This window comes from Ictalurus furcatus, chromosome 19, assembly GCF_023375685.1.
Source record: "Ictalurus furcatus strain D&B chromosome 19, Billie_1.0, whole genome shotgun sequence".
NCBI lineage: Eukaryota > Metazoa > Chordata > Actinopteri > Siluriformes > Ictaluridae > Ictalurus > Ictalurus furcatus.
Window position 1 is genome coordinate 6,460,970 of NC_071273.1, and position 72,089 is coordinate 6,533,058.

The 72,089-nt window shown below is 39.3% G+C and overlaps 1 protein-coding gene across 2 annotated transcripts; it reads right to left on the reverse strand.

Annotated features, from left to right (window-relative positions):
* Positions 1-6,338: 6,338 nt before the first annotated feature.
* Positions 6,339-35,218, reverse strand: vegfab (vascular endothelial growth factor Ab). Of its 2 annotated transcripts, XM_053650212.1 has the most exons (8): positions 33,627-35,218; positions 31,542-31,584; positions 30,640-30,836; positions 24,811-24,887; positions 24,519-24,551; positions 18,304-18,375; positions 7,581-7,727; positions 6,339-7,477 (listed from the first exon to the last, which is right to left on the reverse strand). In XM_053650212.1, exons 1-8 carry the CDS (start codon positions 33,792-33,794, stop codon positions 7,456-7,458), a joined length of 759 nt encoding a protein of 252 aa, XP_053506187.1. In that variant the 5' UTR covers positions 33,795-35,218; the 3' UTR covers positions 6,339-7,455. The 2 variants fall into 2 exon arrangements, with proteins under 2 accessions (XP_053506187.1, XP_053506188.1); XM_053650213.1 differs by lacking the exon at positions 18,304-18,375 and having other exon boundaries at positions 33,627-35,213.
* Positions 35,219-72,089: the final 36,871 nt, after the last annotated feature.

The following is a 72,089-nucleotide window of genomic DNA, read 5'->3' on the forward strand; positions in this document are numbered from 1 at the left end:
CTCTAGTCCTATGTGTTGTCCTGGTTGAGGACCTGAATGGCACTCTGTGAATGGAAGAAGCTCTTTCTCATTCTCTCTGTGTTGGCCTTCACGGAGCAGAAGTGCTTACCTGACCACAACAGAGAGAAGAGTCCGTTGTTCAGATGGCTGAGGTCCTTCACTATCTTCCTGGCCTTGGACCAGCACTGTTTGCTGTAGATAGACTGCATGCTAAGTGTAAGATCATCTGCTGGGGTCAACTTTCTGGCTCTGCAAAAATTTAGCGAGCAGCATTAGGCAATGCAGGGAGCACCTTCTGGCCTATTATTGCTGGACAAACCTCCACTCCAATTCTGGGTAAAGGTGTAGCCATGTGGGTAGGTCAGTGGATGTCCATTTGGCAAAAGACGGAATCACACGCTCTGATCCTGTTAATACCAATAACTCTGATAATGTTAGCTACCACAAACTAGCAACAACAACTTAGCTTGGACACAGTGCAGTGTATACTAACAAGCTAAGCTAGCAGTAGCAATTCTAGCTAGCAGTTACAGCCAACACTTGACAGAAAGAGGATTAGATATACACGCTGAGGTGAGAGAAAAATCAGAGAAAAACAGAAGAGAAAAAGCACAATTATCCACAACTATCACAGCTTTGAAGGAAAGTAAAAACTGTATCTCCAACCAAAGACACACGCTGCACAGGATCGCACTGAACTCTACAAGTGGTTCTGGCAATAGGTGTCAGTGAGTAGAGAAAAAGGAGGAGTGAACTTGAACAAATAGGAGGGGTAAAATATAACAGAATTTAGCTTTCCATATTTTATTTAGCAGAATATGCAAATCTCTGCACAGGCAGTACCCCAAGCTCAAGGTTGAACCGCGGTCCAGTGAGCTGTCACGCAGCAATTCTATGCACTACACCACCATGCTGCCCTATGAAGAAAATATGAAGAATTTATTTATTTATTTATTTATTTATTTTACCATTGCATGTATGCTGCTGTAATTCTCAGTAAAATTCTCAGTAAAAGCAAGAACAAAAAACTCCCAATTCATGTAGGTGGTTATCTTCAAAAATACATTTGGAGAATTAAAATAAACTCAAAGCAACAAATGAATGAAGAGACTTGCATTAGCTCAATGAGAATGCACATATCAGCCTCCCACAAATCCCTCCCCAAATCTCAGATTAAATCACTTACAGCATTCCTCATGTGTTTAACCAGAGAATGAGCATGTCTTTCAGCCAGGGCTGGGGATGGAGGGAGAGAGGTTGGATTACATTTTTAAGCACAGGTAGGGGAAAGCTACTGCTGTTAAATGGTTCACACGGTCAAATCCACAGTGAGTGGACTTATAAAAAGGCTAAAAATACTTGTTGCAAAATAAACACCGTCAAATCCTGACAAACTGATTTTAAGCCTTATTAACAACCATCTACTGAGTGTTGCTATTGTAGTGACTATTAGCAAAGATTTGGCCAAACAGCTGCAAAGACTACAGTCAGAAAGCAAAAGCTATGCATTATAGAAATCAGCATGTACTTCTGCTCTGTAGTTGGGAACATGCACTGCATAACTTGCATGGTTTCTAAGTATGCCCCAATTGTTTTATTTATGGTTCTCTTCTGTAATTATTTTCTCTAAATATTTTCTTTCCTTAACACAATCTTATTGTTGGTTGACACACAGGTAATTATTGATTATCCTGAAGGTGATCAATAATTACCTGTGTAATTACCTGTAAGGCTAAACTCTTATCCGACTCAGGCGAAATTTCAAAGATACTGTATATGCAGGTGCAAAGCTATTAAGAGCTTAAACAAAACAATTTTTAAGTCAATTAAAATCTAAATATAAGCAGAATCTAAATGACAAAAAAAAGTCAGTGTAGTGAAACCATGCAACATGTATGTACCATATTTCTCTGGTGTACTCTAATTGCAGCTCTTTTAAAATAACTTGTAGCCTTCTTTTCAGTACTTTAGTAAACAAAGCTTAGTCAGGGGGAGAATAAATAAGAACAGGTGTCTGCTAAGTAGCATCGTGTAATGTTAGGTAGTGTCTGATCTGTGCTATGCTACTTAAGTGAAAAATGATGATCAGTTTGGGAACTGGAGGACAAGTCAGAGTCAAGAGAAACACCACCATTTTTTTTTTAAAGCTGTCTTGGTCTGGACAGCCAGAATTCCTAGACTGCATTTTATTATTTTGTATATATTTTATTCAATTGTTAATATTAGATTAGCAAGAAAAACTAGTTTACCATCAGGCTGAAAGAACTACATATTTAAGATGACATAGATATGTATAGTCATCTACACTAATTTTGTAAATTGACCCTATGCTTATTGATAATTTGACCTAATAGCAACACATAAACAGGTAAAGGTTCTGAGCCTTGTTGTTAATCATAGAGTGAACTACCTGAAACTGCCCTGCAGAGTTTCCCTGCTTTAAGAACACCTGACACAGCTCATGAACGTATTGCCAAGCTCTCCATATATTGGATCAGATGTTTTAAGAGCATGGAAAACTTTGAACTGTGCAGGGCAGCAGGCCTCCAGCACTAGATTTGAGAATGCATGCAATAGATTATGTTTCTTTAATATATGATTAAGAAAATATTGACTTACAGTTAGATATGAAAGATCAGAACAGTTCTCAGTATAATCCATGTACAGTGCTCTCCAGAATTATTGTCACCCCATGAAAATGTGCAAAAAGTATAACACCCGCAATAAGTGAAATTTTGAGCTCAAGCATACAGGGACTATACAGTATCTCACAAAAGTGAGTACACCCCTCACATTTTTTGTAAATATTTGATTATATCTTTTCATGTGACAACACTGAAGAAATGACACTTTGCTACAATGTAAAGTAGTGAGTGTACAGCTTGTGTAAAAGTGTAAATTTGCTGTCCCCTCAAAATAATTCAACACACAGCCATTAATGTCTAAACTGCTGGCAACAAAAGTGAGTACACCCCTAAGTGAAAATGTCCAAATTGGGCCAAAAGTGTCAATATTTTGTGTGGCCACCATTATTTTCCAGCACTGCCTTAACCCTCTTGGGCATGGAGTTCACCAGAGCTTCACAGGTTGCCACTGGAGTCCTCTTCCACTCCTCCATGATGACATCACGGAGCTGGTGGATGTTAGAGACCTTGTGCTCCTCCACCTTCCGTTTGAGGATGCTCCACAGATGCTCAATAGGGTTTAGTCCATCACCTTCACCCTCAGCTTCTTTAGCAAGGCAGTGGTTGTCTTAGAGGTGTGTTTGGGTTCATTATCATGCTGGAATACTGCCCTGTGGCCCAGTCTCCGAAGGGAGGGGATCATGCTCTGCTTTAGTATGTCACAGTACATGTTGGCATTCATGGTTCCCTCAATGAACTGTAGCGCCCCAGTGCCGGCAGCACTCATGCAGCCCCAGACCATGACACTCCCACCACCATGCTTGTCTTTGTACTCCTCACCTGGTTGCCGCCACACACGCTTGACACCATCTGAACCAAATAACTTTATCTTGGTCTCATCAGACCACAGGAAATGGTTCCAGTAATCCATGTCCTTAGTCTGCTTGTCTTCAGCAAACTGTTTGCGGGCTTTCTTGTGCATCATCTTTAGAAGACGCTTCCTTCTGGGACGACAGCCATGCAGACCAATTTGATGCAGTGTGCGGCGTATGGTCTGAGCACTGACAAGCTGACCCCCCACACCTTCAACCTCTGCAGCAATACTGGCAGCACTCATACGTCTATTTCCCAAAGACAACCTCTGGATATGACGCGGAGCACGTGCACTCGACGTCTTTGGTCGACCATGGCAAGACCTGTTCTGAGTGGAACCTGTCCTGTTACACCGCTGTATGGTCTTGGCCACCGTGCTGCAGCTCAGTGTCAGGGTCTTGGCAATTTTCTTACAGCATGGCCATCTTTATGTAGAGCAACAATTCTTTTTTTTCAGATCCTCGGAGAGTTCTTTGCCATGAGGTGCCATGTTGAACTTCCAGTGACCAATATGAGGGAGTGTGAGAGCGATGACACCAAATTTAACGCACCTTCTCCCCATTCACCCCTGAGACCTTGTAACACTAACAGGTCGCATGACACGGGGGAGGGAAAATGGCTAATTGGGCCCAATTTGGACATTTTCACTTAGGGGTGTACTCACTTTTGTTGCCAGCGGTTTAGACATTAATGGCTATGTGTTGAGTTATTTTGAGGGGACAGCAAATTTACACTGTTATACAAACTGTACACTCTATTTTACATTGTGGCAAAATGCCATTTCTTCAGTGTTGTCACATGAAAAGATATAATCAAATATTTACAAAAATGTGAGTTGTGTACTCACTTTTGTGAGATACTGTATATGTTGTATTTAGACATTTTAAAAAAAAAGGTCTCAAAAGGTTGGAGGCACTTATCAAGGGATCCCAATCCACTCCTATACAGCACAGTGGTTCCTTCACACATATTAGTTTGTTTGTCCTATCTGAATCAGAGTAAACTTAAACTTTTGGTTCATTTGCCCCTTAGTTTGGTGTAGTTTCACACTGCATATAATTAAACAAACCAAAAAGCAAAGTGGAAAAAGCATACAAATATGCATGTAGAAATCACAAATATTACCCAAGCATGGAGAACAGCACTCAATAATAATTCTATAAATAACTAGCTTATTTTGTGCATGCATCATCTTATTGAAGGTTATTTTTGTTCATCGGCCCAAATATCCAGAACATATGACATTTCTGTAGCACTTCAGCTCTGTCCTTTGGCTCAGTTTACACTTCATGTACACTTTATTTAGCAGCTTGTACATACACAGAAAAAATGTTACCCGCAACCCAATATACACAACATGTTTGGTTCACTTCCTGCAGTTGGGTCAATTCAGGATCGAATTGCTTTTCACGCTGCAGTTGAGCCGCTCTAGAGTTCACTTGAAACCAGAGCGAGGCCAACTCCTTCAGATGGACTTGGTCCAGTTGTTTCAGTCTGTAACCAAGTGCAATTGCTGTGTTCTGACCTGCCTAAGCAAATGGCACCAAAAATGAAAACACACTAAGGATCGATTCAAATGCACTCAAAGTTGTATATGTAAAAGCACCCCTATATATTACACAAAAACTCCTTAATGTTTTTAGGTTTTTGGACTGTCCACTTCAATTCAGACCACAGGTTTTCGGTAGCATTCAAATCCAAAGTCTGAGATGGTCATTTCAAAACAATGATTTTGTATTTTGTTAATGATTTTTGTGTTGAATTGGAATTATCTTTGGATCATCATCTTGTTGAAAGCCCTAACTATGGCCACGTCTAAACCTCCTGGCAGATTTTTTTTTATTTTTGCCTCCTTCACCAGCCTTCCTGCTGTATGGGGGAACAATGTGTTCATGGCAAATTTCCCGGCAAATTTCCAACTGTTTCAGACATGTATGTGTTTGTGATTTTTTTTGTGTTGTTGCAGGAGATGGAACCTTGCACATTTTAATGATATTAAAATTTTACTAAAATGATAACGATGAAAGAGGATAATGTCTTCAGTTTTGGTTCAATTCTCTAGTTGAATATAGTGAATGTCAATGAACCATCTTGTTTACTTCATTATTGTTTTCTTCATTCCTCCAAGATTATGGATTTACTATATTCTTACTACAAAACCCTACAACACCTTGATCCCCTATCAGAAAGGGTTCAAAGCAGAACCCTTTTAGAATGCTAACAGCCTGTATTCACCCAGTGAACCTTTAAAGAACATTTGAAGAATGTTTTTTTTCCTAATAGTGCACAAACCAATTAATTACGGTCATGCTCTTGGTTAGTCTGTGTGGTAAAACTAGAATATTTGTTTTTCTTAGTTTCTTTGAAAGACTTATGGTTCTACCAGTCTACCAATAGTCAAAGTTTCTTTTACATATTAACTTGAAGCTAATATTTGAAAAGTGCCTCAAACTATAGTTTAATTTATTTACATACAGTACTTTTTAATGTAATTGTATGAGAAATCAAAATGACCAGAGGAAAGCACAGATTTTCAAACATTTTATAGAAAAGAAAAACGTAATATAATTTGAAAATAAATATACTTTACTACATTACACAAACACAAAAAGACTTAAATCTAGACATATTTACAGCGAGTAAATAAATAACTGAGAATGTAAATAAACTAAACTTAGGCAACGTCTGCTATTTGACAACAATAAAATAAAAAGGTAGCAGGTGTTTTATAGCCTAAGATTTCTTTTGGCTATATTGTTATAGGTTTGGAGCCTTCAAAACACACTCACAAGTCTAGTTTAGTTTCCCTGTCTCTCATACTACATGCTGCCTCTTTTTCTCTCTCTCTCTCTCTCTCTCTCTCTCACTCTCTCGCTCTCTCTCTCATTCACACACACACACACACACACACACATACACACAGCCTTTTTGAAACTGCACAACCCATATATATGCAGAGAGAAACAATTTTTGAGGCAAACTGAAAAACAGAAACGATCAGCTATGGGAATGTACTCACTTTCTTCAAACTGTGAGATTGACGATAAAAATTATTAGAAAGAGATCAGAATATAACACTGCACATAAATAGAACCAATTAAATATGGACAGTAAGAATACTGAAAATATAAATTATGGACTTGAGGGGTCAAATGCTCAAATGGATATTAATAAACATTCAAATGACCTTGTGTGTTTGCATTCTTCATTTTGTGATTCACTATAGGCTGAATGACAGAAAAAAGATACACACAATTTTACAGAAATAAGTGACCATAAATCTCAAGTAGTCATCTGTCGTTCAGTAGAGAATGAAGTCAAGTCACAGAATCTAGGCAAAGTGATTTCCATATAGAATAAGTGGCATGTATTAATAAAAGCAGATAAAACAGGATCTTCTGTTGTTTGTTTTTATATGTTTCTCATGCCATTCATCAACAAGATGAGATGCGCTGGATATTGAAATCTGGCAGAACAGGTTAATAATCTTTGATGAGGCCAGTCATGACAAAATCCAGTATTCTTTCATCTATTGTTCATTTTCAGTCCCATTAATTGTCTGTATATCCGTTGTTGTTTGTCGATGTTGATATGAAAAAAACCAAAACACGGCTAATCCAGTGATATGCTGCATCAGTGAGTGATTTTGACACATTTTCATATGTGTAGCCAAAAACACTGACAAGGCCAATCCTCTTAGGCAGCAATTTAGCAGCAATTCTACTTGTTCTGTCCTTTTCAGTCTTCGCTCAAATCTTTACTCAATATACACATTTATTGTGAAATTTACAAGGGGAAGACTTGCTCACTCACACTTGCTCACTCACTCTGTCAGTCAAGGGGAATGCTTCAGGAGTCCAGGGTTGACGGATCTATATTGAAGGTTCAAAGTGCGGTGCTATTAATAATTAGTGTTTATGCCTTTTTTCAGAAAAACCCTATAGAGGCTGATCACTGCTCATCTTCTTGGCTTGTCACATCTAGTACAGAGGGAGGATGGAATGTGATTAGAAAATAGATGAACCCAAATGCACACTTATACTGCAACAAAACACACTCCCTCACACACATCCACATACTCACTTGCAAGTCCTCTCATTAAGTTCGAGCTGCTTTTGCTTGCAGTCAGCCTCTGAGTGTTTGCAGGTGCACTGGCACGTTTCAGGGTCCTGAATGTATAGTCTTTTTCTCCTCTCAGAACATGTACTGCAGCATGGTTTACAGTGAGTACTGAAGACAGGCACAGGGGAGGGACAAGACAAGAAATAATAGATAAGTAAATTATTTAAGTAATAGTAAAATAATCAGAATCCAAAGTATTAAGCAAATCAATCAATGAGATACACCTTCTGACTTCCAAACACACAGAGAAGCTTGGGTGAGTTTTTGTGGACAACAAAAATCAGCAAGCGGGGGATTATGTTGAGCCAAGTCTCAGTCTCAGGAGTGTGCATAGGGGGATTGGGAGATGTTAGGCACAGCATGGCATGCACCTGCAAGCCCTGCTGAGGTGTGAGACATGTAACCACAGTAACCAGGTATCACCAGACGCACATGAACACTGGACATGCCCCCCTCTATCTCTACTAAAGTCAGGTGATGCTTGACATAAAAAAAAGAACAACTGATTTAAATCCACAGTGTGGTTCATTATTTTGTCTTATAGGCATTCATGATGCACTGCATTGCATATACTAAATAAAAACACCACGTGATCTGTAAAATTACACTGATAAACCTGAGGTGCTCATGCATTTTGTGTGGATGCTAGACAGTAAGAGGAGTGGTGATGGCCTTATACAATGTTGCCATGAAATACCTTTATGACAGTTCCACTACAAATGAATAAGACACTACTAATAAGGGGAAATGGTATTTTATCTTATAAAACCAGACCTGGAATTCTTCTCCTGCAATAAACCTACTTCACGGTCTGAAGATATCGCTACGATCTAAATATCGCTATGCTCTGTGTCTTGTTTTCAAACAGAAATGGGAAATATGCATGATTACCTACTGGTTAATCCTGTTTCTTACCATAGTAGCTGGTAGCCAATAAACTATGATAAAACAAACTAACGGATGCATTCGTTTAATGTCTGTGGCATTTATAAACATCTTTACAGCATGTAATAAGCTGCACTGCATGTATCTTATACTAAACCCATTAGTAAATAAGCAAATTATTAAGCAAATAAGCATTTGGAATATTTCAGAGGGGTATAAACCCAAACTTCACCCCCTAGCTGTGCAACTGGTTCACTGGGTATTTTTAGAGTTGCATGAAAAATGTGAAATGGATCGAGAGCTTTTGCATAAGTGCTCCATTTACAAATAAAAAAAAAATTACACATTTTGTTGTTAACTGCGTTGTAGGGTAAATAAATCCAGGTCCTCTATGGAGAAATAATAATAATCATAATAATAATAATAATCATAATAATAATAATAATCATAATAATCATAATCTTCTAGCTGCTTTGGTTAGGGATCTCCACAGCAGATCACCTGTCTCTGGTTTATGATCTGTATATTTGATTTGGTACAGGTTACACATTGCATGACCTTCCTGACACAACCATCCCATTTATCCAAGCTTGGGACCAGCACTGAGAGTGCAGTAGCTTGTGCTACCCCAGTGACTGGGTCTGGTTCCTAGGATAGGGCTCAAACCCACAATCCGCTTACACGACAATGTTTTAAACTAAAAATGGAAAACTTTTTATGTGGTTTGGCTGTTCGTTTACATGACAATGGCGTTGTGGGGCCTGAAAACACAAACTTTTGAAACAAGGTTTCAAAGTGCAAGTTTTTGAAAATGATGCCATTATCATCTCCGTGTAAAAATACAAAAACGAGAATCTGTGAAAACGATGTCATGCGCACGCATATTAGGTGTTCAGTCTATAGGTATGCGTGCAAGTACTTCAAAACAACGCGCGAGACATTCAAAACTACAGTGGAGGACTACCGTGTTTGTGCGGCTCAAGATTTTGAATTTATTGACACTTCAGCAAAGTGTAGATTTACTGCATCACTACTATGACCAGCTCAGACGCGGGCACAACAACAACACCAGCAACAACAATGATAATAATAATATCTAAATCCTCACCAATATACTTTATTGCAGGGATTATATTATTTACATTAATAACAGTCAAAAAGCTGTAGTTTATTTCATTAAAACACTCACATGTAGCAAATCTTTTTTTGATTTTGGACATGATGCAGTTCTACAGGTGTGACCAAACCACCCTTTTAAATGTAAGCTAGTAAAATATACATAAATTACACAAAACATACACATCTTATTAATATAAAGTTAATTTGGAGGAGGTAGGGTCCCCACAAAATAACCAACTCATGCCAAATCAAACCCAACAGGTACTGACAATCAATTCATAACTGAACGTCAGTTAATCTATATAGGGTGACTTGCCATTATTTACTCTCTACTGGCACAGTGATCTTTCTTTCTTTTGTTTTTTTTTTTAAAAATTTCCCATGTGCCAAATTTTATGTGGTTTAATCTGGATGTGCAATTTTTGCTGACACACAGCAGTGTTTATTTAATTCTTCGTTAATTTTAAGCCTGTATGTTTATGTTAAGCAACTAAGTCTGGCTAGCTTATTCATGTTTTGAATGTTGCCATTATTTTTCAAGACTTTTATGCATGACACATGACAATCTTGAAAATCTTGATTAAATTTCTTTGAACAATGAAACTGTCACTGTCAGATTTTTCACTTATTTTAAATAATAAAGCTAGTGGAAAAACAATGTGTTTTTGTACCAAGTTTTCCAGTAATTTGAGGGTTCTAAATTCCATACATCTATTATATACAATTTAAAATGAATCAACCTCAGACATTCACTTGGTTTAATATGATAAAACATTAGTTACAGATATAACTGTGGCTCTATAAAAACCAGAGAATCCCTGACCGACTGAGAGAACCTCCAATTCTACCTATATCTCCCTTACCCTAAAAGTCCAGAAAAAAAAACTCAGACCATGTCTCTCTTCTTTCAGCGCTGATTGATTCCAGAGTAGCAGGGAACTTCATGGACCACGTCACCTTCAGAAAGCTCAACATACCTATGCTACCATTTCAGTACCCTTTAAAAATTCACGCTATTGATGGAGGACACATAGGAGATGGAACTGTTACCATGTGTACAAAGCCTTTCCAACTCCAAGTCAGCACTCTCCACCAGGAGCTCATTTCCTTTCTCATCACGGTGAAATATCCCATCATCCTAGGATTTCCCTGGATGCACCTACATGACTCCCATATATCATGTCATGACAAGGAAATCACAAAATGGTCATCACATTGCAAGGGTCACTGTCTGCATCTTCCCCACCTCGTCATAGCCTCGGCACAGTGGAGGGTCCTGAGAGTCAAGTATTCACAGACATCCCCATAGAGTGTCAAGAGTTCCAAGAGGTATTCAGTAAGGCCAAAGCTAATGGCCTACCACCACACATGGACCCTATGACTGTGCCATAGAGCTCTTACCAGGCACAACACCACCATACAATCAAATATATCCAATTTCCTTAACAGAACAACAGACCATGGAAAACTATGTACAAGAGGCACTCAAAAAGGGGTTCATTTGTCCCTCCACCTCTCCTGCCTCTGCAGGAGTCTTTTTTGTGGAGAAGAAGGGAGGAGGACTTTGACCATTATTGTGGGCTCATCCAGATCACAGTAAAATATTGATATCCCCTTCCACAAGCTGGACCTCCACAGTGCCTACAACCTTGTCCACATCAGAGAGGGTGACGAGTGGAAAACGGCCTTTAGCACCACCATTGGTAAATAGTTAGCACTTTTATAGTGCCTTTTAACCATAGTGGTTCTACAAAGTGCGTGCCATGCAAGGCGCTAGGTTCAGTGTCTTGTCCAAAGACACATTGGCATGTGGAGGCATATGGGCCGGGAATCGAACCACCAACCTTAAGGGACTTTTTGGGAAAGTTTGTAATTGCATATGTCAATAGCATATTAATCTTTCCCTCTCTCTGGAAACCCACATTCAGCATGTTAAGTGAGTTCTGGCATGTCTCCTTGACCACCAGCTCTATGTAAAGGGAGAAAAGTGCCAATTTCACGTGTCCACCATCTCTCCTGGGATATAACATAGGCCCCAAATGAGTGGCCATGGACCAAGAAAAAGTGTCTACAGTCACCAAATGACCCACTCCCAATAGCGCCAAAGATTTCTAAGCTTCACCAATTTCTACCAAAGGTTCATTCAGGGCTTTAGTTCCATTGCTACTCCCCTTATGTTACTACTGAAGAAGGTACCCATGCATCTGGCGTGGAACACAACAACCGATGAAGCCTTTGAGAAACTCAAGACTAAATTCACCACTGCTCCTATTTTGATGCATCCAGACCCACTGAAACCATTCATTGTAGAAGACGCCTCAGAATCTTGGGTGGATAGTGGTCACACAGAATCCATCAGACATTCCACTTCCCAGAACACACCATGACCTACAAACATGGCCACAATGGACTACCATCCCCAGCACAACACTCCACTGTCACAGCTGACAATCTCCAGAGATCTAATCACATATACCTGTTCTTAATTACAACCACACCCTATATAAGTAGACTTTGGGCACTTACCCAGTTATGAAGTAACACTCAGTGGGCCTTTACCTGACTTACCAATCCTTGTATTTGTTTCTATTCTGGTTTTTATCTTGCTTCACTGCCTGTTTTTTTTTTTCCTTTTTGGATTTTGGTTTTGCCTACATCGTTCTGTTTGCTGATCGCCTGACCTTCTGCCTGTTCTCAAGTTTATGATCCTTGCTTCACATTTTGGAATTTTGTGCCAGTGTTTTTTTTTTTATTACAAGGCTAACCTGCATCTCCATCCACCTCTGACTCCATTGCATGATAAACACCTGAATGTGCTCTTGTGCAAATGATACACCATATGGTAGGCTTGTGCGATATTTTATTTTTCCCTGCTTGAGATTTACCACTTAAAATGTATTTAATCACCCAGAACCAATAGCCCAAAAATCAGGAAAACAAGCATTACCCACTGTACAATTGGAAACTACTTCCTGGCAGTGGTAATGACACAAACTCAGCTTGACAGTGGATTTTTAGGTGATTCCACAGTAATGAGCAATAAACAGTAAAATAACTTTTTTTTTATATCTGGATTTTTTAAATCCTTTTATAAATCTGCTATTTTTCATGTATTTTTGAGTGATAAGTCATATGTAAGTATGTATATAGTATATGCAACTAACTCTTAAACAGGCAGCTCTGATAATATAATATAATCAAAGTAAACATCACTGGATATCATGGCAGTGTAGAGATTGTGTAGAGATGATTAAATTGTTTTTTCACACAAGCCTACCTGGTAATTATTCAGTGTTCATAGAACCACAGTTATATCTGCACTCAGCTTCCCATTTCACCCTTTCTAAACACCAGGTGTGGTGTTTAACATCTAGATAATCCCTGCCACAGGGAACCAACTCACCTGGCCAACTGGAAAGGTGTTTGGAGATGACACATGATGTTGACCTTGAAGAATCTGGAGGGGTACAGAGTGATGTCCAGGTAGCTGCAATGCAGACCTCCTGGAGTGGCATGCCTCTAAGTTGTGCCCATGAGGATGAAACACTCCTCGTGGAATGGAATGGCACGTCACAGTAGGGGGCTGATTGTCCAGCCTGTTTGTCGGACATGGTGACGACTTCTGTCACCCAGTGGGCCAATCTCTGCTTAGACAGGGAAGCACCACATGTCTTTGCACTGTGACAGATGAGTAACTGGTCTGATGAACAAGCTGTCGTGCAGTTCAAATACTACTGCAACATGTGTACTGAGCACAATAGAGACCACACTGTAGATTGACTTTTGTAAAATGTTGTGAGGTCAATCACTTGGTTCGCAAATTTTAGTGAAATAACCTTAAACACCCTGCATTTGGTCACAAATCATCATGCCAACAGATCATGCAGGGTGAACTTATCACTAAAGCATGCCGTTCTCTCACTCTTTCACTGAGGTGATCGCCAGCAAGAAAGGGTGTCTTCAATGATACTCATTTCAGATCAGCATCCCATATGGGTTTGCACAGACAGCTCTTATGAGTCTCTGACACAAGAGGGTAGTCCCCACACCAGGCTCTTGGGGAATGTGGCAGATGCAAGTGCCTAGCCCCTCTAAGAAACATTAAGTGCCTATGAGAAAGGTGCCATCCACTCCCAAAATGGCCACCACATACACTTTTAGCATAGACAGGCACCAACTCCAACTGAACATACTTGGAATAATGAAAGCATATAAGACCCATGTGCTCGGGGCTCTAGCATTCATGAAAGTTTTGTTAGACTGCTTGTCATAGACATCAAGTCAAGGAGGCTCGCTGTTGGTAAGCCAATTGATCCCACTTCCATGTAAGAAGGAGAGCATTTTTAACCTCATGCCCCTCTTTTGATTTACGTGCCTGAACAGGTCAGGACAACATTGGGTCTCAAAGCATGTAGAAAGAACCTGAGGATCAGCCAGGCCACCCTCAATTCTAGTAAACTGATGTGTTCTGACTTCACCTTGAGGGTCTGTATGCCCCCTGAAAGGGATCTGGTCGGGGAGGTGTCTGTGGTGACTGTCTCTCTCTAAAGGAGAACCGCACATAGGTATACCCTTTTCATAAGAAATGCTTCACATCAGGGACCATGCCCCTTTCTCTGAGACAAGAACACATCTTTGGGGGTTATTCACAGACTGATGCCCCATCACTGACAGCCCCTTAGTTCCAATAGGCCCATGTTGGAACTGAAATCAAAGATTTTGATTTCACTGGTGAACCCATTTGCGGGTTTATAATATGAACAACAATCTGACAACTTTAGTATGCATAAGTGGAGGATTTCCAGGAACCGTTTAGGTCTGCTCATTTCTGTACAAGAAAATGTTGCGTACAACCCCTTATTAAAAAGGGTATGGCCTATTTTTGGAATTCCTCACATGGGTTTGCTTTTGAGGCAGAGTGGTGGCACTTATGTACTGCCCAACTCACAGTGTGACCAGAGGTGCCCAAGGGTCTTCAGTGCATGGCTTTATATGCTTGAGGATCTGATGCATGAGAACCCTGGCGTTTGGCTCTTGGACACCTATTGGAGCGATGTGACCAGGCTACCTAACTAGATTAGCCACTCCAATGGTAAATGATCTGCACTTATATAGCACATTTTAACCTTAGTGGCTCTCCAAAGCACTTTACACTGTTTCTCATTCATCCACACACACTCACACACGTGAGTCTGAGCCTACCATCATGAACTTGAGGTCCAGCTCACCATTGGGGTGGCATAATCTTTTGATTCGTGAAACTGCCAGAAAGGCAATGCAGGAGTCTTATACCACATGGCCTCTGCATTTAGCTATTGCCCTGTCACATAGCTGTTGATGTAATCCTTGCATAAACTAAAAATGAGAGAAATCTAACCTTTAATTGTAAATTTATTATATGACAAACAAAACACATTACACTTTTTAACAAAACTATGTGTCATAGTTATTGGTACTTCTGAATCAGCACTATGTGCAACCTCCCTTTGGCATCATAACAGCACTAAGTCTTCTATAATGATTGATGACACTGAAGAATACAGAGCAAAGAATCTGAGACCACTCCTCAAAGCAATATCTCCAGATTCTCCAGGGTCCTATCTCCTCTTCAGCTCACCTCACAAGATTTCAATGCAGTTTGCTTCAGGGGACTGGGATGGCCATTTCAAAATGTGATTCTGTGTTCATTTAAAAAAAATGTTGTGTGCCTTTGGACAGATGTTTTGGATTACGGTCATGCTGGAAGATCCAACCACAACCCGGTAACTTTTTGGTAAATGCAGACAGATTTTTATTTAAAATCCCCTGATACTTCATGGAGTTCATAGTGACCTTTAAACTAACGAGCTTCCCTGGGCCTTTGGAGAAAAAGTCCCACAACATCACAGATCCTCAGGTCAGATGAATGGAGCCCTTTACCAGAAAATTCTTGAGAAGAATCTGCTGCCATCTACCAGGATGATGAAGATGAGATGTGGGTGGACCTTCCAGCAGAACAACGATCCAAAGCATACAGCAAAGGAAACTCTCAATTGGTTTCAGAGAAAAAAATCAAGGTGTTAGAATGGCCCAGTCAATCACTTGACTTAAATCTAATTTAAGTCAAGATTTAAAGACAATATGTTTAGAAGAATGGGCCAAAATGACACCTGAATACTGCGGCTCATTAATTTCTTCATACAGGAAGCACCTTGAAGCTGTCATTAAAAACAAAGGCTTCTCCACTAAGTATTAAATACATTTCAGTTAGCATGATCAGTACTTTTTTCCTGCATCATTCCTCTTTATTACACATAAGTTTATTTATGGACTTTAATGTTGTTGTTTTTTTTTCATATTTCCAGATTTCTTGAGTTAATACTGATGTCTGGTGAAAATTTCATGTGAATAGCCTCTTTGGAAATATATTTACTGAAAAAAAATGTTGACGTGTCCAACATGTATTTCCCCCACTGTATATTACAAGTTATATGTATTTCACTTCATGTGACAGTCAAATTTGTGCTTATACTCAAAAGTTTCTAAATATCTAAAATGTGTCCACCCTGTAAAACTGCAACAGCTCCAGACTTTGACTGTTTCACTTGTTTCTGTTTCTGCAATTTGCAGACAAACTTAATGTTGTTAACTTATGTTACTTCCTTTAATAACATATTTTTTGGAAACCATTTTTTCTACTGATACAATACTGTAAAATACAAAATAAATTTCTAAGAAAAATGTTATATAAAAACAAATTTAGGGTCCCTAAGAGTTTTGCACAGTACTGTATGTACAAAACCAATTCCAAAAATAGTATGGATGCTGTGTAAAATGTAAATAAAAGCAGAATGTTCACCAGCTGTTTCTTTTTAGTAACACTTGTTTTCCAGCCTTTTGTTGCCGTGACCCAACTTTTTTGAGGTGTGCTTCAGCCATCAAATTCAAAATTACCTTATTTTTTCTTAAAATGGTACATTTACTCAGTTAAAACATCTGATATGTTATCTAAGGTCTATTGTGAATAACATATGGGTTTATGAGATTTTCAAATCATTGCATTCTATTTTTATTTACATTTTACACAGAGTCCCAACTTTTTTGGAATTGGGGTTGTATTATAGAGCTTTATACAACCTTTTACAGTCTTAACAACTCTGAAACGACTTGTTCATTCAAGAATCAGTTATAACTAGAACGTCAGTAAGAATATCTCATGGGCCTGAATACACTGTCACTTAAATGGACTTGATTAGCAAAACGAATAGATGCTAAATCTTATAGTGATCTATTCTTGGTACGGGAAGTTTAGTTGTTGTTATTATACATTTTGATGTTTTGACAAAACACTTGGATATGCGCAGAGCAGAAATCTGTGATATATGATTTAAAAAATAGTACACAAAATGCTACTTTTACCTCTTTACCTTATAATTGCTCTTTTTTTTTGTTGTTGTTGTTCCTGGCTTTCTAACCCTACCTTCAATATAAAATGCACTGCCATCACAATTTTACTAGGGACACTTCAATCTAACAGGACAAATGCATTCCCTCTCTCTTTTATCATAATAAAAACATAATGTTTCCAATATTCATAACCATGAAAATACAGTGATGTCTCAGACCAAACTGTTGATTTACATACATCACAGGGGTGAAATTAGAGCAAGAAATGATTTCACTTTTGATCAAATATAAACATAAGAGTAGAGTGCGTAAGGCATGAAAAATAATATTCAAGACATAACACACAGGACAGACTCAGCAGTCATATTTTTAAGGACAGAGAAAAGATTGCCATTAGAAAACAATGGCAAAGATATTAACAAAGATTTTCAAAGATTAGTACCATTATCTGGAAGCCATGCAGCTGGAGAAAGCAGAAGGGCGCTCTATTACTGTGTACATATTGTCCCTTTTTTTATGAATGATAGAGATGGATTTACAGAGGACTTTACTGACTTTCTGTACCAATTAAATTAGGTTTTGGTCAGTAAAGAATACTTTAGCCAATTTATGCAAGCAATCAATACTAGGGGTGTAATGGACAGATGACCTGAATTGGTGCATTGGTTTAAAAGGCAATGATTAAAATTAATCGAGGTAACAATTATAAATTAATTTTTTTATGAATTATAAATGATTATAGATCAATTATTATCAAAATGGACAAATCATTGGTGTGTAAAAATATCATATTTTTAAAACGATGATTAAATAGGCTAGTGAGGTAATTTGTCCACAACTTTGATACCTTAAAAATAGTACTTCTCTATGTCCTCATCATTCAAATATAAACTGATGTTAGCCCTACCCTTAATACTGAACAATGTTGCTCATATATTGATCAGACGGTATTAAATCATATCATATTGTATTGCAGCAGATTCAGTGGTATTGTCAAATGTTGATACGTTGTCTATTGTGGAAGCCTGCTAACTTTGAACTTGTCAATTAGCAGATCAGGCCCTTAGCGAGAAGAAGGTTAGACTAGGGGTTGCAGTTGAGTTGCGGTTTTGATTTGGTTCTTTAAACAAAATTGTAGTTAAGTTCGCAGTATGTTCTTGCCGAGGATTAAGGCTAATTAATTGTGATTTTAGTTAATTAAAGGAGACAACATATCTTCTCCCAAATTAATTTGATGACCAAGAGCATAACACTCAGGTGCAGGTGGGTGGAGGAGAAGGCTGAAGTAACATACAAATCCCGCATTTTGTCACGGTTTTTCTTTCGCTTTCCCTTTTGACCCTTCCCCTTGTCTTTCCGGGATTTTCTGGAAAAGGAACAAAAAACAAACAGCGAAATAGAACAACTGAATTTGAGCAAATGATGCAACAGGTAAGCCAAACAGCCAATGCAGAGGAAAAAGTAGGGAAAAAAGAATTTTTAAAAAAAAGCACCAACCAGCTCAGAGCATGTTATATAGACTTAGGTGTCATTTGTAACAAAGGACAAATAAATGCAGAGAGAATAGAAAACAGCACTAGTAATGAGTTTTTTAAAATGTGCGTTATGGATGACATGGCAGATGAAAGTCGAAACACAAATAAGCCAAAACAACAAATAAACTAAAATAGTTCATACACAGCGAGGCATAGATCAAAATGTTGACCATAAATGCCAACCTGTTATTTGCTGGTAAGGAGGGCTATTTTAACCAATGAAAGTTACATGTGTTTTGTTTAAGGAACAAACAACCAGATATTTCTTAAGATTTCTTTTTGGAGCGCCTTCCTGTGGCAAGTCAAGTAAATAAACAAAATTTCACATTCCATTCTACTAACACTGAAAAGTGTGCACACATCTAAAGCCAGATATTCCTTTGCCAGACCCATCCTTAAACTGTGTTCACAGTAGACATGTGCTGATCAATGTTTTGTATTAATTTATTATGTTTATTTAGTTCTAATATAATAAAAACAGTGATTTTAAATTGATCACACTTATTATGTGAAGAGACCACAGTTAAGAATAAGCACAAATTTGGAGACACTTTGTGACCTCAGTATTATAAGGTTCTCTCTGGTATTGTGGTCTAAAATGAATTAACCACATAATCTTCATCACTCTGTCATACTTTACATTTCTGTGGTATTAATTTGTTTATTTCGCAAAGTTCTGGTGTAAGAACTTGGTTATATATGTTTCATTGTGCCAGTCAATCATCATCCAGGATGAACATAGGATGAATGCAACATATGCAGCCTTAGACAATTATTATCCAGATGTATTTATACTCTGACAGAAAAAAAAAAAAATTTAAAGCCTTATATACAGAGCTGGAAAAAGCAGAAACTTTTAACTGTATGTGTTATGCTCAATAATAGTGACTGGACAAAACAGGATTAGTCTATTGTACTTGCTGGTCTTTTGATGTGTAAACAGAATAAAGCTAATATTTTTAATTAACATCGGAAAATATTATCTTATTAAATATTACAGACAATACTTAGTTACATGCTTAATAAACTGACATTTCAAGAGAGCAGATTTCGGGTTTGGAAAGGTTTGAAAGAAATGTCTGTGTGGTTGCACAGAAACACATACAGTGTATTCTAATGTATTTTGATATGACTATACTGTTAAATGCTTTAAAATTAAATTTTAAGGTAAATTATCTTGTTTAGGAACAACTTTTGAAATTTGATTTTGAAATTGAAATAGACTGCAGGTTAAATTTTAGAGATAACATTTCAAAACACAAAACTCAGTCAAAAACACATGATCAGAATGTACTCATAATAGGCTTACATGTCTTTCTGTGAGTTTAGCACCATTTATTAGTTATTTATTGAGACAGAGACTCGATTGCTTAATGAGAAGCAGTCAGATAGAAATCAGGGATGCTAATGATTAATAACTGATTGATTAATTGTCGTTAATATTTAAGCAATAATTTAAGCGATAAAACTTATCAATGGTCGATTAAGCCAGGTCATCATTAGAGTGTGTAGTTTTGAGGTGTGTTTTGTGGCTCACGCGCAAAACACGTGCAGCAGACACACAAGGAAAAATCAAGGCGAGCATGCCGTACATAACTTTAGGATTATTTCGTTTAAATGGCGATAATGTTAACTGCAAACATTGTGATTGTGTTTTAAAATACAATACAACAACAAGCACGATGATATACCATTTAAAAAGGTGCATCCAGCAGCCTATGTGACAGGATATGAAACCACACAACCAACAATAACCTCGGTTTTAGCCGGGAAAAAAACTGGGGCTCGAGAGTTGATCAATTTCATTCAGCTGGACTGCAACGTTCCGGCAAGAATGGACTCCGAAATGGATTAGCATATCATCTAACAGGTCGGTTTAGCTTCTGAACATGTAATAGATAAATAATTAAATGTTATCCATGTGAGGTATGTAAGTCTCAACTTCAAGCAGGACCGCCGAAGTAATAACTAAATGGTGTAGGTCTGAAACACGTTATGGACATTCATGAGTAAAAGTTGGGATGCTCCGATCAGGATTTTTGCAGCTGATGCTGATTACCGATTGTTCAAGCTTTATATAAGTGATATATAAGTAAGCTTTCTGTTGACCGTCACTGTTAACCTTTTTTTTTTTCCGATAAAATAATTCCACAAATGTTGCCTTGGTTATATTACAGTATTTACGGTAATGTTGTAGATTGTTGTTTTAACTGAGAATCAAATAAATAAGCACAACAAATATTCATTTTAACATAAACATTTTAATAAAATACAAATGGCGAATATTTCATTGTTTCTTGAGACCTCATAATAATTCCACACTAGTGATGACATGACTGCAGTTCTAAATTTTAATGTGTTTTACGTCCTCACGTTTTACGTCATCAAATTGCGATCGGTTCGTGAAATCGGCTACATTTAGAGACTACCGAGTGAGTCATAGAATATGATTTTCGGCCGATACCGATTGGCAGCTGATCGATCAGAGTTTTCCGCACAATATCCTATGCACATTTGGGAAGACAATAACACACTTATAATAACAAAACAACCTATTTGGTCACATGGATGCACGCAATATGAATAGGCTCACATGTGCTCTGTTGCAAGAGTGTGCATCTGAGACGGCGTTAGCGATGCAGTGTATATTATAGTCATTATATTTGATTATTAAATAAGTTGTTTTATCAAATTATCATAAGCACATCGATTCATTTTACAGTCCTAATGGCCTATTATTTAGAGTAAAAAAAAAAAAGCTTTTCATTTGGGTGAGGAAGCTGGTGTTTTGAGTGGGAATTTCACACCCTGCTATATGCCGCGGCAGTAGATGTATCTTGCGGTATTAAGGTTAATGATTAATCGATTCATCAATCATTAATTTAAATGACGTTTGATCATGGGAATTTGTGTAAATTGACATCCCTAATAGAAACATATAACACCAAACAGTATTTGAGATTACAAAATAATAAGGTTATATTTGGCCAGTGTTCAGAAATGTACTTTCTAAATGAAGTTTAACAATCTGAATCCAAAGTAGTGGTGCAGTATAGATCTTTTTGAGTTGTAAATGTGGATAACAGTACTTTACAGTTTGGAATGTCAAAATGTCACAGACTGGAACAACAAAATGTCCCAAACCTCGTATAGCTCTTTATCCAGATTGAACCTTATAATACTACAACTTGATCTTGGACTTCTTCATACAGAGTATGAATTCTTCATTACATGTGTGTAAGCTACTTCATATTCTTAGTGTTTGACATATGGACTGTTCAATTCCATATGTCCAATTCCCCAAAATCAGCATATTATATATGGGAATAGTAATGATATCCATCCATAATATTGTGCAGTTAAATGTCACAGTATATTTTGTGACCATATAGCAATGCAATTCAATTGTATTTGTATAGCACATTTAACAATGCACATTGTCACAAAAGCAGCTTCACAGAAATACATACATTCCAGATATAAATTTAAAATGTATAAATTTATCCCTATATTGACACATGCCTTGTGGAAAGTTGTTTACCAGAAAATGTGGCAAAGTATTCTCCAGTATAACCTTTGCCTTTAAAGATACAGCAGTCAGAAACACCCTCTACACCACTTAGATATTCCTGACACAGAACACATTTCTCTGTGAAATCCACAAAGGTAGCACAAACCAATAATTTATGGACACAAAAGCTGATTTTGAGCTTCCTATGCCCAAAACCGAGACAAGGCAGGTCAGTGCCTTAGAAGAAAATCATAAAGTGTTGAAGCCAGACTCAAAAGCTCACTCTTATCTGAAACCACTAAAGATATCAGAGACTATAAACTCCCCATCAACGGTTTACTTCAGATCATAAAAAGGTCACTGACTTTGCAGGTCACTCATACCTATAGCATGTTAACATTAACACACACTGAGAAATGAAGGAATAACTGCACTAAATATTGGAGTAAATCCACTGACCTCTGTATTAGAAGTCCAAAAACTCACCTACCTGTGAGATACAGTGCGTCCGGAAAGTATTTACAGCGCTTCACTTTTTCTACATTTTGTTATGTTACAGCCTTATTCCAAAATGGATTAAATTCATTATTTTCCTCAAAATTCTACAAACAATACCGCATAATGACAACGTGAAAGAAGTTTGTTTGTAATCTTTGCAAATTTATTAAAAATAAAAAACAAAAAAAGTACATTTACATAAGTATTCACAGCCTTTGCCATGACACTCAAAATTGAGCTCAGGTGCATCCTGTTTCCACTGATCATCCTTGAGATGTTTCTACAACTTGATTGGAGTCCACCTGTGGTAAATTCAGTTGATTGGACATGACTTGGAAAGGCACACACCTGTCTATATAAGGTCCCACAGTTAACAATGCATGTAAGAGCACAAACCAAGCCATGAAGTCCAAGGAATTGTCTGGAGACCTCCAAGACAGGATTGTATCGAGGCACAGATCTGGGGAAGGGTACAGAAACATTTCTGCAGCATTGAAGGTCCCAATGAGCACAGTGGCTTCCATCATCCGTAAATGGAAGAAGTTTGGAACCAGCAGGACTCTTCCTAGAGCTGGCCGCCCGGCCAAACTGAGCGATTGGGGTAGAAGGGCCTTAGTCGGGGAGGTGACCAAAAACCTGGTGGTCACTCTGACAGAACTCCAGCGTGTCTCTGCGGAGAGAGGAGAACCTTCCAGAAGAACAACCATCTCTGCAGCACAATTGACTCCATCAATCAGGCCTGAATGGTAGAGTGGCCAGATGGAAGCCACTCCTCAGTAAAAGGCACATGACAGCCCGCCTGGAGTTTGCCAAAAGGCACCTGGAGAACTCTCATACCAAAGATTGAACAAAGATTGAACTCTTTGGCCTGAATGGCAAGCGTAATGTCTGGAGGAAACCAGGCACCAGTCATGGCCAATACCATCCCTACAGTGAAGCATGGTGGTGGCAGCATCATGCTGTGGGGATGTTTTTCAGCGGCAGGAACTGGGAGACTAGTCAGGATCGAGGGAAAGATGAATGCAGCAATGTACAGAGACATCCTTGATGAAAACCTGCTCCAGAGCGCTCTGGACCTCAGACTGGGGCGAAGGATCATCTTCCAACAGGACAACGACCCTAAGCACACAGCCAAGATAGCAAAGGAGTGGCTCCAGAACAACTCTGCGAATGTCCTTGAGTGGCCCAGCCAGAGCCCAGACTTGAACCCGATTGAACATCTCTGGAGAGATATGAAAATGGCTGTGCGCCGACGCTCCCCATCCAACCTGATGGAGCTTGAGAGGTCCTGCAAAGAAGAATGGGAGAAACTGCCCAAAAATAGTTGTTCCAAGCTTGTAGCATCATACTCAAAAAGACTTGAGGCTGTAATTGGTGCCAAACGTGCTTCAACAAAGTATTGCGCAAAGGCTGTGAATACTTATGTACATGTGCTTTTTTTGTTTTTTATTTTTAATAAATTTGCAAAGATATCAAACAAACTTCTTTCATGTTGTCATTATGGGGTTTGTAGATTTTGTAGAATTTTGAGGAAAATAATGAATTTAATCCATTTTGGAATAAGCCTGTAACATAACAAAATGTGGGAAAAGTGAAGTGCTGTGAATACTTTCCGGATGCACTGTAGCTGAGGTCATAATGTTGAATGATGTTTGGTAAATCTACCTTTACTAATGAATCATAAACTACATTGTGGCACTAACATTAACATTTATACAAAATAAAGCTAACCTCTATAGATGATGACAACGATGACAATGATGATGATGATGCTGATAAACATTACCACATACTGCATGGCAATAAATGTTACATAAAAGGAGAGAAAGACACGGAAGCTCTAGATATAATTAATATTATAGTAAAAAAAAACAGAATGAGAAAGGAAAGGAAAAGGAGCTACTGATACCAGACACTGTCTTGCAGTGTCAGAGACAACCATGACTTAAAAATGTGTGTACTTACTTCTCTATCTTATCCTGAATGTCTTTCTTCACTCTAAAAAAAAAAGGAGAGAGTAAGAGACAATCAATATTATGTTTACTGCTTTGGACTTAACTGAAAGTTCAAAATCACTTCAGCTAAGAAGTCCTGTGGTGCCGCTTAACTCTATGCTAGTTTAGGTTAGGAAGCCCCTCACAGAGCAGACCCACAACAAACAGTAAAGGCAAAAGGAAAAGTTAGAGAAAGTGCAGTTTCTTCAACAAAAATTAAACTTGCTATGATTATGTACAATTGTTACAGTAAAATTTTGTACCTGCATTCACAATCAGTGTGTTCTGCAAAACTCATTGGATAGTTGCGTTTGATGCGCAGGGGTTTTAATTTTTGTACCTATAAAAAAAAAAAAAAAAAAAAAACACAGACACAACATGACACAGCCAAAATGGTTGTACAACAGGCTTGACATTTCATTTCCATGGGAATTTTGATATGTGATAACCCAAGTATTGTATGATTTATTGAAATATTATGTGTATGTTTAAAAATTGTAGGAAAAATCTATTTGAAGGGTACCTACACTGGGGCTTTATAACACATTCATAAGCATTTTATATATAATTTTATAAGCAATCCTGAAGGATTATTGTAAGCCTAATGTCAAAACTGGTCAGATGACAAAAGTTGCTGTCAAGGACCCTTGATTATCATTTAAGTCAAACGATTTTCTTAGGGTTTTTTTATTTTAATTATGTTGTTCAAGAAGACGTTTTCTCAAAAGTGCCCATCTGTCATCGTTCCTTTGGTGAGTGTAGTTAAGTACTACTTACAGGAGAATGAAATTACATGCTTTTTAAGTAAAAATTCCTAGAATCCTAGGGATTCTTGTTTTTTTACCACCAAAAAAAATTACTGTACGTCAGTGAATGAGAAGCCTCCATGGTAACAGCATAAATTATAAACAGCACTGTACTTTTACCATCCAGGGACCACAGCCATGTCCTCTTGATTTCTATTGGCTCATAAAACCGAGGTCAAAGTTTACCTAATTAAAATTGGTGCAAAGTGAAAGTGACATGAACTTTCCCTTCATGTTGAACTGGCAAACTTTATTTGCTTTGATTTGCTGACTGATGCTTTATCTGAAAAAGCAGACATGGTATCGCAGTAGCCAGATGTCAAAAACTGTAAATGCTATGGCTAAAACCCAGATTTTGGCAACTCTGCATTATGAAACATTATGAACCTCTGTACTATGAAACACCATTACAAGCGCTTATGTCAGGCAAAGCATTTTAATGCCCTTAAAATGATGTGGTAATCAAACTTGCATTTATGATGCATGATGTTTACATTTTGCTCTCTATGTGTTATACGCCAAAACATACTAACAAAATGCAAGATAAGAAAAACATTTTTCACAGTAATACGTCAATCAGTCAATCCACAATTATAATTCAGGGTTGTTCTCTCTTCACTCTTTCATACCTCTTACAACATTTGCCTTTCATAAATTCGCCAGCATTGTTTTACAAAAAAAAATGTATGCAATGATAATGATTGTGTTATGTAGGTAAGGCCCTATGTACAGTCATGTGAAATAATAATTATACCCCAATGGAACTTGTTGGCTTTTTTGACATATTTGGACAAATTGGACATATTTGGACATATTTCATCATCTTTGAAACAGTACATATTATTGATGTTGATATACTTGAACAAAACCACAAGGAATACAATTTTTTTCAATCATTTATTCAACAGAAATATCAATAATGTGATATTCTTCTGTGGAATAGGTAAATACACCCTTGGCCTCAGAAGATGGTATTTCCCCCTTTTTTGACCACTCTTCCATGCAACATTCTTTCAGTTCAAGATGTTTGAGGGTTTTCTTGCATGTTCTGCCTGTTTCAAATCCTCCCACAACATTTCAATGGGATTAAAATCCAGGCTTTGACTAGGTCATTCCATAACCCTCCATTTCTTCTTTTTGAGCCATTCCTTTCTGAATTTGCTAGTGTGCTTAGGATCATCATCCTATTGAAATGACCACTTTCAGTTCAACTTCAACTTTCGGACAGACAGCCTCAGATTATCTTCAAGCACTCTTGGATATGATGCAGAATTCATAGTTGAATCAATGAATGCAAGCTGTCCAGTCCCTGAGGCAGCAAAGCAACCCCAAACCATAACATTTCCACCACCGTGCTTCACAGTTAGTATAAGGGGCTTCTCCTGAAAAGCTGTCTTTGGTCTCTGCCTAACATGTCTGTTGTTACTGTGGCCAAAGAACTCCATATTTGATTCATCTGTCGAGAGAACATTATTCCAAAAGTCCTGGTCCTTGCTGTAGTCTTGCATAGGCTTTTTCCTGACACGCCTCCCATGCAGGTCAAATTAGCACAATCTCTTTCTGATTGTAGAAGCATGCACTTTGAGACCAACAGTTGCAAGACTTACTAGCAGATCCTTGATGAAATTTTGGGGTTCTTGGAGAATTCTTTTTGCATCAGACGATCTGCTCCTGGGCTGAATTTGCTAGGACGGCCAGTCCTGGACAAATTGGCAGTCATTTGAAATCGGTGTGATACATGTAGGTGTACTTACTTTTTTCATGTGACTGATCTGATTTTTTTTTGTTAATTTAAATTGTGAAAATTATTACAAAATGTCAATTTTATGTCATATGGTAGAGTGTATCACCTTTATTAATAGGTACTGTTTCAAAGAGGATCAAATGTTTGCTTGTTCAAATATGTCAAAAAAGCCAACCATTTCCATGGGGTGTACTTAAGAGTTAGGATTCTAACAATACACAAAATTCATATTTGATATGTTACCTGTTCAGTACAGGAAAAATAAGCATTGTCTAATTATGTGCCTTAGTTTTTTTTCCCCCAAGCAATCGTTTTCAATTGATTCAAACATTCAACATTATAAAAGTACAACAATTGAAACTTCATAATGACACAGTGTTTGTGTGATCATTCAAACTCTTAGCAGCACAGAATGAAACAAAAGCTGTGCATTAAAATGGAACACAATTAAACATGGCTAGCGTTTACTGATGGCTTCACAGAGCTTTTCCCATTCTGCTGCTCACATAGCCCTAGATTTATTTTTGAATCCTGCATTCTCCATTACTCAACATGAATGTCATAATCGCTGTGGTGATTTCTTTAGCCCAGACTGAATCAGCAAGGATAGGCTGCCTAAATGCAGTAGAGAGTTTGCTGCATGTTCACGTGTGCATACGTGTGTGAGTATGCACCATATAGCTGTATGTTTGCTGTATTAGCGCAAGGGCAAAAAAAAAAGTGGTGTTTTGGTCCACCACTCACTGGCTGTCAGTGTTATAACTTACCGGGAAGCCAAAGTGCCATACACTAGGCCTTAAAGACTTGGGGGAATCTTCCAGCTCTGCTTGCTGCTAAACATAGTCTGTTTCACTGGCGCAGTGTATCTGCTTGTGGAAAAATACTTAGGAAAAGCGTGGTTTTTTTTTTGTTTTGTTTTTTTTAAATCCATGTAGCCTCTCCTGTTTCAAGGTAAAGAGGAATCGACTTTGTCAGGCTTGAAAAAGTTTAAATGTTTATTGCACCTCATGTGATATAAGTGGTATTTTATGACAAATAGCGTCCTTTATTGTGCAGAGTGTTCAATCTATTGTTTCGATAGCCTAGTATTGAACAAAAAGATACGTTGTACCATTATGACCCTAGTAGGTACCCTTCAAATAAAGTGTTACTTAAAAAAAGTACGTTAATTAGATAATATGAAAGTGGAATTAACTCATAAAATGAGTGTGAGCAACAGTGAAACAGAGAAAGATTTACAGTAAAAGGTAGTGATTTACCAAAATGAAACATTGTGAGCAAAACTGAAAGTAAGGATTCACTGATGTGAAAACCAAAAAAGTACAGGATTTTTTTTTTAGCAGTGTTTCCAGACAGACAAAACCCCAAACTATTAATCAAATGTAGCTCATAATGGTAACAGTAGAAGGAATTCAGAAGTCTACAGAAACATTCTGTTTGCCAAGTTACAGAGAAATCTAATTTTTGAGGGACTTCATCATGCAGCAAGACATTGATCCAAAACATACTGCAAAAACAGCAAAGAACTTTATCGGGGGGAAAGTCAAAGGTTTTCGACTGGCTAAGTCAATAAGCAGACCTTAACCCAGTTTAGTATGCATTTCACTTTTTGAAGGGGATACTGAAGGGAGAAATCCCCAAAACAAACAATAACTGAAAGAAGCTGTGGTAAAAGCCTGGGAAAGCATCACAAAAGAAGAATGCAACAGCTTGGAGATGTCAGTGGGTGTCTGGCTTGATGCAGTTATTACAAGCAAGGGATATTCAAGCAAATATTAAGCACAATTTACTTTAAGACTATCTGTTCCAATACTTTTGCACACCTAAAAATTGGTTTGCCACCAATGGTGCCATGTTCTTTAAGTTTAAACTTTAAGTTCTTTAAATTGTTTAACACATCTAGATACAAATATAAGGAAATGACAGCTGAAATGGGTCACCGGGTCACCAGTGGATCACTGGTTTGATGCAAGCAAGGGTTATGCAACCAACTATTAAGTGCTATTTACTTCCTTTATACTTTTGCTCACCCAAAAATTGGGTGGTCTGCCACCAAAGTTGCCATGGTCTTAGCTGTTTAACACATCTAGATTTAAATATGAGAAAATGAAAGCTGAAATTCTGATCTATCGTCTCATTTTCATCTTTTTATCTCACACAGAAATGTCTTCAGTTTATAGCAAAAACAAAAGAATTGGCCTTGCCAATATCTTCCAATATTTTCATAGAAGACTGTATACTGTCCATAAATTGTAGCTGTCTACCACAGAATATTGGCATTTAAATTAAATAATGAATATGACCTCAAGGTGAAAACTTTCAGCTTTTATGTGAGGGCATTTACATCCAAACTGGGTAAACGGTGTAGGAATTACTGCATTAAATGCTGTGCCACTACCCCCACTCACCTTTGAGTGAGCAAAAGTAATGAGGCAGTTGGCTGTTCACTTGCATCATGTCCAGATGAGTGTTATTCTTTGACAGAAGTTAGCAGATAAATGGTCTAGAGCTGATGTCAATTGCTACATTTGTATTTGGAAGCCGCTGATGAGAAGTAGCAAAAACATTAGGTGTGGACGAATCAACTATTTTGTACATTCTTAAGAATGCAGTGGTGAGTTCAGGAAATCCAAAAGGTCAGGAACACCACAGAAAATAATTGTGGTGGATGCTCTTTGGTGAGGAAAAAACTCATTGGATGGTACTTCACAGTTCACAGTGCAGATGGACAATGACCCGACCCATACTTCACAGACTTTTTTAAGGCAAGGAAGTAGAATTTTCTGCAATGGCCAATTCAATCACTTGACCTGAATCTAGTTGAACATTCATTTCACTTGCTGAATTCAAAACACCCCAAGAACAAGCAGGAACTGAAGACAGCAACAGTAAAGACCTGGAAGAACATCACCAAGGAAGAAACCCAGCATCTGGTAATGTCTATGGGTTCCAGACATCAAGCAGTCATTGACTGTAATGGATTTGCACCCAAATGTTAAAGATGACAATTTAATTTATAATTATGTTAGTTTGTTCAACTACCTTTATTCCTTTATAACCACACATAAAGTGCTATAATTTCTACACTGTTCAATCAGTGTGGATGTAGTTACCCTTAAATTAAAGCTGAGTATCTGCACTTTGAATTCATATTCATACTGGAGCGTAACTCCAATATACTTTGGTAGACAGCTAAAATAACAATAATTTTGTCAGTGTACCTATAAAATATACTTATAATTAATATGTTGTTATATTAAGTATATTGCTAATCTTTAAGAAAAATGGACACAGCATACTTTTTGCTGGTACCTCACTAGCTTAATGAATTAGGTGGATGAAAGTTTCTACAGTAAAACCTTACACAGAGCCGTTTGCTTGCACAAATCAAATATATAGAGGTGACAACATGCGAAAACAAAAAGGCACAAGCTATAAACATTAAACATCAAGTTGTAAGTGAGTAGGAGACAAGTTGGCACAAACAAAGCAGACAAACAATCGAGATTCTCTCTAAGATTTTCAATGAGTAGCTTTCTGACCTCCAAGGTGATGTTGCGTGTGGCAGTGGGTGTGCACTCTAACATCTCGTCATTGCAGCAGCCAGCACAGCGCATGAGCACCACACAGGATGGAATGAAAATGTGCTCAATGTCATCAGGATACTCCTGATGGACCTCCACCAGCATCTCCCGTGGCCGGCACATTGACTTATTGTAGACATCAGTAAAGGCCACGACTGCAGAAGGATATAAAGCCATATTATAAATCCAGATGTGTTAGAAAGTTGGTGATAATAGTGCTTCTTTGCAAGTAGATATTAGTGTGAAAGTCTAATTTGTACATTGTAATCTGAATTAGAAGTAGATGGCAGCATATTGTCAACAGTTTACTACAGGTATGGATATAAACTGTTCTCTGTAAACTGTTCATGTAAATTGTCCTATTTTTGAAAAGCAGTGACAAACAGAAGTGTCAATGCTGAATATCCTGATTTTTGTTAACTTCTTTTTTCTATTACATGGACATAAGTCTCTGGCCATTTGATATTCATGAGTTCTGAATCTACTCTATAGAAGGAACAGTGTACATGATCAATGAAATCTGATAAGTAAATCTGACTGGGGACCCAAAATGGACAGAGGCAATCTTTTTTTTTTTTTTTTTTTTTGCAGATTTGACTCAACAATGAGTCATGTTCCTTCACAATTCAATATGTTAATGTGACCAGTTTTTAAAGTTATAGAACTGAGGTGATAAACTGGACCACACGTTTCTCCTTGGTCCTCTATTATATCTTAACAAAGGCAGACATCCTCTAGGCACTATTTGCCCAGTAGAGGGTGCTCTATTCAAGTGACTATAGACGTGTAATAAAACTTAGGAAGAATGATTGCTTAAGGAAGAATTATTGGATTGTCCCTTAAGCACCATTTTAACTTACTCTCATTTGTGCTGCCTCCATTCTCTTTGGGGATATAGGCACTCTGTGGAAAAGAAGTAAATGTAGTCAGAAATTGAACTAAAATTCTTCACTGGTATTACATTCAGGAAAATGAAATACATTGATGCAGAATAAGTAAACAATAATGAGGGTTAATTTCAAATCACACTATTTTGTAGATGGAATTTTTTCTCTATGTGGTTATTCCTGTTTCAATTACACTTGTCATGCAAATATCACTGCTTGATGCAACCTCTGTCATTCATTGCATGTCAGTTCCTAGAGTGACGTAATTTTGGGATAGCTGCCAAAGCAAGGTAAACCAAATACTCCAGCCTCAACCCACAGACTTGGTGGATGTTTAAAGAGCATTACCTAAGAACCATTTCTTAAATGACATTAAATGAAGTTTGTGAAACTCAACAGTACAACACTGAAGAAAAAAAAAAAAGTTTTATTCAGGAATTCTTTTTTTCATATGCGATGATTTTGGTGAGCAGGGGCAAACCTCAATGTGAATCTTAAATGATAACAATCTACAGGCTTTGGACAGATTACTACTGTGCTGCACTATCAGCTGATACTGTAAATACACACTAATGCATGACAGGATATAGGTATGGAAAATGTAAAACAGTTAAAGAATTACTCCTATTCATGAGGTTGTATTGTATGCTAGTTCGCTTGCAAAAACCATGCTATCCTGTATGCAAATTAATACAACTTAGACTGCATGACAATGCCTCTTGTCAGCTTCATCTAATGTATAATGGCATGAAAATTATGTTTCTAACAAAATTAAGTCACATGATTTGGCAAAGTACAGGATTCTAAACCGGAATTTATACAAGTTTTGAGTCACGTTTTTCTCAGTTTCATATTGCAATCAACAGCAGAAATAGCTGCTACTGATAGCGTGCATACATTGTTTTACATTACCAATGGCTAAACAATGATCTGGTTGTCAAACTCTCCCACTTAGGACTTGGTGTCATGTTCCACCATGCTTTGACTTGCAGTACTGTAGTACAGTTTTCAAAAATTCAGACATACATCTCAAACTGTCAAAATAAATCCATATTTTCAAGGTGTTTTTGAACCAGCAGCCCAAAATATAACATAAACTACTATATAGTTACTGATGAACCAGCTTATTACTGGTTTCACTCGCACTGAACCAGAAGAAATGGATTACTTAATTCTAGTAATATTACAGAATTCATCTTATTAATTCACTGCTATCGCTGTAAAACTTTTGCCTCCTTGCTAACGCCATCATTCTCCAAACATGCACCGTGTCTTTTAAGTATCATAACTGGCATATCAAATGTATATTCACCAAGCACAAATCCACAGTGTTGAATTGATACCCCCCTGGTGCTGAACATCTCCAATGATGAATCAACAGTTACAGTGTTTCAATGTGTCCAACACACCACGTTGTTAAAACGCTGATATTGTGTGCAGCCTATATATAAACACATACATCTTTAAACTGTGATCAAGCTTTAATTCTGCTGACTGATGAAATTGCCTTAATGATTTCCCCCATTTATATGTTATCAGTAAATGGGAAGCATGTTCTAAATGTGTTCAACATGCTACCAGCCTACTACAAAAGAAAAAAAAAAAAAAAAAAAAAAACTTCACTAGTAGGCATTATTTATGTGTTTGGGTAGTGTTCCCTGGGTTTTTAGTCTGGACTGGCACAGCTCCATAAGCACACTGCGCCTTTAATATTACCATGGTGGCTCTGACGAGGCCTTCACAGAAATCACACTCTCTCCTTTGGTCGAACACACACACACACACACACAGACACACACACACACACACACACACACACAAGGTGGTAGTAATTACCGTCCAACCTTCAAGTACTCGATCGTTATCGCTAAGGAAACGCGTGATCAGAATAAGCAGACGTCATTTGGATTAGGCTACTACACATTTTGGGAGGAGCAGACAAGTACACGGTCAATGACCTCAGTGACAAGGGCGTCCTTGTCCAGCGCGCGCGGCTGGTGTGATCCCAAACGCATGACAAAAGTGCACAGTGTATACGCGCGCGCACGCATGACTTACCTTGACAGCTGAGAAATACAGGAGCGTCACGCAAAACAACTGCAACAAGCGCACGGCCAAGTTCATGACTGACATGGCGCAACGCGAAAGTCTGTTTAAAATCCTATCGTATGATAGGCGGACTTGTTGAAAAGCATCAGAGAGAGTCTCAGAAAACAGGGCAGACATGGATGGAGCTTCCTAAAGATGGGGGTCAGGAGAACTAATCAGGCTAAAGTCCCATTGTGGTCCCACGAGACAGGACACCTGGTGAAAAGGAAAGGCACGCAAAGGACGTCGGGTTCAACTGTTGCCGATGATTTTCAAAATATCCAGAAACGTCAGAAGCCACGACGCGAATCCACTCACATGGTCCCGACGCAGACTGAGCTTTTGCTCAAACGCCCTTACAATCCACATTACAGAAGTCTAATAATCCCATGACTTGACTTGTCACTCGGGGAAAGTCGTGTTCTGATGCAACTTTGAGCTGTGGTGGCTCAGTGAATCACAACCTGGCAGTCCCTCGCGCAAAATTCTTAAGTGCCCGGTAAAACCGGGTAGGTCTCTACCTTCCACAGCTGAATCAAAAAAATAAAAATAATAATAATAGTAACTTCGGTATCCGCTTCGTGGTGGGTTTCCCAGCAGGTTTTTTTTTTCTTCCTTCTTTCTGCCTTTTAAAATTTTTTTTTTTAAATTTGTTTTCAATATTTGAGTCGGAGACGTGCCACCGCCAAACTAAAGCTGTGCGCTCGAGGGGTTTCAACTGTCGGTCACTCGGGCAGCGCACCGAGGTTGAAACTCCATATGAGCGCATCTGATTGGACTGCGCCGCGGTGGGCGTGTCTACAGCGTTCTCCTTTTGTGAGAACGAGTCGACGTTGATGTGCAGCGGGGCAATAACGCAAGTAGGCAAATCAAACGTACACGTTTCACATTCACTTTTATGTGGACTTTAGAAAGCGGGGAAGAAAAAAAAAAGGGATGATGATGATGATGATGATGATGATGCGGCAACATGAAAGACTACGCGTGGGCTACGCGTAAACGACACGCGTTACTGGTCTAATCTTTGACGAAGAGGCAGTGATAGAGACACGAGCTTGAAACTAAGCTATGTGTATATACATAATAGCAAAAAATAAATAAATAAATAAATGTGATCATCTTAGCCACAGTCCATAATTACCATGCATCACTGTGTTATAGGTGCCTTAATAAATTCCAACCTTTTCAAGTTTTGTCATACTTTACACATACGTGTAAACAGCAGTAGAGTACCGACTGAGTCTTACGGTAACCACATGACCGGAAGAGCCGTCGCCTTATTCGTGGCCGGTCTGCCATAATCGGAAAATTAGGGTGTAATCATATCATATTCGTCATCGTGTGTGTGTGTGTGTCTGTCGCCACGTACAGGTGTGTGTGTGTGTGTGTGTGTCGCCACGTACAGGTGTGCGTGCGTGCGTGCGCGCGCGCGTGCGTTCGTGCCGGGAGACCGGATCTCTATAGCTCGCGCTGTGCACGTGATCTGAAACGGAATCATTCATTTTCCGACTGAATGGCTACCGTATTTAATAATGTACTGAAATAGTAACCAGTAGTATGGCTACAGACCTAGGCTACTAATTAGTAAGAAAATATGCGCTCTTGGATGTAGCCATCCCCTTTTTGGGCCTATGAATAAAGTCACCGGTTCCCTGTAACTATCCCACTGTTATTTTAGAGTTCTACCCTAAATAGCCTAAGTGACTTAATCACAGCGTGCTGCCGAGCACATCACCAGTGAAAACAATGAGAATAAAAACTAACTTGGTGATTTCTTAGTCTTGTTCCATATCTCAAAGTTCATTTTCGGATCTAGAGCTCTTTCAAGTAAGATTATGACTAAACATTTCTAAATAACTTTTCCCTTTACTTAGTCCAGTGCTCACGGCTTGTCATGCGGCAGAACTGTAGTTATTTCATACGGGGCTGAGTGCCACTGTTTCACAAAGTCACAAGCCTCCCATGCATTCTGAAGTCATTCATACATTTTCCTCTATTCATAAAGTCTAAGTGGCGCCCTCTGCCTGTCGCATAGTGTATATTATTTCATGAATCATATAGTTCTGGGTCAATGTCCTGATTACAGTTTTTTTTTTTTTTACGATTGCTATGACAATTTTTCCAATACTTTTATCAGTTTTTCTGAACTCTTAACGCACCGACACACCTACAACACACAATTGGCCAAAACGGTTAATTTCATGCTAAAAATCACATTGTAAACTAAACTCCAACACTAATTTTCAAAATAATACACTAAGACAATAAAATATGTCTACCAAAACACAAACACACGTTCTCTTCCAGCAGGAACATTTAGTCAATCATAGCACAATGTCATAAAAACACGAACATCAGATTGAATTACAGAAACTGCATTATTTTATATGTGTCAGGTCTGCCCTTATACAGTAGACAGTATATTGTATTGATAATATATTGTGCTTTGCAATGCAGTTTCTTTTGAAGCCTCTCTACATTTTTGTTTTGTTGGGTTTAGCAAATGCATGCATTTTGTTTCTTTTGCTGCAGAAATTCAATACAAAAAAAAAAACGAATGACCCATCTCAGAGTAGCTTTATAGAATGTACGGTTTATGAAAAAAAGAAGACAGAGACAGAATTGCTGCAGTAAAGACTCCATTTGCAACAGGATATAAATATGCAAGATAACAAAAATATGCACTATAGCTGCCGTTTATCATGTGAAAATACAAAAATATACAAACAGAAAAAAAACACAGAAGAATAAGAAAAAGAAAAAGTAATCCTCTAATCTGCCATACAGGCATACAGTCACTGTACAGTAATACATGGTAAAATGATTGTATTTACACTTTGCAGTGAGAGGAGCCCTTATACAATATCCTACCTGTTGGTTTCTTGAAAAATCCAGACAATGGATGTTACTGTGTCCCAGTTGAGATTCGGTTGTACTCGTTCACCGGCCTCTTTGTATGATAGCCTGTGGTTTATGACATGGCCTATGACAGTAGCTCTTATTTCATCAGGTACCATAGCTCTGGCCCTTCTCTGAGCGCCACCATGCATTCTAACTCCTCTCTCTCTACGTTGTTCTCACCCTTGCCCTTGTCCCACTCATCTCCCTTGTCCTGGTACTCATCTTCCTCTCTCTCGTGTAGAAATTTTTCTTACTTTCTTTTTGTTGCTCTATACTGTTTCTTTTCCACACAAGATCAGCCCACAGAGGTCCTCTTTTACTGTATATCATATGGTCATGTGATTGAAAGAACCTCGACACCCGAGTGTGTTTCCTAGATGGAAATCAGCTGTGATTGATCTATTTGCATAACTTCAATCAGCTGTTTCTCAGTAGCAATGGAATAAAATACAGGGGATTTATATGTGTATATTGTTATATTCACAATATGAACAGCTGTTCATTTTGACTTTAGCCTGTAAGTTAGGTTTAGGACATGATGTTATATGTTCTGACATACAGTGTGAAAGCATTTGTAAATTTGGCGGTACAAATCCATTGTTTTGGTCTTGGTTGAGTTTGTGTGTAAAAGAAGTTCAAGCATTTTAAATTTGTGTTAACTGTATGCATTTTGTGTCAAAGCAACAAGAAATGTGTTAATTGTATAGTCTACACAGTGGGATGTTGTGCTAATTTTAGGAAAATTGTTAAAAGTATTGAAAAAATTGTCATAGCAATCATTAAAAAAAACTATGACATTATCTAAAAATCCAAGTCCTTCTTAATTTGAACAAGGTATGTCAGAGTTACAAAAAAAGGTAACTGTTCAGTATGGAGAAATATTGTGAAAAAGAATGCTAGTTGAATAATTGGCAGAAGTATTTGCATATTTATAATTCTGTAGAAGAAGTTAATTGTGCATTTAATTGATATTTGTTGCTTGGAGAATTCCCATGAATTCCTTCCAACACCAAGTGATTTTAGATTTTTTCACAAGCATGTTTTAATCTTCCGATTTCTAAAAATTATTTTAATTATACAGCACTGATTTGTGACTGTCAAAGTCAGTTGCTTTGGCTCTTACCATATTTAAAATAATGATCGATGCCCCTTATCATCTCTCTCTCTCTCTCTCTCTCTCTCTCTGAGTGTGTGTGTGTATGTGTGAAATATAAGGCATTGTACACACACCTCTATTAATACTGTTTAGTCTGTGTTACAGGTGCAGCCTTGGACTGGTGTACTGTGTGAAATAGGCTGAGAGAGGAAAAGAAACAATATGTGATAACACGCCAGTAAGAGAAACAGCCAAGTGTCTGGTCTGGAGAGGTGTATGCATGTTCGTTAATGTGTTGCACATCAAAATTTAATTGAAAAATAACAGAGAAAGTTTGGATTCTTGTTACTGCTGACTCGGATAAAATGATGGCAAGGACAGAGCTAATGAGCTTTACACTCCCATTGAATTTCTACTTAGGACATCCCCACTTCCACACACACACACACACACACATACACACACACACTCACACACACACACACCAGTCCTGTATTGTGTATTCCAAAGTAAAATAATCCTTGCACACTTGTGCACATAACAGCCAACCTGAACACATTTCTTGAGTGATCAAAAAGTGATTACTGTTATGCTGTAGACCCTCAGTATGAGCACATGCAAACATCCCTAAACAGTGTGTGCATGACATTTACAGTACAGTCAAAAATAATGTACATTTCTTGCTTCTGTATGCACTGTATGTGGACTTGTCTTTAGTCTTCTGGATTTTACAGTATATGTCACAAACTGTAGGCCAAAAACACACAAATAAATGGTTTATATGAGCACAGGTCTTAACAGACTTGACGTCATTACCTCACTAGTAATTCCTCTAAAGGGAAGAGATTTTTACAGACTTCTTGATGTGAGGGCCTCGGATATAGACATTTAAACCATTATTACCCCTCACTGGTTGCTTTAGAATTAACTAAATATTTAACAGCAGTGTTTGCCCAGTGGTTCTGAGGTGCTCTAGCAGAACACACATTAGTGTTTTACTGCCACCTCCTTCTTAATTTCATGAAGAATTGCTAATGACTTGACAAGTTGAGCCAGGTGAGCAGAGAAAACACCACAATGTGCATTATGGAGGAATCTGAGGATTATTATCGAGGAATACTGCTTTATGGTTTGAAGAACTGAATGCCAGTAGCTACTCATAAGAATGCAAATGTTCTTCTAAATGTTTTCTACAATATTTAAAGTTAATTTAGTTAATTGTATAGATCAGACTTCCCCAATTCATCCCCAATTCTAGAAAAAGAAAGAAAAATAAAACCTAAGCATTTCAAATCAGGTACACAGGCAGCCTGTTAAACCATAATTAAGGCTTCTGTGTAGGAACAATCCAGTTTTTACAGTAATATGTTTTTAAACAAAAATATGTATCTAAACAAATAAATAAATGAACAAATTAGCATCAAAGAATAGGTCTTCACATTCAAATTGCAATTAAGGATTTTTATAATACAATACATAATACCTCCAGATTATGACAGAATTACTAATATTTAGTGTTCAGTTTTAAGGGATACTTTAGTGCCTATATTGGCTTTGACCATACAGTGGGGGAAATAAGTATTGAATGTGTCAGCATTTTTTTCAGTAAATATATTTCCAATGAGGCTATTCACATGAAATTAGACATCAGTATTAACTCAAGAAATCTGGAAATATAAAGAATTCACAACATTAAAGTCCATAAATAAAGTTATGTTTAATAAAATGGAATGACACAGGAAAAAAGTATTGAACACGCTAACAAAAATCAGTTCTCCATGGCAAGGTAAGGCAAGGAACCAGCTGAAATCTCTAAGTAATTATATCTCTTATCTGTGCAAATTAATATCAGCTGGGTTTGTAAATTGATGGTCTATAAAAAGGTTTTTCGTTACCAAGGTGTCACACAAGAAGTATCTCATGATGGGTAAAAGCAAAGAGCTCTCCCAAGACCTTCGCAACCTTATTGTTGCAAAACATATTGATGGAATCTAATACAGATATATTTCAAAACTTCTGAATCATCCAGTAAGCACCACTGGGGCCATTATCCGAAAGTGGAAGCAACATCACTCCGTCATCAACCAGCTGCACACAGGAGCTCCTCACAAGATTTCTGACCAGGGAGTCAGAAGAATAGTCAGAAGAGTAGCCCAAGAGCCAAGGACCACTCGGAAAGAGCTCCAGAAACACTTGGAGGCAGCAGGTACCATCGTCACAGAGAAAACAATAGGCGATGCACTCCACTGATCACACTCACCTCGCAAGACTCCATTACTAAAGAAAAGGCATGTCGAAGCTCGTTTAAAGTTTGCTACAACTCATTTAGACAAGCCAATGAAATACTGGGAGAGTGTAGTCTGGTCAGACATTGGTCAAATAAAACAAACAAGAAGGAATTAACAATAATTGCTTTCTGTATGAAGGGCAGGCTAGTATGACAGCACCAGCTATTCAAAAGGGGAAAGAACCCCACCAATCAGAATTATAACCACAAAATTCACTGCAAATAATGACACAGCAATAATAATGACCCTTAGTGAAGTAAATCCTAAGGTGCAGTAAAGAATCAATATACTCAAGGCAGGCAAAACAAAAAAAAAAAAAAAAAAAAAAAAAAGAAAAACTTACTGTCACAAAAACACAGATAACTCCAAGCTCAAACTGATTACGTGTAGTAAGGTTACAAAGACTGACCAAAACCACTACTACCGCATAGCAGTATCAGCACAATTGACAAACACTGTTACAACACAGCTGGATTCAAGAAAACTGAGGTTATTGACAGTAACCAGCACAAAGCTATGCCAACATAAATAAAGCAAAAGAACAAAAAACAATATTAATACAGCAAAAGAAGTAGGAAGGGACCTTCCAGCCCACTTGAGTATTAGATGGAGACCTGACTGGACACCAAAAAGCAGCAATGTGGCTCAAAGAGTGAGGGGGAGGAGCTATACCAAAACGACTGCACTCAGCCTGCCTTAATGCGTGCAAAAAAAGGACATAAGAACAACAAACAGATGTTACAACCTCAATTTGGTAAGAAAATGAGATTATTTAGCTTTTATAATAGAACTGAACAATTTACCTACAGTGATCCGATGAAAATACTCATGATGGCACATACGAAAATCATATGATAGCTTCTTTAATAGTTGTGACAGCAACAGCTGGCACTCCGACCGGGGCTACGTTAAACTGCCATGCTACACAGATGGGAACCCTGACAGCACACAGCACTGAGAGTGAGCAGCACACCACACACGCACACAGTCTCCATAGTCCAACGTCACACTATACAAGTAAATCACATAATATAACTGGACAATACTATTATCAAACAGTTAAGCGACACAGCTAAAAACACATACCTCCATAGTCCATAGCAATGAAAGGAAGGGTCAGGTTTTCGACCATGACGCATTCTGTGAGGCATAAACAACAGCTTATCTACTGTTGGCCACGTATTTAATAATGGTGATGTTTTAATCACGTTGCACACCTCACTACACATACAGCAACGGAAACCCTCAATTGGTTTCAGAGGAATAAAATCAAGGTGTTAGAATGGCCCAGTGAATCACCTGATTTGAAACCAACTGAACAAATTTTAAAGACAATATGTTCAGAAGAATGGGCCAAAAATCACACCTGAATACTGTGACCAATAAATTTCTTCATACAAGAAGCATCTTGAAGCTGTCATTACTAACAAAGGCTTCTCAACTAAGTATTAAATACATTTCACTTAGTGTGTTCAATACTTTTTTCCTGTGTCATTCTGCTTTATTACACATATCTTCATTTATGGACTTCAATGTTGTGAATTCTTTATATTTCTGGATTTCTTGAGTTAATACTGATGTCTGGTGAAAATTTCACGTGAATAGCCTCATAGGAAATATATGTACTGAAAAAAAATGTTGCTGCTTTCAATACTTATTTCCCCCATTGTATATAACACTGCTTACATAGCTTTCATGTTCAGTTCCGTGAAAGGTAAGCATGCAGTGTTATGTAACTCAAGAAACCTGTTCTACTCTTTCACATTACTGCCATCTCTCTGATGTTGCAGAAAAAACTGGTGACCCATATTACCACACCAAACCCCATGAGAATAATAATTTTTCTCAAGCACATAAGCTCACTGCTGGATACTTCTTGTGATAACCCGCATGCTGCCCATCTCTCGCTACAGACCTGCGTTTCACAGGAAATTCTGACAGATTCTTGGGCAGAACTCAAAGCAGATGAATTTCGTCATTAAAGTTAATCAACCAATAAATCACTGCCATTTCAGCAGTAGAACATGTGACCTTCAACCCCTCCAGCTGTGTAGTGCATGCAGAAGCAGTGTAGTGCACATCTTCATCAGTATGCCAGAATTAGAAAAAAGTCCTGGATTTATATAAATGCAATCAACCTTCCAAACACATCATAAATAATACAGTGGCAAGAAAAAGTATGTGAACCTTTTGGAATTTCATGGTTTTCTGCATAAATTTGTCAAAAAATGTGATCTGATCTTCATCTAAGTCAAGGGTATTGACAAATATAATGTGCCTAGAATAATAACACAAAATAAATTCTGATCCCTCATGTCTTTATTGAACACACTCATTCAACATTCAAAATGGCAGTGGAAAAAGTAAGTGAACCCTTAGAATTAATAACTGGTTGACCCCACCTCAACCAGGCGCTTCCTGTAGCTGTGCATCAGACCTGCACATCATTCAGGAGGAATTTTAGTCCATTCTTCCTGGCAGAACTGCTTTAGCTCTGTCATATTCTTTAGACGTCTCATGTGTATGGCTCTCTTCAAGTCATTCCATAGCATCTCTATTGGGTTGAGGTCTGGGCTCTGACTTGGCCACTCCAAAAGGTGGATTTTGTTTTTCTGAAGCCATTCTGTTGTGTACTTGCTCCGGTGTTGCATCAGCCAACTTCTACACAGTTTCAGCTGACGTACAGACATTCTCACATTATCCTGAAGAATTGTCTGATATACTTGGGAATTCATCTTCCCCTCAGTGATTGCAAGCTGACCAGGCCCTGATGCAGCAAAGCAAGCCCAAATCATGATGTTTCCTGCCCTATACTTTACGGTTGGGATGATGTTTTCATGATGATATGCCGTGCGCTTTCTATGCCAGATGTAGTGCTGTGTGGTTTTTCCAAATAGTTCAATATTAGTTTCATCAGTCCACAAAACATTTTGCCCATACCGCTGTGGAGTGTCAATGTGCTCTTTTGAAAACTTCAGGCGTGCAGCAATATTCTTTTTAGTAAGCAGTGGCTTCCTTCGTGGTGTCCTGCCGTAGATACCCTGCTTGTTCAATGTTTTACGTATTGTAGACTCATGAACAGAGATGTTAGCCAGTTCCAATGATGCCTTCAAATCTTTGGCTGTCATTCGGGATTGTTTCTTTACCTCATTGATGAGTCTTCATTGTGCTCTTGGTGTTATTTTGACTGGGTGCCCACTTCTTGGTAGAATAGCAACAGTCCCAACTGTCTCCATTTGTAGATTGTTTGTCTAACTGTAGACTGGTGAATTTCTAAAGTCTTTGAAATCACTTTGTAACCCTTGCCAGCTTTATGTATATCAACAATTCTTGATCGTAGATCCTCTGAAAGCTCTTTTTGGTGAGGCATGGCTCACATAAGCATGTGCTTCTTGTGAAGAGCAAACTCCAAAAGTTTGAGGGGTTTTTATCAGTCAAAGTAGCTGTAGTCCACACCTCCAAATTCATTTTCTTAACGAGACTCCAGGTGTGCTAAAACCTGACACCAATTTGCTTTTTTAACTCAGGGGTTCACATACTTTTTCCACAAGCACTAAGGTTTTTTTGGTTGTTCTCAATAAAGACATGAAAGATCAGATTTTTTTTGTGTTATTATTTTAGACACATTATATTTGTCAATAACCTTGACTTAGATGAAGATCAGATCACAATTTATGACAAATTTATGCAGAAAACCATGAAATTCCAAAAGGTTCACATACTTTTTCTTGCCACTGTAGATCCTTGGATATACCTATTAATACAACTGTATATATATATGCGTCTATAAGATGGAGGTATACAGTGAAGATGCTGACAAATAAGATGACTGATAATGTCAATGACAGGTCAGTGAAATGGCTACAAAAGAGCAGGCATTTCCATAACAATCTGTGATGCAAAGCAGATGACATCCAAAAAGGTGATAAAACTACATAAAATAATTTGTTCCTGACACCAGAATATTTCAATTGTGTCTTTAATATTTTAAGTGTCTTTGGTGAAAAATATTTTAACAGATTTCCCTCAACATTTCTATGTGGCTATGATATAATTCAACAGGGATTTACTGGTAAATATCTCAACAATGCATGCAAGTTTGTAACACAACCACAGTGTGGGTCATACAGTAGGTCAAGTAGTTAATATTACATATATGCCAAGTACATCCACAACCTTAATAGCTATTTATTGGACTGCAGGTTATTTACGATTGCAAACATGAAGTCAGACTAATTTTTTTTAAATTATTTTAATATTTTTATTAGAGTACCCTACACAAGCAAAAATTTGTTTGTGAGGACCACTGTTGTATTTTGCACAATACCAGTGTATAGAACAAAATCAAGTTAAATGATAAAGCTAATGATTAACTTAATAATGAATTTCAGTTTGAACAAGCAAAACACATATTTTGATTATGTACAATACTCTAACAGAATTAAAAAAAAACAACAACAACTCCTTAGTTAATTGTTCAAACTGAGTCAACAGTGATGTCCAGTTTCACCCTTAGCTGCCTCCCACCCACTGCAGGCAACACTGATCATATATAAACATATGACATGCTTTTCCTCACAACATTCAATGTAGAATGTCTTTCAATGTAAACCATATGCCACTTGAAAGACAGTTTATGTATATGGTTGTTTTGAGCAGGGGTAGGGGGCCAAACCATAATGAAACTTACTGCACATACTCAGTGGACCTGCAGACCAGAAGAAGAAGAGAGCTGTAACATTTTGAAAAGATACCATAACCTTTTAAACAGGTGATGTTTGTTTGCCTTCAACACAGATAATACAGCATGTAGTAGTGAGGTGTGTATATATAAACTGCTTTTATTTCCAGACTATTTCTTAACATGTGTAAATATTTGCATTAACATAAAAACCTTCAACAACTGAGACATAAACTGAACAAGTTTCACAGATATTTGACGAAGAGAAATGGAGTAATGAGTCCCTGAACAAAGGGGAGCCTTTATGGGTCACATTTGACTGAACATATACTACTGTACTATTACACATGCCAATTAGCAGTTACAATTTTAAATCACTTTTTAGTCATCAATACTGAACCTATGTCACATTGCATTTGTCAGGTGTTGAGAACTACATTATTTAGTGTTTGCAATTACATGACATCAAAGAAGAATGCTAGGACCTTGGTGGAGTTCATTCTGCTCAACCAGATGGGAAGTAGAGGGAGCCTTTATGGGTCACATGTTGCAAGACTGTTAACCAAGCTACCATATGACTTACAGTTCATTTTAAAAGGTACATCCACCCACGCAGACAGCCTATACCAAATCTGCTGGACTTTCAGACTGGCTTGAGTTTGAGCTAGAGGGGCACAGTTACAATAGTCCACTGTGGGGAAAATGTTGCAACTGAAAGGAGAAGAAAAGATACTGTAGACAGGCCCAAAAGACAGCAACATTTTTGCTTAGTTCTGATCAACCTCCTATGCCCTACAACTGTGGATATAGTGTTAGAGGCTCCAGATGCAGTCAAGATTTATTGTCCATACTGTGATAGCAGCAGGTACTATCTCAATCAGTGTGCTAATTTCACTCAATTTACCTGTGAGCAGAAATCCTACTGGATTAAATCTAGTCGTAGATGCTGGAGATGAGGTTGTAAACAGCAGGCAGTGTGGTGCAGACTGAAGACCACCATTTGCCAGATGTGCAAAGGCAAATATTTGACTCCTCTGCATGACCTTAATGCCAGGCCTCTCAAACAGAGTGAGAAAGCTTCTGCAGTGGCTAATACCCCTAATGAGCCTCTGTATCAACAGAAATCCAATAATGCATGCAATGTTATTCTTAAGATTGCAAAGGTCCTCCTTCAGTATTGAACACATACTTTAGTGCCTATATTGGCTTTGAATATACAGTGGGGGAAATAAGTATTGAATGCGTCAACATTTTTTTCAGTAAATATATTTCCTATGAGGTTATTCACATGAAATTTTCATCAGACATCAGTATTAACTCAAGAAATCTGGAAATATAAAGAATTCACAACATTAAAATCTATAAATGATGTTATGTGTAATAAAGTGGAATGACCCAGGAAAAAATATTGAACACGCTAAGAAAAAGCAGTTCTCCAAGGCAAGGTAAGGTAAGGATCCAGCTGAAATCCGTAAGTAATTATACCCCCTATCTGTGCAAATTAACATGAGCTGGATTAGTAAATTGATGGTCTATAAAAAGGTTTTTCTTACCAAGGTGTCACACAAGAAACATCTCATGATGGGTACAAGCAAAGAGCTCTCCCAAGACCTTTGAAACCTTACTGTTGTGAAATATATTGATGCAATCGGATACAGACATATTTCAAAACTTCTGAATCCTCCAGTAAGCACCATTAGGGCCATTATCCACAAGTGGAAGCAACATCAACCGGACACGCACAGGAGCTCCTCGCAAGATTTCTGACAGAGAGTCAGGAGAATAGTCAGAAGAGTAGCCCAAGAGCCAAGGACCACTCAGAAAGAGCTCCAGAAACACTTGGAGGCAGCAGGTACCATCATCACAGAGAAAACAATAGGCGATGCACTCCACTGCTCACGCTCACCCCACAAGACACCGTTACTAAAGAAAAGGCATGTCGAAGCTCATTTAAAGTTTGCTAAAACTCATTTGTACAAGCCTGTGAAATACTGGGAGAGTGTAGTCTGGTCAGATGAGAGCAAAATTTAACTTTTTGGCTGTCATACTACACACCATGTTTAGAGAAGAAATGGCACTGCACATCACCCTAAAAACACTATACTAACAGTGAAGTGTGGATGTGGAAGCATCATGGTGTGGGGCTGTTTTTTATCGCATGGTACTGGCAGACTTCATATAATTGAAGGAACAATAAATGGAGCCCTTTATTGGGAGATTCTTGAGAAGAATATGCCGCCATCCACCAGGATGATAAAGATCAGATGCGGGTGGAGCTTCCAGCATGACAACGATCCAAAGCATACAGCAAAGGAAACACTCAATTGGTTTCAGAGAAAAAAAAATCAAGGTGTTAGAATGGCCCAATCACCTGACTTGAATCCAACTGAACAAGGTTGAAAGACAATATGTTTAGAAGAATGGGCCAAATCACACCTGAATACTGCAGCCCATTAATTTCTTCATACAGGAAGTGTCTTGAAGCTGTCATTACAAACAAAGGCTTCTCCACTAAGTATTTAATACATTTCAGTTTGTGTGTTCAATACTTTTTTCCCTGTGTCATTCCACTTTTTTACACTTAACTTCATTTATGGACTTTAATGTTGTGAATTCTTTATATTTCTGGATTTCTTGAGTTAATACTGATGTCTGGTGATAATTTAATGTGAATAGCCTCATTGGAAATATATTTACTGTAAAAAATGTTGACGCATTCATTACTTATTTCCCCCACTGTATGCCATCCTTGATGTGTCAGAAAGGACAATTCTCCTTCAGTCTTCCACAACTCACAACAAACAGTCTCTCAGGGACTGTCAAGAATGACTCGCAGGTCAACTCTGGAGCAAAGGCTACATTTTCTATTGAAGATGTGATAAGGAAGCTTCTTCAGATTAAAACAGTTAGAGAGGAGCCCTTCAACATGCTTCAGCAGAAAGTCTCCAATGCTGTTCTGTCACACCTAGGAGGATCAGAATACTGTATAAGGTTATTGAACAAGTTATGAACTCCAAAACCTAGAAATGGCTGGATGTGTCACCAAGTTACCCCCAGGTACCACTGCCCAGTCTCCTGAGTTGTGGTATATTCCACACCACATTGTGACCCAAAATGGGAAATAGAATAGTTTCCACTACTCTTTTTATTATCAGGAAGGCAACCTGAATGAGTGCTTAGTAATTGGACAAACTTTGGGTGCTACATTGTTAGGGCTGATATTGAGATTTAGCAAACAAAAAGTGGCCTTTGCTACTGACATAAAAAGCATGTTTAATTCAGTTCATTTGCTACCAGGTAAGAGGAAAGATAGACCTCTTCTTAGGATTCTTTGGTGGCACATAGATATTGAAGCACCAGTCTGTATCTACCAATGGGTCATCCCTTTGGAACTTCATGCTGTCCTTTTGGAGCTACATGCAATCCTCGCTGTCTGCACTGGCATTGTCAGCCTGATACTCTAATATACAAGTGTCACCCATTACCAGTCACCCACTATGCAGATTATCTACTGCACTCTAGCTGGTAAATATGACATATTGGGTTATAATGTCCCATTTATGACCAGAGCAAAGATTATTGTCCAGCAGCTCTGGGAAAGACTGGATTGACCCCTGTCTGCCAGCCAACCTCAAGCATGGCATACCTAGTAGGGTGAACTAAAGCACATGGAGAATAACTCGATACCAAGATGTTACAGTCCCCTCAAAAAGTATTGGAACAGCAAGGTCGATTCTTTTGGCTTTTCTATACACTGAACACATTTGGGTTTGAGATGAATGATGAATATGAGAAGATATTGTTGTCCCCCTATCTATGTAGAGGAGAAATAAGTCACAAGCATGATGGTTGGTGTTACTTCCATGAGAGCTTTACTCGAATGATAGAATACCGCAATTCCTCCAGGACTAAAGCAATCGATCCCAGAGTGCAGGATTCAGACCAACAGTGAAAAGTAAATACTCTTTTAATTCTCTTTTTTAAAAAAAAAAAATTTACTATTTAACTTAACCCTTTTTTAATCATTACTGATCATGAATTTGAATCTGCTATACCTTGTTACAGCATAGAGCATATCACATTTCAACTTGTCACAATATCAGAACTTTAGCTTTCATTTGCTGTTATTTGCATCTAAACAACTTAGAACACTGCACCTTTCATTTGAACCCACCCATTTGTGTTTCTTGTTGGGCAGGTGTGCCATGTTAGATTCATTGTTTAAACAATTAATAGCTCTGAATATCTACTCTTGATTCAAGCTCTGGGTTTGAAGATGAAGAAGGATGATTTCAAATGTTCAAAGGATGAGCATACAAGCAACAGTTGTCAGCCCTGAGACTAGAACTTTATTTAGCACTCAGTAGGACACAGCTAGACAAGAGACTTCAGAAGGAGCTGTCTGTGAACATAAATCATGTGTGCCTATGGTCTGGTTCATCTACTTACATGGATTACATCTGATTCCTGAAGATAATCTTGCATATCAGAGCGATCTCGCTGGATCCAAGGTCCTGTAACAGTGAGGGACTGGGCAGAAATGTTGTCAAAAACAGTCCAGGGTTGATGTTATTAAGAAGGCAGACAAAACCAAAACACAGGCCATAAAATAAGTTCAGAGCAGACTTCAGAAACCAGACAATTAGATCAATACCAAAAGATCAGTAAGGGCTAGGCAAAAGGCCCAATACACAGATAGGTAAAACAGATCATACACAAAAATAAATGATAATAATCATAAAAAGAAGAGGTTCAAAACTCTTGGGAAGGTGTGTTCTGTTGGTCTGGAGTGGGAGTGTCCAGGTTGGATATTATAGATACACTATTCTTGTGCCAACCTCAATGTGGCCTCAAACAGATAACCCAACAACAGAAATGTACCATAATGCTGAGGTTAACATGCCCAATCCACCAATTTTCCAGATGAGGAAAGTTTTGTCTACTGGGAACCCAGTGCCATCAATGCCATCCAAGTAGGCTCCTTGCCCTAGCACCAGAGCTTGCCTCTGAGGGGCTTATTAGAATTGGAGGCTGTCTGCAACATAGTGAAGTTCCGGACTAGAAGACAGTTTGGTCTATTGAACTAGACCCCAAACACACCCATGGTCATGTCCTAATAAAGCATTATTAGTCCTGAAAAAGGTTTTGCAGAAGTGAGGAGAAGATATTGGATCCTGAGTATCTGTGAGGCAATAAAGCAGCATCAGAGCAGATGTGTTGAATGTAAAAAGTGGCATGGGGAGCCAGAAGTGCCAAGAATGGAAGATTTACCTCTATACTGTCTTCAAATATTTAAGCCTTTTTATCCCACAGGCATTGATTGTTTCAGGCTGTTTCATGTAAGAGTGGCCAGACAAACAGAGAACAGATAGTGGATAATCTTCAAATGCATGACTACAAGGGGAGTCTATCTAGACCTGTTTAATAGTAATGCCAGTAAAAGGATGTTGAAAAGGACAGTACATTAATTGTTGCATGCAGTCATGACTGAGTCACCACAAACGTCCTTCTTTCTAATGTATTTTCTATTAACAAGAAGTGGTTACAGCCCACATCATTTAGTTCCCTTTAGAATACATTAATTGGAGTTAATGCATGCATTTAACAAAATTACACACCCATAAATCTATCAATTCAGAAACATAAATATAAATAAAAAGAAGATTGGTTGTGAGAAGAACTGACGTTCTGGAGTTTATATTCATTATAATTGGATAACCCACATCTTCATACATATCACCACATCCTCCTTAAAATATGTGTCTAAAATTACTTAAATATATAAGTTTAATATTTTGTGATAAATACTTTCTGTTCAGTAAGGAAGTGAGTGAACATGCCAATGGTTAAAACTAAGATGAGTTTTTTGAGACAATGATAGCATCACTGCTCTTGCATCACTGATTGTGAAATTTCCCATACACACACACACACACACACACACACACACACACACACACACACACACTTTTACAACTGTCACTACAGGCCAAATAATCTGATCTAGCAGACATACTGACATTCTTTGAAAACACTTCATTTTAAAATACTGGTTTCCTCATTTCTCAATCCACTCTGTGTGATGTATTTTATATTTAAATAGTGTTGCATAGCCACAGTTATATAGGACAATACAAAACATCTTTCTTTTATGAATAAGCTATATAAATAATATAAATAAAAATAACAAAAATAGCAAAAAACATGCTAAGCCCACACATAACCTTAGATATACAAGTAATATAACTTCATATACAAGTTAGCTCATGCAAAATCATACAAACTTGCCATGGTGAGATTATATTAGCATAATTGCATAATGCAGATTTTTTTAATGTCTGGAATGCTACCTACTTCAAGCCCTCTGGCCCTATCATAGGCCAGTGCACCTTTCCATTTATCATGTCTATGCCAGAATCGGCACCGAACTACAATTCCCAGAATACAGCGCAGTCTACAAAGATGGCTGCCAAGGACTACAACATACCACCATAACAAACACTCTCACGGTCACCTGATTAGTAATTGCACACAACAACACTATATTACATTATAACTACACTGCAATACAGTGAGGGAAAGAAGTATTTGATCCCCTGCTGATTTTGTACGTTTGCCCACTGACAAAGAAATGATCAGTCTATAATTTTAATGGTAGGTTTATTTGAACAGTAAGAGACAGAATAACAACAAAAAAAATCCAGAAAAACGCATGTCAAAAATGTTATAAATTGATTTGCATTTTAATGAGGGAAATAAGTATTTGACCCCCTCTCAATCAGAAAGATTTCTGGCTCCCAGGTGTCTTTTATACAGGTAACGAGCTGAGATTAGGAGCACACTCTTAAAGGGAGTGCTCCTAATCTCAGCTTGTTACCTGTATAAAAGACACCTGTCAACAGAAGCAATCAATCAATCAGATTCCAAACTCTCCACCATGGCCAAGACCAAAGGGCTCTCCAAGGATGTCCGGGACAAGATTGTAGACCTACACAAGTCTGGAATGGGCTACAAGACCATTGCCAAGCAGCTTGGTGAGAAGGTGACAACAGTTGGTGCGATTATTCGCAAATGGAAGAAACACAAAAGAACTGTCAATCTCCCTCGGCCTGGGGCTCCATGCAAGATCTCACCTCGTGGAGTTGCAATGATCGTGACAACAGTGAGGAATCAGCCCAGAACTACACGGGAGGATCTTGTCAATGATCTCAAGGCAGCTGGGACCATAGTCACCAAGAAAACAATTGGTAACACACTACGCCGTGAAGGACTGAAATCCTGCAGTGCCCGCAAGGTCCCCCTGCTCAAGAAAGCACATATACATGCCCGTCTGAAGTTTGCCAAGGAACATCTGAATGATTCAGAGGACAACTGGGTGAAAGTGTTGTGGTCAGATGAGACCAAAATGGAGCTCTTTGGCTTCAACTCAACTCGCCGTGTTTGGAGGAGGAGGAATGCTGCCTATGACCCCAAGAACACCATCCCCACCGTCAAACATGGAGGTGGAAACATTATGCTTTGGGGCTGTTTTTCTGCTAAGGGGACAGGACAACTTCACCGCATCAAAGGGACGATGGACGGGGCCATGTACCGTCAAATCTTGGGTGAGAACCTCCTTCCCTCAGCCAGGGCAATGAAAATGGGTCGTGGATGGGTATTCCAGCATGACAATGGCCCAAAACACACGGCCAAGGCAACAAAGGAGTGGCTCAAGAAGAAGCACATTAAGGTCCTGGAGTGGCCTAGCCAGTCTCCAGACCTTAATCCTATAGAAAATCTGTGGAGGGAGCTGAAGGTTCGAGTTGCCAAACATCAGCCTCGAAACCTTAATGGCTTGGAGAAGATCTGCAAAGAGGAGTGGGACAAAATCCCTCCTGAGATGTGTGCAAACCTGGTGGCCAACTACAAGAAACGTCTGACCTCTGTGACTGCCAACAAGGGTTTTGCCACCAAGTACTAAGTCATGTTTTGCAGAGGGGTCAAATACATATTTCCCTCATCAAAATGCAAATCAGTTTATAACATTTTTGACATGCGTTTTTCTGGATTTCTTTGTTGTTATTCTGTCTCTCACTGTTCAAATAAATCTACCATTAAAATTATAGACTGATCATTTCTTTGTCAGTTGGCAAACGTACAAAATCAGCAGGGGATCAAATACTTTTTTCCCTCACTGTATAACACTATACTAAAATATAACAACACTACACTGCAAAATAACTACACTACAATATAACACTATACTACAATATAACAACCCTACAATATAATACTATACTACAATATAACTACCCTACAATATAACACTATACTACAATATAACTACCCTACAATATAACTACAGTACAATTTAACATTACACTACAATATAGCACTATACTACAATATAACTATACAGAAATACAATATAACTACACTACAGTATAACACTATACTACAATATAACTGCACTACAAGATAACACTATATGACAATACACCCCACTGTATATATACAATATATACAATTGGGTGACTGTGGCTCAGGTGGTAGAGCAGGTTGTCCACTAATCGTAGGGTCGGCTGTTCGATTCCCGGCCCACATGACTCCACATGCCGAAGTGTCCTTGGGCAAGACACTCAACCCCAAATTGCTCCCAATGGCAAGTTAGCGCCTTGGATGGCAGCTCTGCTACCATTGGTGTGTGAATGAGACACAGTGAAAAGTGCTTTGGGTAAAAGCGCTGTATAAGTGCGCCATTTACCAATATAGCAATACTACACTGCAACATTTAACATTTACAATATTCACTACACTACAATATAGCAATACTACACTACAATATAACAATACTACACTACAATACAATATAACAATATACTACAATTATAGCAATAATACACTACAGTACAACGTTTACCATTTACAATATTACAATACATTATAACATTACACTACACTACAATTACATTACAATATAACACTGCACATCAGTAAAATACCACTACACTACAACACAATATAACTACAATACACTATAATACATATAACTACACTACAATATAACTATACTACAATATAACAATACTACACTATAATACAATATAACTACACTACAATATAATTAATAAATAAAAGAAAAAAAGGAGCAATAAAAGACGGTGTGAAAAAATGGAGGGAATAATATATGTAAAATATGTATGACATAAACAGTCTGTACAGATGGTTGTGCAGTATTGTGTTCACTTATCACACAGAGATGACCTGTTGTACAATGTTATGGTGAAAAGTAAGAATGGTTTCCTAAAACGTTCTTTATGGCAGTGCAGCTGAATGAGCTCTGCTGTCCTTGTAGTGTATCATGCAGGGGGTGGGCTGGATTGACCATGATGGAGAGCAGTTTGCTCAGTGACATCCTACTCCTCATTGACTCAAATGTTTCCAGGTTTTGTCCGACAGTTTTGGCCTTGCGAATGAGTTTACTTATCCTGCTGGCATCTCTGACACTGATGCTGCACCACCAACAGATCACAGCATAATATGGTGCTTGCAACCACAGACTGGTAGAAGATCTCCAGCATCTTGGTGCATACATTGAAAGATCTGAGCTTCCTCAGAAAATAGAATAATTTCCCTTATGTATCAAGATTTTTGGGACACCCTGTACACTACACTACTCTACACTGGAATGTAAAAGCTTTCCACTTTTGGATTTTGGAGCGTGGCTGTGGTGATTTGTGATCATTCAGCTACAAGGGTATTAGTGAAGTCAGGCACTGATGTTAGTTGAGGGGGTCTGGGGTGCAGTCAGTGTTCCAGTTCATCCCAAAGGTGTTCAGTGGGGTTGAGGTCAGGGCTCTGTGCAGGGCACTCGAGTTCTTCTTCCAACCTTCATACACCATGTCTTCATGGAGTTCACTTTGTGCACAGGGACATTGTCATGTTGGAACAGGCTGGGCCTCTTAGTTCTAGTGAGGGAAAATCATAATGCTACAGCATACAAAGACATTCTATACAGTTGTTGCTTTAAGCTTTATGGCAACAGTCTAAGGAAGAGCCACATATGTGTGTGATGGTCAGGTGTCCACAAATCCATATAGTATATCATTTGTTCCACTTTACTGCTAATTAACAATCCAAAATATCTTAAATAACAGTATTTGAGTATCCAAATGCCTAATGGGACAGAGAGAAAAGCCATTTGACCAAAATTGCATGTAAAAGATGGATCCTTCTTTCTTTATTCATCTCAGTCTTACTAATTATTTGGTAAGTAGGAGTTTCTTTATATTTAATTATCAGTTATTCACTTAATCAGTTATTGAAAAGCTGATCATGTTGCTGGTCATCATACCTGCTAACTACCGACAACTCAGTTCTTGCTAATGTCTGTCCATTTATGCTGGTTGTTGATTGCCTGCACCTTGACCCTGTTATAAAATCTCATCTTTGTTTTGATTGCCATGATTATTAAAAACAAAAAAAACAACAACAAAAAAAAACCCTATCAACCTGCACTTTTGTCCTCATCTGCTTACCTGACAGAATACTTCACCAACTCATGGGTGTAGCAGGAAGAGCTTGCAGCACAGGGCCACAATCATCAGAGAACAAAAGCAGCAGGTTGGCCAGCTTACCTTGCAAATGGCTCAGCTACAAGCCACTATGCCAGCCCCATCAGCACCACCAATGGTGACTCACCAACCTACCATGGTGCTCATAGTAGGGCCCAAGGAGTACTCCGGCGGCCCGGCTGGATACAAGGGGTTAATGCAGCATGTTTGCTCTACTTCACAATCCAGTAAGGGGTCCTGGAATGCACAAAGTTTGCTCAGTTCATCAATCTGCTCACCGACAAAGGACTACAGGGTCACAAAAAGGCAAGAACATGGCTTCCTATGACCACTTCCTCCAGCTGTTCCAATGTGAGTTTGTCCATTCTCCTGAAAGTAAGGAGATCGGGGAGCGGCTCCTCACCTTAAAACAAAGGACCCAAAGCGCCGCAGAATCTGCACTCAACTTCTGGGAAGCAGGCAGTGGCTGGTATGAGCCAGATCTGAAAGCCACCTATGGCCAAGGACTCAACACTGACCTTCTCACAGAGCTAGCATGTCATGATGACCAACTATCCCTTGACATGCTGATTGACAAGTCCATCTACCTAGGCACTTTCCTCCATAACCAAGGTGCCAAGAAAATGAATGTCTCCCCTATGCCTGACCCACAGACCATAAAACCCATGCAGCTGGGATGAGTAAAGCTGAATGGCATGGAATGCCAGAGGCGACATCAAGAGAGAATGTGCTTCTACTGTGGCAGTTCTCAGCACCAAGTGGCACAGTGTGCATCACATTACAGAGCAAAGTTTCCCAGGCCACATCTGAGTGAACCTCGTCCACACCTCGCTCCACACCTCACTGAATCCTCCTCAGTTTCTTTCTCACCCAAAGTTTGTGCTACCCATTCAGATCACACACTAAGGCAATGCATCTTTTGTTACAGCTCTGATAGATTCTGGGTCATTGGCAACTTCACTGACAGGCTCCCTAGCAGAAAGACTCCAACTACCCCTACAACCTCTGCAACACCCCCTCAAAGCCCAAGCCCTGGGCAGTGGACCCATCAGAGGGGCTCTGTCAGGCATTGTACCAAGCCCATCACCTCAGGGTTAACACCATGTACCACAAGAACATCTCACTCCTCCTCACCATCACCACCAAGTTCCCAGTGGTGCTGGGCTTCCTGTGGATGCAGACCCATGACCCTCAATTCTCCTGGAAGTTGCGTGAGATCATGCACTGGTCAACCTACTGCTAATTGTCCCAATCCTCCATCTGTAGACATTGTGTCAACCACCATAGAGAGCTCTGAGCCTCAAGCCCACATGGAAATTCCTCCAGAGTATCAAAGAGAATTCATGTCTTTAGTAGAACCAAAGCCAGTGGGCTCCCACTGCATCATCCCTATAATTGTGCCATCGGGCTACTAGTGGGAGCCACACACCCTCACAATCATATCTACCACCTATCTGCCAAAGAAACTGGAGCCATGGAGTACATCAAGGAAGCCCTCACACAAGGGTACATATGCTTTTCCATGTCTCCAGCTTCCATGGGCTTCTTCTTAATTGAGAAGATAGGGGGTAGCCTACACCCATGCATAGACTACAGAGGTTTAAATCAAGTCACGGTCAAGTACCATTATCCCCTGCCCCTGGTACCATGAGCCCTTCAACAACTACGAGAAGCAAAAGTTTTCACCATACTTGACCTACATAGTGCTTACAACCTGGTCCACATACAAGAAGGGGAAAGCAGCCTTCAGTACCACCAGTGGCCCCTTAGAGTATGTCAGTTATAGTTTCCGATCAGTTGGACTACTGGTTGTGAGCTCAAATCTCAGCACTACCAAGCTTCCACTGCTGGGCCCCTGAACAAGGTCCTTAACCCTCAACTGCTCAGTTGTATAATTGAGATAAATGTATGTTGCTCTGGATAAGGGCATATGTCAAATGTAAATGAGTATTGTATAATGCCATATGGATTATCTTCAGAGCAGAAGTGTTTCGATTGGTTCATAAGCCTGTCAGTCTTCATCCAAGAAGATGATGGTCCGGTTCACGCCACCAATCAGCATGCGCCACCCATGTTTAAATACCCCGTATTTGAACCATGCAAACAGCTTTTTTGGCTCACTTCGCTTTGTTGTTGACTGTTGATTTGGTACACTTCCTGTTAGCGTTGTTTGTGTTTGCTCCGGTTAAGTCCTTATGATTTATGTGTGACATTCTTTGTTTGTATCGTGTTTGTCAAGTGTGTACCGGCATACTGTCCTGTCTCCTTAAAAGTCACCTTGTGTGTGAGGCTGGGATGGAGGGAGCAGGGGAGTACATCGTGCAACATACATTGTACACCACATAGGATGGCTTTTGTATTAGACACACTAGGTTTAGGAGCGAGTACCATCCCATGTATGTTTTCTTTTATGAGAAGTCATAAGAGAGGTAGGGTGTGTTGTATGCCAAAGACTTTTCTTTTTCTGCCTTTTCTTTTGATAGCTAGGTTAGCTGATCAACTCTAGTTAGCTGTGTTTTGTTTTATTTACAGTTCTTTTCTTTGGCACCTCTTGTGCTCGCCTTCCCACCTCGCTATTGTTAAATGTATTTTGAGTCTGTTGTCCTATGTTATTTGTTTCTTTGTAAATATTGGTTTCTTTTCATCATTTTCACTTTTTTTGCACTGTCACATTAGGAAATAAATGTTTCAGTGGATTTTGGATTTTTTGAGTGGATTTTCCTTTATCAGTTATTGCCTCCCTGCTAGGTGATGGCAGCCCACACACACCTTTTAACTGTTATACGGTTGTTTACCCCTAGCCAAAATCTAAGGGATGTAACATTTGTGGGGGCTTGTCCGGGATAATTTTTTTATCGATTTGACCCCTCCTGGATGTCAATTTTGTATGTGTGTATATCTCCATGCTGGGTTGTGCCATAACTGAAAGGAAACGCTTGTGGACAGTAGCGGGTAGTGAAAGTGGTATGACAGAGATGAGTACCTTTGTTTTACAGTTGTTTACTGATAACCCAACTTTAGACAAATTTGATAAATGTAGGAAGGATGACTTAAAAATCACCAACCATTACAGGATCTCTGTAGTGAGGCAAGCCCTAAATAAAAAAAATATATATTTTTCAGAAGCTGGTTGAACTTCATGTGCCTGTGTTGCCGGAAGTGGATGGTGATGAGGACGGCCTGTCGGCTTCTGAGACGAGTCCAAATAGCCCTGTCACATCAGAGAAGACACAGAGTGAGGCTGCTGAGGTGGAGGTGGAGGCCAATGCCAAGGCAACCTTGCCGCCTTTTTATCCTTTTTCTCCTCATTCCAGTGGGTCTGGGAGCGATGTGTGGTTTAAGGTCTAACTCGCCCGTATGCGGATGGAAGCACAGGAGTGGGCTCAGATACATCAGGTTGAAATGGAGCTGTGTCTCAACATCCACAAGTTGGAGATTGAGGCTGAAAACAGGTCAAATTGCAACAAATTGGGTTGGAGTCAAGGAAAGTTGTCTCTGGCCCAGCTGTGCAGTCTAGCCCTGTCATTACCTCTATGAATGTTGCAAGTGATGTTTCAACAGCTGCCATTGATATCAGTAAACATATTTCTTCTGTGCCTCACTTTAGAGAAACCGTGGTTGATCCAACTTATTTTACCGTGTTTGAGTGGATAGCCTCTGCACTCCTCTGGTTGAAAGAGGTATGGCCTCTTTTATTGCAGTGTAAGCTGGTCGAAAAAGCTCCGGAGGTGAGTTCAGCACTTCCTTTTAGAGGATAATTTGCAATGTGAAATGGTGAAGAATGCTATTCTCTGCGCTTATAAGCTGGTGCCCAAAGCACATCGGCAGTGGTTTAGAAACCATAAAAAAAAACAGGGCATCAAACATTCATGGACTTTGCCCCTGATAAGGGAATTCTTTTCAATAGGTGGTGAGTGGCAAGTAAGGTACAAGATTTTAATTCTCTCAAGGATTGATGTTTTTGGAGGATTTGAAAAGTTGCTTACCAGAATGAGTAGTCACGTACATAAATGAACAGAAAGTCACGTCTTTGCCGCAAGCTGCTGTACTCACTGATGAATTTGTCTTAACCCATGAAAATGTGCTCGTTTCAACTCGATCTGACAAAACGATGACTGTAATTGCTGACTGTTTATCTTTAAAATGGAAACAGCAAGGACAACCAAAACCAGTTGGTTAGATAAGAACGATGCCCATGCTCTCTGATAACGTGCAGGAGGCTGAGGAGTTTGATGAGAGTCTTAAATCGTTCATGATGAAATAGTTTATGTCAGTAAATGATAGAACTGAAGAACAAAAAGAAATGAAGATTTTGCGAGATACAGGTGCAACTCAGTCATTTGTAGTATCTAGTGTTCTCCCACTGTCAGAACAGATATTGGGTGGTTCAAGTGTATTAATTCAGGGTATTGGAATGGACATTATAAAGGTGCCGCTACATCATGTCCATTTACATTGTAAGCTATTCACATGGTTTGTTAAGGTTGCCTCACTACCTGTGAAGGGGTTTACATTTATCCTTGGCAATGATTTGGCTGGAGGAAAAGTGACACCCTGTTGTAGAGGTGGTTGACATGCCTGATTGTTTTATTGCTACTGATGACATTGCAGATAAGCATCTGGAGGTGTTTCCCACAAACAATGTGATGCACACTCAAAAGTGTAGAGTAGGGAATAACATGACGTTAAATAATTAATTCATGTTGCCAGTTTTTGCTGAAGAGAGTTCTTTGCCAAAGTTACAATGTTCTACGGTTGTGAAAAACAATAAAAAGCTAGACAATGTGGTGAGTGATTCAAAGTTAATAACAGTGCCTATCACACATATACAGATGGTAGTATCACAGCAAGAGGATTTTTCTCTGGTTAAGTGTTTCTCTGCTGCTGAGCACCCGAAACCTATAAAAGACAACAAAGCTGAGTATGTGATTGATGGATTACTGCTACATAAATGGACACCAGTTGCAGGTATGAATAATGAGTGGGATGTTACCTGTCAAGTTGTGTTACCAACTGCTTATAGACAGCAAGTATTAAAGTTTGGCTCATGATCATCCTCTGTCAGGTCATCTAGGAATTACAAAAACATACAATCATATCCTAAAACATTTCTTTTGGCCTGGTCTTAAACAGGACATGTGTCAGCACTGTCGTACGTGTCACTTATGTCAGGTAACAGGAAAGCCAAATTAAAAGGTTCCACCTGCTCCATTGATTCCAATCCCTGTGATTGGTGAGCCTTTCGAGCATGTCATTTTAGATTGTGTCGGCCCTTTACCAAAGACAAAAATGGGAAATCAGTTTTTGTTAACAATCATGTGTTCTGCAACTCGATTCACTGAAGCCATTCCGCTGTGGAAAATCACTTCTGCTGCCGTTATAAAATAATTTATATATTTTTTTTCTACATTCGGACTGCCAAAAGTTGCACAGACCGATCAAGGAACAACTTTTCTCTCCAACCTGTTTAGGAAAGAGTTTCTAGCGTATATCACCTGGAAAGTCAAGGGGCAATTTATAATTTTTTTGTTGCGTTGTGTAAGTACTGCTTAAGGTCTGGGAGAGAATGGGATGAAGGTATCCTGTTGGTTTTATTTGGCATTCGCAAAACTATTCAAGAGTCCCTTGGATTTAGTCCGGGAGACCTAGTGTTTGGACATACAGTGTGTGGGCCACTCAAGGTTTTAAGCGGGAATGCTGAGTGAGGAGGCATCAAATAAGGAAAATGCACTTGACTATGTTAGCCTATTCAGCCTGTGCATTCGTGAGAGAGTCTTTGGTGATAGCTCAGAAAAATATGAAAAAGCACTTCGATATAAAATCTATCACTCTGCTAATCAAGCCTGGAGATGAGGTCCTGGTATTTTTGCCAATTCCTGGTTCTGCTCTGTCTGCCCGTTTTGTTAGTCTATATGTCGTATCTAAAAAGTTGAGTGAAACACAGATTATGTCATGCATACTCCTGACTGTAAACCAAAATTCCGAACATGTCATGTTAATATGTTAAAGCTATATTGTGCCAGAAAGTTACCTGAAGGATCTGCAGAGGATCGTTGGGTAGCTTCATAGCTGGTTCTGTTGCTACACCTGCTGTATTTGTTTCAACCTCCCCTTCTGCAGATTGTGAGGTGGCATCGCTATCTGCTGGTGAGTCACTTGCTGACGATGATGTTTCTCTTCATCGGGCTCAGGTTTGTGCTAGACTCTCAAATTCGGAGATACTACAGACATTTTTCTTACCAACATTTCTTACTAATCTGTCTAAGGTACAAAAGCAGGATGTTATAGCAGTCATTTATGATTTCCTCATGTTGTTTAAGGATACACCAACACAAACGAATGTGCTACAGCACGACATTCAGTAACACTCATCAATAACATGTTGCAGGACATTCTTGGTAAATTTGTCATCGCCTACATTGATGACATCTTGATATATCCCCCTGTCCAAGCTACCCATACCCAGCACATCAATACTGTATACATGAATACTGGTCAATACATCAATACTGGTTAGAGGGGGCCCTGCACCCATTATGTATACCGACCACAAGAACCTTAAGTATATTAAAACTCTTGTCAGGCGTGCTGAGCAATTTTCTTAATTGCTCTCCTATGGGCCTGGGTTCAATAATGTCAAGACTGATTCTTTGTCCCACTTGTACCCCACTCTGCCTCACAAGGCCTCAGAGGAATGAATCCCGCCTGAAACCTGTTTTATTAGACCTCTAACCTGGGACCTCGACAAAGATATTGAATATGTATCAGAGTGATGAACTCCCAGGCAGTGTCCAGTAGGGAGAAAGTTTGTACCATCAGCTCTTTGTGATAAGTTAATTACATGGGCACACACCTCCCCCACCACAAGACACTCTGGCACTCACAGAACACAACAATTGCTCCATGGTAAATACTGGTGGCCCAACATGCTGCAAGATGTCCACACATTTGTCTCATCCTGCTCCATTTGTCCCCAGGGCAAAGTACCTTGCACCCTGCTGGTGGGTAAACTCATGCCATTTACTATGCATCAACAACCATGGTCACACCTAGCCATTGACTTCACACCTAGCCATGAACCTGCCACCATCCCAGCACAACACAGTTATCCTAGTAATCACAGGTCGATTTTTTTAAAAGTTCATCTATCTGATACCCCCAGCCTTCGAAACAGCAGAACTCATGTTCAAGTACATCTTCATGTACTTTGGCATCCCAGAGTACATTTTGAGTGACTGGGGGGTCCAGTTCATGTCTGCAGTATAGCGAGGCTCCATAGAAAAACTGGGGATCTCTGTAAGCCTGACTTCAGGTTATCATACCCAAACCAAAGGCCAGGTAGAAAGGCCCAATCAGGTGATTGGATGCTTCCTGTGCACTTTCTGTGCCAATAACCAGGAGGACTGGGTACAATTTCTCTTATGAGCCTCCCTGAGAGCTCCCTGAGACACTCAGCAACCAAACTCATGCCATTTCAATGCATCCTAGGATATCAGCCAACCCTCTTCCCAGGGTACAAGAACCACACTGATTTCCCTGCAGTGGGCAGCTGGTTTCAAAGGAGCAAACATCTAGAACAAAAAGATTTTGCAACATACAATGATGTCACCTACAAGCTGGAACTGCCCCACTATAGCCGCACAGCACCCTCATTTCACGTCTCCTGCCTCAAGCCAATTAAGCCAGGACACCCTGCAGAAGGCACCCCCCCAGGAAATGTTAGCATAAATTATGCAGCTCAAACAGACTAAGTCATACATGTACAGTAATATATAGCAATACAATAATACAATAGATTATATCACTGCATTCTCTTTTGTGCTTCTTCCCCCAATTTTTAATACAATGTTTACTTTCTTAAAAATTCCAGTTCTTATTTAACAAATCCATAGCTAATATATTATTATTATATTACTAATATTATAAACCTGAAACTAGTGAGTGATTCATAATTGAAGTAGAAGAAAAAAAAGATAAAGTAGAAGTAGAAGATAAAAAAACTTTCACTAGATTCTTCTTGTAGGTTTCTGTGGATGAGTAGGATGTTATTCCTTCTCTAATAAAAAATTCCATCTGTAATAAAATGGTGGTTGGGTAAAACTGGGAACTAGGGTTTTCATGGAAACTATATGAGACATTGGAAACAGTGAGGTTTCGTCTGGGTAACTGCAGTTTGTATATCAGCTTGTTAATGCAATAAATGGCTATGGACAATCTGATAGTGTATATAAGGGCATACATTTCTGACCAAGTCCACAGAGACAAAGGTCTCTCGTGGACAGCCATACTTGATTTCTTCCAATCTCTTAATATACCTATAATTTCAGTCCTCAAACTCCTTGTGACTTCTAATGTCTGTTGTAGACTAGCTTTTCAAACTCTCCTGCTCTTCTGAAACTACTTTTAGACAGGTGGGGCATCAGTGGGTGTGGTGCTCCAAGAAAACAAAAGATGATGGAATTGGCATAGAGTAAGTTGACATTGGCATAGAGTAAGTTCAGTGGCTGAATGCCAATGTGAGTTTTGCTCATACACTGCCTATGGTAAGAAGTATAACTATTTCTCTGGGAAGTCTGCACAGAACATCCACAGTCAATTTCCTGTTAGGCTCTTTCTACTTGGCCATTTGTTTGTGGATGGTAACCTGAAAAGTGAGGTTGACTGACACAACCAATTTTCCATGAATGACTTCCATAATAGAGATATATACTAGAGCCCTCTATTGGACATTATAATCCTTGGGCAGGGGGAAATGTCTGAATATGTTTTCAAATAAGAGTTCGTCTCTTTTAAAGTCTTAACTTGCCTCATAAGTGTTAATTCACAGGTCATTTCTCACCTCTAAACATTCCACATATGAAGTGGAGAAAAAATGTACACCTCCATATCTTTTTTTTTGTTAACAACAAGCTAGCCAGCTAACTGTGATGAGTGATGTATATTTTCTTAAATACACATTATCTGCATAGTAAATGCTATAGATTTAACATTGAAAAGGTCTGTATGTTGATTGATCTAAAGTAAATACTTGTATATAGTATAACTCGTTTAAAGTTAAAAAGTGCTACTTTGTATACAGTACGTCTGATGCTGTGCACAGCCATGTTGATGTCATTCCATAAACTGGGAAGGAACTTGCAGTTGAGAAGATTACCCCAAGTTGACAAGTAGGATTTTCAAGTTGAGGGGGAATTTTCTTTGGTTTGTCCTGATTGGAGGTTTGTAATTACAAGTTGTGACATCTAGTTGAACACAGTATAAATGTTGAGTGTTTCAGGACTCCTGGGCACACATTCATAGGACTCAACCTCTTTCAGTGTGTTGTCTGCTACCAGCCCGCACAGTTTCAGTGGTCCTGAGAACCCTCAGAAGACCCAGTGTTAAATGAATGCATGCGAAATAGCATGAAACAGACCTGGGAGGCTGCACACATTGGTCTCCAGAGGGCCATTTGTCAACAAAAGATCCAGGCTGATAAACATTGCCATCTTTAACTACAACTGCATCTTGGGTTGATGGTTTGACTCTCTACCCACAATCTGAGACTGAAGTTACCTTTAACCCTAGCCCTAACCTTAAGTCCAGTCCCTGATTTATAGGTCCAATTAAGATTATTACACAAATCAATCCAGTTTTCTGTCATTTATAACTACCCCCAGTTACAGAATATCACCACATTCAATGTTGGGTTACTCAAATCTGTTTATCTGTACACGCACAACCAGGTAACTGGAGCTATTGACATTCAAATAAGTTCTAAGCCATTATTCCTGCATTAACCTTATTGCATATGACCCTGACTTGTGTCTGTGATGACCCTTCTGTATTTGTACCTGGTTCTAGAAATACTGTGATCATTGCATTTGACCCTTGGCTCGCACTCTGGGGTGCAGATGCGGGGTGGTCTCTTCCGTACAGCAGAGAGATGACGAGCTATCCCTGGCCTGGCTCCGGCATGGACCAATGGCCACCGCACAGCCAGCGGGTGGAACGAAACTCAAGGCAGAGCCTGAGGGGGGAGCGACGCTTATCATGAAGCCAGAGGTGGGAATGAAGTTCTCCATGAGGCCAGAGGGGGGAGTGACATGCTCCATGAAGCATGAGGGGGGAGCGATGTCCTCCGTGGAGCAAGACGTGGAGTGACACGAGGTGCGAAGCAGAGAAACGTAGTGACGTCTTTATTCTTCACTCCACTGAGAGTAATATGTTACAATAAGATGTACTTCTGTAGCAAATAAATATTAACAGATTTTTTTCTTCTTAGTGCACTGTGTTCATATAATTTTAATTTAAATGTTGTGTTGTACTGTTTCTTCAAGAAGTAAATGATAAAATGCTACTTTTAGTGGTTTTCTTCTATGATTATTGAATTTGGTAAATATTGAATATTTTCTAAACCCTGTTATTGCTGTAAAAAATTCATATAAAAAGGCCAGCATCTTACTATGTAGTCAATCTTACTTAATCTTCTGTGTTCACGTAATATTAAAATATGTTGATGATAGATTTGATTTTTTGCATGTCCTCTTATTGAAATTTCATTTATTCATGCCATGAATAAGTATACTACAAATAAATATGTTTTACATATCGACTATGCCCTATTCCAATATTATATGTCCTACATGTGTAATTACCAAACATGCTGTCCCAAATTACCAAGCATCCAACCATCCATCCATCCATCCTCAATTGCTTATCCATTATCGGCTCGCAGGGCCAGCAGCTCCAGCAAGGGACCCCAAACTTCCCTTTCCCGAGCCACATTAACCAGCTCTGACTGGGGGATCCCGAGGCATTCCCAGGCCAGTGTGGAGATATAATCTCTCCACCTGGTCCTGGGTCTTCCCCAAGGTCTCCTCCCAGCTTGACATGCCTGGAACACCTCCCTAGGGAGGCGCCCAGGGGGCATCCTTACCAGGTGCCCGAACCACCTCAACTGGCTCCTTTCAACACAAAGGAGCAGTGGCTCTACTCCGAGTTCCTCTCGGATAACCAAGCTTCTCACCTATCTCTAAGGGAGAGGCCAGCCACCCTCCTGAGAAAGCCCATTTCGGCCGCTTTTACCCGGGATCTAGTTCTTTCGGTCACTACCCAGCATTCATGACCATAGGTGAGGGTAGGAACAAAGATTGCCTGGTAGATCGAGAGCTTTGCCTTCCAGCTCACAACGGTGCGGTAAAGCAATTGCAATACCGCTCCTGCTGCTCCAATTCTCCAGCCAAGCTCCCGCTCCAATGTCCCCTCACTCGTGAACAAGACCCCGAGGTACTTGAACTCCTTCACTTGGGTTTAGTACTCATTCCCTAGTAGGCACTCCATCGGTTTCCTGCTGAGAACCATGGCCTCAGATTTAGAGGTGCTAACCCTCATCCCAGCCACTTCACACTCAGCTGCGAAAAGATCCAGTGAGTGCTGGAAGTCATGGATTGATGATGCCATCAGGACCACATCATCTGCAAAAAGCAGCGATGAGATCATCAGGTCACCAAACTGCAACCCCTCCCCACCATGACTATGCCTCGATATCCTGTCCATGAATATCACAAACAGGATTGGTGACAAAGCGCAGCACTAGTGGAGACCAACCCCCACCTGGAACGAGTCCGACTTTTTGCCGAGCATCCAGACACAGCTCTCGCTTTGGGCGTACAGCGATTGGATAGCCCTAAGAAGGGAACCCCTCACCCCATACTCCCTCAGCACCTCCCACAGTAAACCCCTGGGGACCCGGTAATACGCTTTCTCCAAATCCACAAAACACATGTAGACCGAATGGGCATACTCCCAGGCCCCCTCCAAGATCCTTGCGAGAGTAAAGAGCTGGTCCGTCGTTCCACAACCAGGACGGAATCCGCATTGTTTCTTTTCAATCCGAGGTTCGACTATTGGCCGAACCCTCCGATCCAGCACCCTGAATTAGACTTTACTTGGTAGTAGACTTGGTGCCGACCAAAAGTCCTTCTCCATGTCCTCTCCGAACTTCTCCCACACCCGCTGCTTTGCCTCTTTCATGGCAGAGGCTGCAGCCCTTCGGGCCTGTCGGTACCTTGCAACTGCCTCTGAAGTCCTCCGGGATAACACATCCTAGAAGGCCTCCTTCTTCAGTCAGACGGTTTCCCTGACCACTGGTGTCCACCATGATGTTCGAGGATTACCGCCCCTTGAGGCACCTAAGACCTTGAGACCACAGCTCTCCGACGCAGCTTCAGCAATGGAGGCTTTGAACATTGCCCACTCAGGTTCAATGCTCCCAACCTCCACAGGGGTACCAGAAAAACTCTGCCGGAGGGACCTGTGAGTATCCCCACACCCGCCTGGCACCTCACACCCTGGTCAACTCTAGAGTAGAATAGAGTCCATCCCCTATCCAGGAGTATGGTTCCAGAACCAAGACTGTGCGTAGAGGTAAGCCCCACCAGATCTAACTGGTAGCGCTCCACCTCCTGCACAAGTTCCAGTTCCTTCCCCCACAGAGAGGTGACGTTCCACGTCCCCAGAGCCAGCCTCTGCCGCCCGAGTCTGGTCTGTCAAGGCCCCTGACCTTCACTGCCACCCGTGTAGCAGCGCACCCGACTCCCACGGTTCACCCCACGAGTGGTGGGCCCATAGGATGGAGAGGGTGGTGCCACGTTGCTTTTTCGGGCTTTGCCCGGCTGGGCTCCATGGCAAACCCAGCCACCAAGTGCTCGCAGTCGTGCCCTCCCTCTGGGCCTGGCTCCAGACGGGGGCCCCGGGCTTCCTCCGGGCAGGGTAACTCCTCCTCTCTTTGTTTTCTTCATGAGGGTGTCTTTGAACCATTTTTTCTGGCCCCTCCCCTGAGACCACTTTGCCTTGAGAGACCCTACCAGGAGCACAAGGCTCCAGACAACACAGCCCTCAGGTTCATAGAGACACACAAACCTCTCCACCACGATAAGGTGACGGTTCACGAAGAGGAACTACCAAGAGAATTACCAAGCACGGCATTACAAATTGCTTTCAATTAGTCTGGAAAAATGGCAAGGCATACTTATTTAGAATATGGTATACATTTTTCCTTCACATGTAGATAGTCAATTCCTTGAGGGTTTCAGAAATATATCAGGTGTTAGTGTATTTGCTTTATTAATGGCAAGAATGTGCTGTTGTTCTGTTTTTAAAAATAAACATAGTATTACAATGTAAAAATTTACCAAACTAATAAATAAACCATTATTATTGTGTTTGGTCTGACCTCAGAACCGTTGACAAGTATCTCAAATTTTGTGGTAAAGATGGGAATCTATATACAGTGTCCTTCAAAAGTATTGGAACAGCAAGCCAGTTCTTTTGTTTTTGCTACACACTGAAAACATTTGGATTTAAGATCAAAAGAGGAATATGAGACGGTTGGGAATTCTTACTGACTCAGATGATGTAGTCTGTTTGGGGGAGGAGCTAGGTCTCCACAGCTGCAGTGAATCATCCATTAGCCACCTATGTGGCTGTGTGTGCTTGCAGCAAGCAGTTGAGGCAAACATTCCTTTCCTTCTCTCTTTGAGAGCTTTTTGATGGAGTAGCTGTGTGTATGACTTAGAAAGTTCACTATTTTTGTTTTTATGCTTTGTTTATTGCTATTTGAGATTGTGTTTGTTTAGGTTAAACTTTTGATAAATCATTTACAGCATTTCAGTGTTTTTAATTTGTGGAACTGCTAACATTTTTTTTTTTTTTTTTGATTTATGAGGTCTGTAATTCATTTAGTGGTGAATTTTCATGATGTTAATTGTTTATTGGGTTTAACTGATGTTTTATTGTGTTTTAAATTTTATTGATTATTATAGATACCATGCAACTGTGGGATTTGATTGCACCACTGCTATTGCCAAATAAATGATCATTGGATGAGAATGGGATTTATTGTATTTTAATGGACACACCATCCTGGTGGCACCTTACCTGAACCAAATCCTTTGAATATAACTTTCAGAGACATTAGATGATCATTTCAGCTGTCATTTCCTTATATTTATATCTGGATGTGTTAAACAATTTAAAGAACGTAAACTTTAAACTTAAAGAACATGGCACCACTGGTGGCAAACCAAATTTTAGGCGTGCAAAATTATTGGAACAGATAGTCTTAAAGTAAATTGCGCATAATATTCGGTTGAATAGCCCTTGCTTGTAATAACTGCATCAAGTCAGCGACCCACTGACATCTCCAAAACTGTTGCATTCTTATTTTGTGATGCTTTTCAAAGCTTGCACATCTTTCAGTTGTTGCTTATTTTGGGGGGTTTCTCCCTTCAGTCTCCTCTTCAGTAAGTGAAATGTATACTCAACTGGGATAAGGTCTGGTTATTGTCCTTTGTTGTGTTAGCAGTGTGTTGTGGGTCATTGTCTTGCTGCATGGTGTTCTTAATTAGATGCATTTCTTTTTAAATTGGCTGAAAAACTGTTCCTGTAAACTTCTGAATTCATTCTGCTGCTACCATCATGAGTTGCATCATCAATAAAGATTAGTTAACCTGTTCCAGAAGCAGCCATACATGCCAAGGCCATGACACTATCTCCATTGTGCTTGTCCGACAAGCTTGTATGTTTTGGATCATGTGCAGATCCTTTCTTTCTCCACATTTTGGCATTTCCATCACATTGGTAGAGGTTAATCTTGGTTCCAGAACTTTTGTATTTATTTGCACAATCCAATATGGCCTTCCAATTCTTACTGCTGATGAGTGAATTGCATTTTGTGGTATGGCCTCTATATTTCTGCTCTTGAAATCTCCTTCAAATGGTGGATTGTGATACCTTCACCCCTGCCCTGTGGAAGTTTTGGTGATGTCACTGACTGTTGTTTCTGTCATCAACTGCTGTTGTTTTCCTTGGCTGACCTGTTCAGTATATTGATTTTATTGAATCAATATTTTTGATCACTTGACTGGATGGGTTGAAACAAAAGGTGTCATTTTCTAAGTTGTTAATTCAGTTCAATTCAATTTCTTTGTATAGCGCTTTTAACAATTGACATTTTCACAAATCAGATTTACAGAAATAAATACATTCAGGATATAAATTTTAAATGTACGAATTTATCCCTAATGAGCAAGCCAGAAGCAATTGTGGCAAGCAAAAATTTCCTGAGACAATATGAGGAAGAAACCTTGAGAGGAACCAGACTCAAAAGGGAACCCATCCTCATCTGGGTGACAACAGATGCGATTATAAAGAAATACCTTCTATAATTGTGTACTACATGGTCAAGAAGTGCAATTGTGTGACCAGGACATTTATTCAAGTTTTCAGTTTTACAGCTATCATAGCAATTGTAGTCCTAAGCCATCATAGCATAACTGTTCATATGAATTGAGGTCCAAAGCCATCTTCATGGTTTTTAAGTGGTACCATCCTCAGTAATCTCAATGATCTTCAGGCTGTCCGTATGGGACCAAATTCAGCATCAGCATGTGGTTTCCAAGTGATGAGAACTCCGATCAGAAGTAGGGCATCGGGATGGATCTAGCAGTTCCAGAGAGCAGAAGAGGTCAGTATTTCAAATGTAGCAGATGTAGCTCAACAGAGAGAGAGAGAGAGAGAGAGAGGGAGAGATTATTAGGTATACTTACTCTCCTGTAATGGTTAAGGACAATGTACTTTGCATGCAGAGTGCAAGCAGGGATTCCAGCAAGACTAGCTATGACAGCACAACTAAAGGGAGAGCCAGAAGGTAACACAGACATGAGGTTGCCCTGGGACATAAAGCGGCCAGCCACTCCATTGTCAACAAACCTGAGTGAACACATCTAGATATAATTGAGCATCCCTCCAAAGCCCCAAGATCAGAGAGGGGAATGCCATTTGGATCATTTGGAGCATTCCATTTGGTAATGAGAATGTTCTGAAAGTACATTTGTAGTTTATATAGAATGCATTTTGAGCAGGCAGTTAAAAAGAAAATTATTTTCCATGTGTACAGCTAATAGTATAGATCTGTTGCAGGCCTAAATCTGAAATGTATAACCAATTATGGCCTTGATATTAACATTTATTCCACATTTGGGAAGCAGGAAATGCAGCCTGTTCTATCATGTGTTGCATTGTCATTACAACTGTTTGTGACTTGTTTTATTATTGCTTTATTTTAACTCCTATAGCTATACCACTTTCACCAGTGATCCAGTCAAAGGCAAACCTTCTCTTGTGAAGGTTACTGGTAGTGAAAAAAAAGATGAAGGAGAGTTGGCTGTGCTCATGCCCTTAGCTCTTAGAGGCCACAGTGAAACTTGAGCCCCACTCAGGGCAAATCCCACTCCCAATCCAAATTGTGAAAGGACACTTTACGAGGTGCAACTTCTTGCTAGGTGGCCCTCCTCCAAGCTGATGTGCAGGACTGATCAACAGTTACCGGAAACATTTATTTGCAGTTATTGTTGCACAAGGGGCTCACACGAGATACTGAAGGCAAAGGTTCACATACTTTTGCTTCTCACCTAAATGTAATATTGAGTCATTTTCCTCAGAAAATAAATTACCTAGTATAATATTTTTGACTCATTTGTTTAATTGGGTTCTCTTTTTCTACTTTTAGGACTTGCGTAAAAATCTGATGATGTTTTAGATCATATTTATACAGATATATAGACAATTCTAAAAGTAAATTCTAAAAGTAAAGATAGTGAAACAGCGTCTCATAGGTTTTTACACACAAGAGTAAAAAAAGTATTTGTGACATTATAAGAAAGATACATTTGCTTTACAGAAGCAAATCATTGTTTGGAATCATAGAGTGATGGTAGAGCGGGTTGTCCATTAATCGTAGGGTTGGTGGTTTGATTTCCGGCCCACATGACTCCAAATGCCGAAGTGTCCTTGGGCTCTTAAGATACTGAACCCTAAGTTGCTCCCGATGGCAAGCTAGCGCCTTGCATGGTTAGAACTGCTAAGGTTTAA

Excerpts from the sequence above, each read along its gene's own strand:
- vegfab (XM_053650212.1), bottom strand. The coding sequence starts at position 33,794 with ATGTCTGCCCTGTTTTCTGAGACTCTCTCTGATGCTTTTCAACAAGTC. Across the intron at positions 24,888-30,639 it reads CACGCAACATCACCTTGGAG|GTACAAAAATTAAAACCCCT; the intron begins GTCAGAAAGCTA and ends TTTTTTTTATAG. Across the intron at positions 18,376-24,518 it reads ATTCAGGATAAGATAGAGAA|AAAATCCCGGAAAGACAAGG; the intron begins GTAAGTACACAC and ends TTCCTTTTCCAG.